At 34.4% G+C, this 72,089-nt stretch overlaps 5 protein-coding genes across 7 annotated transcripts in view; 3 read left to right on the plus strand and 2 right to left on the minus strand.

Annotated features, from left to right (window-relative positions):
* Positions 1 to 3,260: 3,260 nt before the first annotated feature.
* On the minus strand, positions 3,261 to 5,835 carry LOC142543048 (NDR1/HIN1-like protein 10). The gene is made up of 2 exons (XM_075650032.1): positions 4,916 to 5,835; positions 3,261 to 3,727 (listed from the first exon to the last, which is right to left on the minus strand). Exon 1 carries the CDS (start codon positions 5,682 to 5,684, stop codon positions 4,917 to 4,919), a length of 768 nt encoding a protein of 255 aa, XP_075506147.1. The 5' UTR covers positions 5,685 to 5,835; the 3' UTR covers positions 3,261 to 3,727; position 4,916.
* Positions 5,836 to 11,939: 6,104 nt separating this feature from the next.
* On the plus strand, positions 11,940 to 17,620 carry LOC142543049 (protein IQ-DOMAIN 5). The gene is made up of 7 exons (XM_075650033.1): positions 11,940 to 11,979; positions 12,678 to 12,772; positions 13,318 to 13,551; positions 15,306 to 15,533; positions 16,086 to 16,199; positions 16,353 to 16,860; positions 17,170 to 17,620. The coding sequence occupies exons 2-7, from the start codon at positions 12,689 to 12,691 to the stop codon at positions 17,319 to 17,321; spliced, it is 1,320 nt and encodes a 439-aa protein (XP_075506148.1). The 5' UTR covers positions 11,940 to 11,979; positions 12,678 to 12,688; the 3' UTR covers positions 17,322 to 17,620.
* Positions 17,621 to 36,722: 19,102 nt separating this feature from the next.
* On the minus strand, positions 36,723 to 39,466 carry LOC142541533 (uncharacterized). Its single transcript, XM_075648053.1, has 2 exons — positions 38,872 to 39,466; positions 36,723 to 37,426 (listed from the first exon to the last, which is right to left on the minus strand). Exons 1-2 carry the CDS (start codon positions 39,449 to 39,451, stop codon positions 37,101 to 37,103), a joined length of 906 nt encoding a protein of 301 aa, XP_075504168.1. The 5' UTR covers positions 39,452 to 39,466; the 3' UTR covers positions 36,723 to 37,100.
* A 1,852-nt stretch (positions 39,467 to 41,318) lies between these two features.
* Positions 41,319 to 43,941, plus strand: LOC142543050 (glycosyltransferase BC10-like). 2 transcript variants are annotated; one of them, XM_075650035.1, is made up of 2 exons: positions 41,319 to 42,595; positions 43,405 to 43,941. In XM_075650035.1, exon 1 carries the CDS (start codon positions 41,467 to 41,469, stop codon positions 42,571 to 42,573), a length of 1,107 nt encoding a protein of 368 aa, XP_075506150.1. In that variant the 5' UTR covers positions 41,319 to 41,466; the 3' UTR covers positions 42,574 to 42,595; positions 43,405 to 43,941. The 2 variants fall into 2 exon arrangements, with proteins under 2 accessions (XP_075506150.1, XP_075506149.1); XM_075650034.1 differs by having other exon boundaries at positions 41,320 to 42,585; positions 43,405 to 43,915.
* A 20,761-nt stretch (positions 43,942 to 64,702) lies between these two features.
* Positions 64,703 to 72,089, plus strand: part of LOC142543051 (serine/threonine-protein phosphatase BSL3-like) — a 10,479-nt gene continuing 3,092 nt past the window's right edge. For both annotated transcript variants that reach the window (XM_075650036.1, XM_075650037.1), the window contains exons 1-14: positions 64,703 to 65,348; positions 65,778 to 65,838; positions 65,917 to 65,995; positions 66,087 to 66,163; positions 66,293 to 66,387; positions 66,467 to 66,566; positions 67,611 to 67,680; positions 68,482 to 68,583; positions 68,692 to 68,773; positions 68,898 to 69,077; positions 69,845 to 70,115; positions 70,207 to 70,441; positions 70,551 to 70,721; positions 71,070 to 71,308. In XM_075650036.1, the coding sequence (XP_075506151.1) occupies positions 64,949 to 65,348; positions 65,778 to 65,838; positions 65,917 to 65,995; positions 66,087 to 66,163; positions 66,293 to 66,387; positions 66,467 to 66,566; positions 67,611 to 67,680; positions 68,482 to 68,583; positions 68,692 to 68,773; positions 68,898 to 69,077; positions 69,845 to 70,115; positions 70,207 to 70,441; positions 70,551 to 70,721; positions 71,070 to 71,308 (2,162 nt within the window). In that variant the 5' untranslated portion in view covers positions 64,703 to 64,948. The remainder of the gene's footprint in view (positions 65,349 to 65,777; positions 65,839 to 65,916; positions 65,996 to 66,086; positions 66,164 to 66,292; positions 66,388 to 66,466; positions 66,567 to 67,610; positions 67,681 to 68,481; positions 68,584 to 68,691; positions 68,774 to 68,897; positions 69,078 to 69,844; positions 70,116 to 70,206; positions 70,442 to 70,550; positions 70,722 to 71,069; positions 71,309 to 72,089) is intronic.

Here is a 72,089-nt window from a genome sequence, read left to right on the forward strand (position 1 = left end):
TTTTATCATTTCCCTACCACTAACCTTTTTCCCCTTTGGATACAATATTACCCATTAAGATATGACATAATTCTTTACGGCCCACCTAGACAATAGATCAAGCGACATAACATTAGCTGTTTGACGCACAAGAACTTCTTAGGATGACACTCATCCTAGTAATACTCTCACTCATGTACGCTTAACTCAACATTCTCATTCTCAAGAAATATACTTCTTCAGAAATTGGAACTTATGATCTTGCTCTGATACCAATTGTTAAAATCAAGAGTTTACCACTGTGAAAAAAGTTATAGCAGCTATGCAAGTCGTAATTTTATTTCTTTATACTTGTGGCAGTGCAGAATGCACTTACTTGGGTGCTAGTACACCGGACTGTCTGACCCATGAGTCTGAGGATATTTGTGTATATGTGATAGTGTTGTCACATATCTCTTATATATAGTAGTCTTACCCCTTCCATACCGCCGACCCTTGTCCTCTTCAGAGACAATATTACCCGTTAATATTTGACATTACTCTTTTATGACCCACCTATTCAGGCAAATCAAGCGGAGCAACGTCAATAGCTTGACGCAGCAGAACTTCTCAGGATATCACTTATCTCAGTACAACTCTTACTCAGTCAAGGCTTAATCTAACATTTATCTTTTTTATCGAATAGGAAATATTCAAATTTTAATACATAACTAAAAAAAGTAAGACAAAAACTTGTGTTAGATGGTCTCACGGATCGTAATTGTGAGACGAATCTCTTATTTGAGTCACCGATGAAAAAAGTATTACTTTTTATGCTAAGAGTATTACTTTTTATTGTGAATAAGGGTAGGGTTGACCCGTCTCACGGATTATGATCCGTGAGAATGGTCTCACATGAGACTCACTCAAAAAGTAATTATGGAATCCCTCTTGCTAAATAAAATTTAAAAACCACGAAATTTTAAAGATTTAAAGGTATGGAGACTTGCTTTTAAATTTCCACCAGGATATTTGTATTTGTGTTTAGTCCCTATTAGACTAAAAAAATATGCGGCCTCTAATTCAAAAAAAAAAAAAATTCCATACTATGTAGGCCCATATGTGTTTTCTGGATGAAATTCGATATATATGAAATTTGAGTAATAACTCTTTTTAAAATTTGAGAAGAGAGATAAAATTTGATTATAAAATTAGAACAGTTATATTAATATTAACACTTGCTACACTTGTTTATATGCTCAAATATCATATATTAGCATCAGATAGGAAATAATTGATACTGAAATGTTATTTATTAGCACCACATTTTTAATATTTTGTACTGATTTTTATCTGAAAAAGACATGATTTATTAATATCAATACATGAATTATCAGTATCAGATCTGAAACATATTGTATTTGAATATCATAAATTAATACTATATTTTAAATATTTTGTATTGATTTTCATCCGATAAAAGAAATGTCGTTAATATCAATATTTGTTATATATGTTATAGTACTTAAAAAACACAAATTAATGAGATCAGGTAGAAGATTCTTCTCACAAAATTGACCCATGAAATTATCTTATAAGAGTTTTTGTTTATTTTATAGGTGTACCACTTATATTAATAATTATTTTATATGGCAAAAATCAAGGAAGAGAATAGAATCAGCCGCAGACACATTTAAATAATGTTAAATAATTATTGGGTTACATGATAATCACAAAATTTTTGTTAAATAATCCCACGATTTAATTTTGTGATACGAATCTTATATTTGGATAACCATGTAAAAGTTACTTTTTTATCCCAAAAATATTATTTATGATTATAAATAAGAAAATGATTCACTCATCTCATAAATAAAAATCTATTAATTTATCAGTTGTCGACCAATTTATTTAAAAAAAATTGAGAAAACTACTAAATTAGAATAAATAAATAAGTAAACGGCTGCTTTTAGAATTTTGAGTAGGCCTTTTGTGAGACGGTCTCACAGATCTTTATCTGTGAGACGGGTCAACCCTACCCATATTCACAATAAAAAGTAATACTTGTAGCATAAAATGTAATAATTTTTCATGAATGACCCAAATAGATATATGTCTCATAAAATACGATCCGTGAGACCGTCTCACACAAGTTTTTGTCTATAATTTTTATCTCAGGATGCAAATTGGGGTAACTGGCTAACTTTTTTTTATACCGGGTATTTTCTTCCTAATAAATATATCAGACGTTTTTCACTTCTTTTCCTCACTATTTCTAACTTCTCCACTATATATATCAACATAGAATTTACTATTCCTCATTCCATGAGTGGGTTCATGTAAGACCGTCTCACGAATCCTAATTTGTAAGACGAATCAACCATACCGATATTCACAATAAAAAGTAATACTCTTAGCATAAAAAATAATATTTTTTCATAGATGATCCAAATAGAAGATCTGTCTCATAAATACGACCCGTGAGACCGTCACACACAAATTTTTACCTCATTCCATTATATTTCTTATTGGAATCAAGCTATACATATATCTATATCAGAAATGTCTGAAGATCCTCGTCACTCGGTAGAAAATCTCATTTATGAATTTTGGATAAATGTCTAAATATCCCCATCACTCTTAATCAAATTATTTTTTCTTAAACAAAACTACGTATTAAGTGAAAATTACAATTAAAGATAATAATTATACATTAATTATTAAAATTAAATGAAATATTAATTTATTAAATAAGATTATTATATATTGATAGTATATAAATGAATATTATAAATAAATAAAGATAATTAATAAAAAAATTATGATTGTTCGGACAGGTTTACAGAAGTGGTAGGTTTTAACTTTTAATGTGACATAGTATTAATCCTAATTGATTTTAAAAGAGTAGATGAGACCGATTTTTAAATCTAACGGTCTCATCCTTGTTTCCTCCTTGTATTTTCAATTTTAAAAATATTTTATATTTTGAAATAGATAAAAAGACATCAAGCATTAACTGCATGCCGGCTGGGGCATTATATTTCTTCCGTACACTTGACCGTTCATTCAAATTAATTAACGTTGTGGTGGCAGATTCAAATGATCAACTAATTGAGTTTCGTCCCCTGTAGAAATGATTATTTGCCCAATATTTAAAAAAAAAAAATAAGATTTCAATATTTTAAAAACATAATATAACCGCAAAATAATGGATTAAAAATATAAAATCCTCATCCAATTTAATATAAGACATTAATATTTTGAATATTTATTTACATAAAGACCAAGGATGTTTACATACAAACTTGGGAGGGACCAACGGGGGCTGAAACCGTGTATATACTATTGAGTCCTGTGACCTCATCTATATTTATCTTAAGCGCGAACCAAAGAAAACCAAAGAGGAAGGTAGTTCTTCTCTCTCAGGATTACTCGCTTGATTAATCGGGCGAAGCCCGGATGCCTAGGTTACCGGGGGATAAGATAGCTCTCAGCATCAAGAAAGTAGAACATTTAATCCGAACGACTTCAGAAAACAAAGGTAAAACATCATAATTTTGCACCAAACATGGCTGCCACCACCGGCATGGCAGTAAACTTGGAGGAAAGAGTAACTGGTGGAACGAACTGGGGGCATGGTCAGGGCTTGGAGGAAACAGTAGTGGCGGAACGACCTGGGGGAACTGGCACTCGCCCCCACAAACCGAAAAATTCAACTCCCCTAAATATACCCAAGCACCTCACACCTAGGTTCAATCTCACCCCGCTTCTGCAATTTCGGATACACCCGTGAAAAACAGAGAGTAAATATGGACGACCAAGCATATATTGTACAAGTAGCTAACTAGACGATAAAATCATAACTCCATATTTCAAATTGCATGCTGATATAAGCACCACATTTTGATAGTTATATTAGTGGTAAATAGTTTTAAAGCCTAACATGATCTAAGGTCCAGGGCAAATTAAGAAGACTCTATCTGAAATCAAGAAATGAATCTTTGATGAAATTGTAACCCACGCATCCATTACCTCTAAAAAAAATGCGTGGTAAGTTACTGCAGTAAAAAAAAACAACCCGAAGAAAACAAATGCGTGATACACCAATTAACAAAATCACTAAAACAACTGTTAACTGCATACCATAATGCTGAAGGAAAATTCTCTGTTTACATACTCTATTCTATACTCTCTCGAGTTCCCTCACCACACAACCTACCTTCCTTTAAACTTATGGAGTTGTGGTTCCACCTAATCCCCAATTGCCCCAACAAACAATTATTCGTGAACAAGAGAATGATAAAAAAATCCGTTGCACCTATTCAATATACATTTCAAACATATTCTTCTCTATAAAACCACAATGCATCGGTTTTGTGGACATATTGGTGATGCGCAAACAATCCTGTAAACAAAAATTCTCAATATGCAGACTTGCTAATATCAGCAACATATTTACTAATTCACCACTGTTATAGCATTCGAAATTCAAATAAGTTTCATATGCAACAAAAATAAAGTAAATGCAAATCCTCAAGATACACACGGTAACGTCAACAACAGATTGTATATGCATCCAATATGATGTGACATACCTTCTTACAGCAAATACAAGAATCCATTACCATATAATCTGATACACTTCCGCAGCAAGAAATAAAGATGACCCAAAAAAAATTCATATGATCTCACACAGAGGCAATCCTATACTTTCATTAGCAAAAATAAAAACATTTCCCCCATGGCTCAATCCCAAAAATAGATACCATATAGAGCAGATCTTGAATTTTTAAACACCAAATTCCAATCAGTAATCCATTAAAAGCAAAAAACATATGTTATAACTGTACATTAACAAATATAATTCCAAGAATCCAAATCAAATTCATACATTCAAAAACAAAGAATAACATACAACAGAAACACCCCTTTAAGGATTCATAGAATTCAAATTCACCTCAAATCCCTACGCGACACTTTTTCGGTCCACCAGTTAACGTTCCAGAGCTTCCATTGCTCGGAAACCCGACAGACAAATCCCCGCAAAACACCTTCAAGAACCTTCTCCTAGTCCTCCATGCCTTTGCCTCGAACTCAACTCTGGACACCAATCTGAAGTTGAACTCTATATTGCCCTTATTCCTCTCCGAATTGATCCCATTCACCGCAGAACTACCCAAAAAACTACTGGCAGCAGCGAAATTTGCGGTCAGAGGAGTGTCAGTTTTGGTGCCCTGCGAAAACGGAGAGATATTGGTCTCTGCAAGCAAATTGGATTGGTAGTAGAAGCCTGCGTCGATTTGATTATACGAGAGGGTCATCTTTTTGTTAGGGTTTCTGGCGGTCAGGCGAAACTCGGAGGTGAATGAAACGAGCGAGTTGTTGGAGAAAGTGAGATTGGAGACGGAGGAGGACTCAACCCGGAACTCGGGGAGCTCGGGGCGGAGGACGAGCCAGACGATGAAGGTGATGACGCCGAAAATGACGACGAGAGCGATGAGGAAGGCGAAGACGCGGCGGAGAAAAGTGGCGCGGCGGGCGGAGTAATTGTCAGTCTGGTAACTCTGAGGGTATTGGGGGTTGTTAGAGTAATAATAAGGGTCGGAAGGCGGAGCTGGGGCGGCGTAAGGGTAGGCGGTGCCGGAGGGGGGTGGATTGGCGGCATAACCGTTGGAGTTAGGGTTTGGGGCCGGATATCCTGTGACGGGTCTACTGGGGTCAGCCATATGAAATCTACAGAAGAATCTGCCGCCGGCCCGGCGGAGGATCCAAACCGGAACACGCTCAGTGTGTGCGTGTGTGAGCGCGCGCGGCAGAGAGCTGACGGGATAAAAGGAGTTTCGAGAGGAGTGGGCGAGTTTTTCTTAATAGAATATATTTAGACAATATATATATTGCACAAATCCAGGGAGCATATTCCACGTTATACGTATACGTGATACTAAATATGAATGTGTAGACCTGGTCAAGAGGGGGTCAAATCCGTTGAGTCGGTTGATCGAAAACATCTTCAGATAGTTTGGTTACGGTTCATATGTATAAAACTCGTCGATCCATTAGGTTAGACAAGATTGATTTGGCGAATCGGTCAATTTTTTTATATTTCAAGTGAACTTTCACGATCGGTAAATCAAGTGATCGTTAAAGATCTATGCTACAATTATGTGACCGTTGCCGACCCGGCGGGTTGATAGTTTTTTTTTTTTAAAAAAATCATTTGTCAGGTCGACCGTTCTTTTTAAAAAAAAACATTTGAAATTAACGAACGCGATGAAATGACCGTTGTGCAACGGTCAACCCATCGGATCAGCCCGACCCGGATTGATGTGTCGACCGTTGCCAATTTTTATTTATTTTTTATCTTAGTTTTTTTCTATAAAAAAACCTCATCACCCCTTCATTTTTTCCACACAATTTTTTCTAATTCTCAATTGTTTCTTGATTACCAAAATACCAAGCCTCGATTATTGGTTTTATGGTCAATTGTTGATTTATTTTCCATATTACTTCAATTTCATATTTATACAAATGGCCGAAGTCGGATCAAGTCGTAGAGGTGGCGAAGTGAAGGGAAAAAGCATTATGCGACCTGAGTTTGAGCATCACGATTTTCTTTCATTGAATGTCGATGACTGTGATCTTGATTTTTCCAATGATAAATATCAAGAACGCGAACAAGATGCTCAACAAACACATCATCATCAAAGTCAAGAAAATATGATCAATATGATAGCGAATAAAAGTAAAACTCGAGCGGTGCGTTGACCAATATCCGATATCTTCACCAAACATTATGAAAATATGACGCTTCCCTTCGGTGATATGTAAGACAAATGCAAATATTGTTAGAAAAAATAGAAATTTCAACAAGGAGGTGGTTATGGAACTTTGATGGGGCACGTGAAGAAAAATCATCCCGTGAAAACTGCTATTGATCGTTCTCAAACTCAAATTCTAACATTCTCTTCTCAATCGGGTAATGATTATTAACTTTTTAAATTTGACGAAGCTAAATTTAGAGAAAAACGACTGTGTGGTCGAACAAATATTTTAGTGATAAACTCTATTTTGAAAATTGGCTTCTACAAATGCAAATTCTTCTATTAGACGTAGCAACGAAATAATCTCAAACACACGCTTAAAATATTGGCTGTTTATAAAAAAAATTAATTAAAAATTTTGTTAGTTTATATAATAAAGCTTCTTTTGTATTCTGATATTTGAAGTGATCATTAGAAAAGTTGTTCATATATAGGTGTAATGTCCGGTTACTCGTACAAATGATAATAATGCGTTTATGTCATTTATTATGTAGTTATTTAATTCATTAGATTTCACGTGATGATTGAGGCATCAATATTGAGATTGAACATGTTTTTTATATTGTTCATGGTGTATTGAGAATGAATATATGTTTAAATAGTGATAGTAAGATGTGTAAGTAGAAATAGTGTAATGAAGTTGGTAGGAAATGAGATGAAAATATGGCAGGTTTTACGGGTTTTAGCATAATAATTTGAATATTGATCCAAATTGTATGAGGCCATAACCATTAGAAAGTTAAGATATAATGCTACAAATGAGGCCATAACCATTAGAAAGTTAAGATATAATGCTACAACTTTCATGTTTTGGGTTTTGTCCAAATCATTGTTGAAGACAAGCCAAAAGCGCCCCGAAGTGTGTAATGTGTATCGTTACTCCTACAATGACACATCTTAGAAGATTGCGCATAACTTTTTCCTCAAACTTCCAAATGACATGAAACTAATTGGAGATTCAAGCCAACACATAGGGCTACAACTTTCATGTTTACCACGTTTTCAAATTATGAAAGGAAGAGCTGTGTCTGGAGCGATCTTTGATGAAGTAGTGCGCAGAGGCAGAACAGGTGGTGCCCGAGCGATAGAAAATGACCGCCCGAGCGCCCCTGCACGAAAATTTTAGGATTTGGACAGAATGTTCCGCGCTCGAGCGGTAGAAAATGACCACCCGAGCGCCGCCTTGCATATGAAAAGATAAGTTTCGACTTCTTAAAGCATCTTTACCATTCCTCAACCTCACTTCACAGCAAAAACTCGAAAGACACCAAGAATTCTTCCTCCAAGTGACCTTGTTCTTCCTTTCCTTCATCATTTTGAAGTAAAAACTTAGTTCTCCATCACAAGAACTTCATAAGGGTGTAAGTTTTTATCTCTTTTCGTTATTATAAATGTAGAGGAGCAAACTTCACTTAGAATAGACATAGTAATTAATTATTGATATGTTTGACAGCATAGGAACACGAAACATCGTCTCAAACCAGTGTTCTTACGCTTGAACTGTAAGTTGGCATATTCTTGAAGTAATACATGAGTAATATTATGATTTCAAATACTTCCCATTGATTATTGCTATTTGTACATTGTTACTATCTTATTGATGAAAATATAGTATCATATTCCATTGTTATGTATTAAATATGTAAGAAATTCATGAATATTGATGATGGGTGCTATGTTATGAACATGAACATGAACATGAAAGGAAAAGGACTGATTTTTCATGATATAGAGCTTGCTGACATTATGGGTGGTTTTAAGTCCACCAAACCTATTGGCCAATATATGTTCATGGGGCGTGGGGTTGCCAAAGGTTGCTCCCTGACGTCCAACACAGTAGTAGCTATATAATAAAGCAAGCACGGTAGTACAGGTCAACTAATGAGGCTCAAGTAAAAAAATGAACATCGATATATGCTATGATATGACATGGTTTAAAGATTCATTGTTGTCACAACTTGATATGTATGTTCCTTCGACGCATATTGATACGTACAAGTTCCAACTTATTGAGTTTTATAAACTCACGTAGCTCATGTATTACAGGATCAGGTAGTGAAGATGCATAGGATGCCGGTTCGTCAATGGATGCTTGTGACGTGCCTCACCTCGACAAGAACCGGGACTTCTTATTGTACAACTTTCGCATATGTATTATAATGAATTTGATGTCAGGGTTTGAAACAAGTTTTACGATGTTTATGTCCATGTATATAATGATACAGAATATATTTTGTATGTCAAAATACGATTATATGTACGCGTTATTGTTGTTGATTGAGTTGTTGGTATAGACAAAATATATGGACATCATGCCAAAATTTTTATAAACCGTCAAATTGATGCCCCTTATTTGAATTGCTTCATAATATAGGTATATCATACAAACCCTATTTTGATTATGATAATTATGTCAAGTATATAGTAAGGGTGTGACAATAGGTATTACAACACATTGATTTATAATTCTTTGAACATTAAAAAAAGATTGTTTGCATATAGATGTTTAATGAAATGCACACGACACAAAAAAAATTTCAACTTTTCGTTATTTTTGAATAATATTGTCTAGCATATCAAGTTTTTTCAATTTCTTTTGATAATGCTAATGCAAATATTTCTAGTATTACCGAACTTGTTGAAGTATGTAAATCATCACTATGCCATAAATTTTTTCATGTTAAGTGCAAATTTCATATTTAAAATTTGTGTAACAATTGTGTGTTTAAGATTAACTAAAAAATTTAACATCAAGTATTTAACGAATTAGGAACACAATTTATTATTTATGGACACATAATCAAATTATGAAACAATGAGGCAAATTTTGCAAAATAAATGGTTTGGAGTTTATATGGTTTGCACGAGACATTTCAACTTTTTAGAATTCAACATGTCAATTGTTATTATCGTCTTTTGAATATAAAGATTTATTATGCATATTTTTCATCAACATGTTCAAGCTCGTGATATTTATTTGTTTTCAAATCAATGGAACATATGCATTGGTATTTGTTAAATTTTAAAAGTTTTAATGATGCTAGTTACCAATTATCTGATGTTTATTATCCAACTCTTCATTTAGTTTTAACTCATTGGTGGAATATTGCATGTATTTTTATTGAACATATTAAATCTAATGATGATGTTTTAATTCAATGTATTTATTTAATGAAAGAAAAAAGGGAAAAATATTTTTTAAAAATTTCTTGAAATATTTTTATGTGCTTTTGTTTTAGATTCTATATTTAAATTAGACGATTCACATGAAATTTTAACATTATATTATGATTCTTTTAGACCCTGCTACAGAAACGATCCTAATTTCTCATTGATTTTGTTTAATATTAAAACTCATTTATATGATATTTATAATTAATATAATACCAAATACGATGGACAAATTGTCCCATATGAAACACAATCCACTACTATTAATAATATTACTTCTAAACTCACTAAAACACAACTTTATTAAGGGTACAGAAAAATGTCCACGAGAACTCTCAAGTTCCAGTAAGTTAATTTACCACTACTTTTCATTTTAGTGATGCAGAGTTATTATCTCCTAACATCCATAAAATCTTGTCCCCTTTTATTTACATATTTATTTCAGTCTCTCTGTTTATTTTATCTAGCCGTCGTGTTAATTGATTGCTTTAATTGAATATAGATTATATCACTAGTTCAATACCGTTTTCGAATTTAAAATTTTTTGAGTATGTTTCTTGTGAGACGGTCTTACGAATCTTTATCTGTGAGACGGATCAACTTTACCGATATTTACAATAAAAAATAATACTCTTAGCATAAAAAGTGATACTATTTCATGGATGACCTAAATAAGAGATATGTATCACAAAATACGACCGTGAAACAGTTTCACACAAATTTTTACCAAATTCTTTAGTGGTCCAGTTAAATATAGCAATTCAAGAAAGAATTTTAATAGCTAAAATTGTTAAAATCAACTAAAGTTTTTCAAAATATTTAAAAGAATTTATTCACACCCTTTAAACTCTTTTCCGATCTCTCCACAATATTTAAATTTTTGTCATCCAGGTTTTAAATTATTTTCAATATCACACTTCACCTATTATTGAGATCAATCTTATGGAAAAATATTATTTATTAGTGTACGTTGAACATAATCTAAAATAATTAAATTTTATAAATAAATTATGATTATATATATATTATTACTCTAATTTTTATATTACTAATAGAATTATAATCTTAAAATACTGTTTTTTTCTCATATTTTCGCAAAATTGATTACTGTAAAACATGTTCGGGGTAGAAATATTCAAAATTTTGATATTTAATCTTCTTGATCTTTTTATATACTTTATCTTAAAATCATAGTTTTTATTTTTTCTCTATTAATTTTTTTTATGATCACATTTTTTTACAATATATTAATGTTCATATCATAGTGATTATTTTTTTAAGCTTACATGCCAGTTATTTTATATATATATATATTTTCGATAACTACTTTATTAGAATATTTAATTTTTGCCTCCACTAATGATTTTCTTACTGCGTTTTGTATGTTATTCTTTGCGTTCATTGTTTTATTAAATAAGTTAATGACAAAAATAAAATATTTTTAAGTTCTAATTTATCTTTATTAAGTTATTAAATTTAATTTATTTAAATTAATTTAATTATGATAAATTATTTTTATAAAAATTTAATTATTTATCCAATTATGTTAAGAATATTTATTAATATATATATAATGGTGGTATGGTTGTGATCACAATACAATCTGTACAATTAATCCATTATTTTTAAAAAGACAAAAACTTATGTGAGACAGTTTCACCGGTAATATTTTGTGAGATGAATCTCTTATTTGGGTCATCCATGAAAAAATATTATTTTTTATGCTAAGAGTATTACTTTTTATTGTGAATATCGGTAAGATTGACTCATCTCACAGATAAAGATTTGTGAGACCATCTCACAAGAGACCTACTCTTTTTAAAATTATATAAAATTTGTCACTTTCATCTTTTTATTCTCCTCGAACAAACCAGGATAAATTGGGAAGTAAAGCTGTGGGCCGAATAGTTAGACCCGAACCCGGTGCCGACTAACCGAACAAAATCGAAAGTATCCCACATCGCTCGCTGTCTCATCTCGGCCATCAGCGCTACCCGAAGCATAATTTCAAATTCTTTGACGGCCACAGGTGATCTGCGAAAGATCCGACCCTTATTTTGATCCTTGAATTAGATCTAGTGTGTTTAAAATTGCTGCATTTTAGTATGTTAGCTGAAATCAAGTTTCAATTTTCTGTTTTGCGAATCTCAAGCTGATTCTGGGTAAGGATTGTGGTTAGAAAATCAGTCGATAGCGGTGTTTACATCTGTCAGTCTTGATGGATTAGATGTTTGGCTCCTGATTTTTGTAATGGTTTCATAATTCAGAGTTTACGTTGCTGTATCATGTTTTTCTATGTTCCTCCAGTTTGCAAAGATAGAAATTTATCTTTTATTTGGTATCCCATTTCTGGATTTATGGGCTGATTCTGATGAACTGATCTTATCAGATATTAGAGACGAGTTTGCTTTCTTTTTTTTTTTTTAATCATCGCCAGTAGTTTGAAGCTTATTAGTTATTCTTCCACTGGTTGATGAGTTTGTTATGGTAATCTTGGGGGCGATTATCAGTAGTGAAATTATGATTTTTTAATGTTCAATGGATAGAGGTTTTTACCTTTTCCCCTTTGAGTTTGTGATCTACATTCCACATTTACATAAGTTAGGTTCTTGTTTATGATTGAGCAAGAATTTATCGAGATACTCGGTGTGTTACTTCTAATTGACATTTCATTGTGAAGAAACAACTATACTTTTGCCTTCATAATCTTAATTTAACTTGTGGCAGGTTTGAGAAGAATGGGTGTCTCAAAGAAGTGGATCAAAGCATTGCTAAGTTTGAAAAAATCTGATAAATCACATTCTTTAGTAGGGCAAGAAAATGTAGGTGGCATTTTTGTTATTTTTTAAATTCTGACACCCCCGAATCTCTCTGTTATACCTTCACTCTATATTTTTTTTTAAAAAATTTATTCATTATTTAATTTATATTTTATTGAATCTTAAAGGGGCGTGAGAGAGGACAGAGATGGAGATGCTTTTGTCTGAAATTATTTTTAAAAAATATACCTCCCTTTCTATCATTATAGACCTGAATGTCCCGGTCTTTGGGCTTCTACATCCAACAACCCCATAATTAGAGTCTTGTTCAATCTTTCTGTATATAAGTGATATCATATTGAGGATAATTGAATACAGCATTATCTGTTGAATCCCACGAGATATTTGATTTTAAATACATAGCAGTTTAAATGACTTGCATTATCTGTAGCCATAGCAGTTTAAATACAGCATTGTCTGTAGGAAAATACTACACGACCTCTATTTAAGACTTTTCAGACTTTTAAATAATAGTTAAATATTTACAATATTTTAAGTAGTTAATTGTATAGATATTACTATAATCTCGCTCTGGGCTATAAAAACAGAAATCAGGAAGCAGGCACCAAGGGAAGCACAGTGTGGAGATAGAAAGCAGCATACTTGGAGATGAAGCAAGTCAAAATGTGGCTATGGAGAATGAATATGCTAGGGGCATTAATATCCAATCAGTTTCAACCATCTCCCCTTCTGTTCAGGTGCAAAATACAGGGCAATATCAGCATAACATGAGAGAAGAATGGGCAGCCATATGGATTCAAACAGCCTTCAGAGGATTTCTGGTATCGAATCGATTTATTGTCTGGATTTTGCATTCCTTACTGGAGTTATACAAGTACTCAATTATTTTTACCTTTAACATGGGGATTGGATGGTCAGTAAATCCTTACATCAGTAACCATTGCCTGCTTGTTTTTTGTGTTTTCCCCCTTCCATTGTTTTGACCTGAATAGTCATATAACATGTAAAAGGAAGTAGTCAAACAGCATAGGAGCATGACATCTTTTAACAAGTAAAATCAGATCTGGTAAAGACCAGAATGCGATGGATTTAAATTGGTTCGACAGCTTTGAAATTGATTTTTAATTATCAAGCTTTATTTACTACGGCAAAATATATGCCGAGGAAAAAAACGACCGAAGGAATATGGCAACTAATTATCCTACAGAAAATATAACTGAAAAAATATTCCCGAATTTCAGCTAAAAGATTGGTTAAAGACAGAAACAAATGACAACAATAAACTAAACAAACAGACAGCAAAATTGAGTTATTCTGCCAAAACCAGTTCTAACTTTCCCGCAAACTAGGGATAAAATAAATTTTATCTTGAGCTTGGAGCTGATGGCATAGAAGCACTTCCGTGGCAAGGCTTTGGTTAGTAGTGTGCCACTTGATGACTAGTAGTTATGTAGACTAGCTTGATGACTTTTGTTTCAATTTTTCTTTGACGAAATGAAATAAATTTTACATATTTAGTTCAGCCATGATGCAAGTGATTATTTAAAATACTAATGGTAGATTAATTGTCAAAGAGGAGATATAGGCCTCAAATCTCGTATAAGGCCTCAAATCTCGATATTAAGTTATTCGAATAGTCTTAATATCCATATTCCTTTACAAGTACCATGTTCAAATGTAGACTTTGCTTGTGCGTTACTCCTAAAAGTAGACAAGTTTGTCCCACCGTATATCTATGATACAAACTTCTCTCCGCATTTCCATTTATCGTTGAACATGTGCAATTGTTGCCACCGTCAGTTGAGGATACTAAAGTCTTGTGTCGTCGTGAGATCTTGTTATTGATAATGGAGGTAACACACAATCTTGAACAATTTAGATGTATGCTCCATGTGCTAGTATGCTTCCTTCTCAGCTTCCTAAATTTATGCTGCAGTTCCATAAAGAAGGAAGTTTTCTCCAAGCTCGTTTGTCATGGTGTTGAGGAGCCGTGATTTTACTAGGTTATTCTCTGTTTTCCAAGAACAAAAGTTGGGATCTCGATTCTCGGGTTTTCAAGCATCACCAGTGAGAGACTCACCTTTCCTTTCCCGGATACCCTCGTAGACATCTCCTGTATGATTTTGGATGACATCTGATGATTAAGAACCCTTCTCAGCAGTCAGCGGCCATTTTTTACTTTATCTTTCCACAACCTGCTCTGGTGCCTGAAGATTTTAGGGAAAAAGGGATATTACCCTCATTCCATTGATAGAATAAATTCCAACAACAATATATGCAAAGAGGGGAAAGAAAACCTAACTAAGGAATGTGAACTAATTATGCTCAAAAATGGTAACTGAGAACACACCCTAATTACAACTAAAAGATTGGTCAAAGATTCAACAAATCGCAATATTATAAGGAGGGAAAAAACAGAAAAATTCAGTAGATTTAACCTAAAGAATTCTACGTTTTGAAATCAAAATCCATGTACCCTGCCTTGTAAATTTGAACTCTTAGTTTATCTAGTCCTATGAAGATTGACTATTTGTTGACATCGTCATTATTGTTTCTGTGCGGTATTATGTATCAGGCTAGACGCGCTTTACGTGCTTTAAAAGGATTGGTGAGACTTCAAGCTCTTGTCAGGGGTCATGCTGTGAGAAAACAAGCAGCTATCACCCTCCGTTGTATGCAAGCTTTAGTAAGAGTTCAGGCTCGTGTCCGAGCTAGACATGTTCGTATGGCATTAGAAAACCAAACATCACAACAGAAACTTCAACAACAACGTGAACATGAGGCGCATATTAAAGAAATTGAAGTATGTTGAAGTATGCAGTCTTTGATAAGTATTGATTTGTTGTGGTGTGCTTGAGTATATGAATTTAGACTAGTGAAGCTACTTAACATGCAAATAGCAAATAGAAGCTGGAAATAGATAAATCTTAAATGGATTTAGCATAAGATATCATGTAAGCTTCCTTCATTCCATCTTTGGGTTTACTTGGAATCTTGCTCATATGCGAAATTTCAAATTGTTTATACACTGTTTTTCCAAAATTTAAGGAACTGACTGCAGTGAAAAAATATCGAAATCTTGTTTGAAATTGTGAATAAAAACTATCATTCTGATTCGTTTAAAAGTATCTCTGTGTGAAACTCGATCCCGAATTGTTTTAAGAAGATTTTGAACTCACGAATTTGATGGGTGTGCCGCAAGGGCGCATTGGCGCGTTTGTTAGATGAATACTGGCAGAGGCAAAAATTGTTTTGTTGTTCATTCAATGATATGTTCTTTGAGTCCACTAGTTTGTGGCTTACAGGCTCTACCTTGGGCTTTATGTAGTGTCTGATCTGTTCACTGTTAACTCAGGAGGGATGGTGTGACAGTGTTGGATCTGTTGAAGAAATCCATGCCAAGTTTTTAAAGAGGAAGGAGGCAGCTGCCAAGCGTGAAAGAGCTATGGCATATGCTTTGGCTAACCAGGTGGTATTCTCTGTCAGTTGTGACTTATTTAACCTTTTCCAAGAAATACACAAACTGTTAAGTAATTTGTAAAATGCAGCAATCTTTGGAGAAAGTTGTTTGCATAATTTTTACAATTGCCTAAATTTCCTTGAGTGAAATTCCTATATGCAGTGGCAGGCAGGATCAAGACTGCAAGCTTTAACTTCAGATTTTGAGCCAGATAAAAGCAACTGGGGCTGGAATTGGTTGGAGAGATGGATGGCTGTTCGCCCATGGGAAAACCGCATTCTAGATGTTAACCTCAAAGATGGTGTTAAAATTCTTGAGAATGAACCAGATGAAGCAAATAACGTACCCACAAATCTGTCGAATTCCGCTGGGAGGATGTCGGGATTAAACATTGGAAATGGAAAAATAGGTCCCCGTTCAAGAAATAACTACATCGTAAATGAAAAAAGGCCATCACAGTCTGATGGCTGCAGTTCTTCACTCAACAGGTCAACTGACATGCATGAAATACCCGCCCTATTGGATACAGTGACTAAACCAGTTCCTGGAGACTTGGTGGAGGAAGCTACATCAAAACCCAAGAATGGTTCAAGATCTCTAAGTAATCCTAAAGAAAGATCCTCGCTTGCAGATAAACAAGCAAAGAAGAGACTGTCTCTTCCTGGCACTGGTCACTCTCTCTCTCTCTCTCTGTATGTATATATTACGTGCGTCTGCAATTGTCTCACAATTGTCTCAGTATCTGGAATCCTATCATTTTGTTCTTAATTCATCCACTTGGCGCACTTGACAAAGTACTTCTACCATCTAAATCCACAACTTTCTCTGATTTTAAAAAAAAATTCAAATATCTCTGATTTTTTTATGTCTTGAACTGTGCTTTATCAAAATGGTGTATCATGGACACAACACAATTAAGTTTCTGAAATCACTTGGATCGCTGTGAAACAGCTTACGTTTTTACTTCTGATTTGGATAGGACTTGACCATGGTATGCAACCAGCACGGCCACTCAATCGAACGACTGTTAAAAGGTCTCCTATTGCTCAGAAAACTCTAAAAGATAAGTCCAAATTGCATGGAAATTATTCCAAACCTTCACCGGTCAATAGCTTTTCACCATCGGCATAAGATCCTTGTCTCGCTTATCTGCCATCATTTTATCATTTTGCACATACAGAGCGTGCTCTCTGAGTAAAATGTGATGGCATTACATCACTTCTTGATAATGCAGAAATTTGAATTGTTTGTGCACAAACTGGATGATGTATTTATTTGTTCATCAACGTTATTTACTGCTCGTATTTGAGATACTGAGTCACCGGTTGTTGGACTGTGCCCTTTGTCCATTCTTGATTCTGAGATTGAAGAAATCTTTGAATTTACTCTCTTTGGGTTTCCATTTTATCTCAATATCGGATTCTAAACAATTTAGCTCTTCGAATTTCTATTCTAGTCGATTTTGCTAAGTATTGTTTGATTATTTTTAAGCAATTTTTTTATCTATGTTTTATTTGTTCCGAGATTAAACAATGATTAGACGCAAATGATTGATTGCTCAGATTATTTTTAAAACTGATAATACAATTCAAATAAAAAAGCAAGAAAAATTTAAGCATGAAATGATAATAAAAAGAAAAATGTCCTTCAGTTACTGCTGCATATCCATTTTTAATAGTTGAAATCCTAGCCGTCAATCTTCCTCCAATTAACAACTTGTATCCCTAAAATGTCCAGTTATTGTTCAAAATATATCTTGAAAAAAATAATGATATGATGGCAAGTTGTACTTAATAATAATAAAAGGAAATTAAAATATGTGCATGCAACTTCAAGTTGGAGTTGGGGATGGTGAACGGTGTTATCAACACATGTTCATTAATCTCATCACCGTCGATGAATAAGCTTCTTGCTCCGACGTAAGGTCGGCTGACAGCGGAGCCATCTTTGAGTTAGCGTGGACTCTAACTCCACCTATTTTTTTTTCGGTTTTAACTGAATTTATTACTGTGTAATACATGATAGTGACATTTGTGAATCCTGCGGATAACTATGGAAGAGCTTCTCAATGAATGGTCTTCTTTCAATCTCGAGGAAAACCCGGTTACAGCAAGCCTTGAGAAAGCTTTTAAGGACACTATCAACCTACTCTGGAGGATCGATGGCATGAAATTAAGGTGCTAGCCAACAATCACTTTATATTATTTACATTTCCAGCGGAAGGGGACATTGATCAGATTCTCTCTATGGAACCGCGGAATTTTTCTCGCTCGACTCCCGTTGTTACTCCTTAGGAGGTTCGAGGGATTCTATATGGGGGCTGTTGGATCGTTCCCCACTAAGGGAGAGAGCATAAAATATATCTCCTTCAAGGATGATCCCCGGAGCTTGGACTTCTCATTGGCAATACTATTGGTGAATGTATCTCAATGGACGAGGGAGAATATGGACGTTGTCTGGGAACTTTTATACGGATTTGAGTTAAATTTGATGTTGCTGAGCCTCTTCATTAGGTTGCTAAACTCACTTTGGATCCCCAATCCCCTACTGTGGGGTCCTAGTTGGCTATGAAAAACTACCCGAATATTGTTATGATTGTCGTCGGTTTGGACATCAACTCAAAGAGTTCCCACTTCCTGTCTGTGATCTGGAAATTAATGCGCTGAAATATGTATATGGCCCGTGGGTGAGAGCCAAGGATGATAAGGAGCAATTGCCTCGTGTAATTTTTTTTTTTTTTAAATTCATCTCCATTTCCGGCATATTAACGAGCAATATCCAAGGAGAAACAAATGAGCTCAAAAATGGAGTTGATAGGCCAAAAGAGGGAACTTTAGTCGGAGGACAAACTTGATGAGTTTCCCAACACGACAAGGTAATGGACGACAATGACTTAATTATGATTCCAATTTCTAAAAGACGATATGCAAAGAGTCAATTGATCATCTCAATATCAAATCGGTCGTGGTTGCACAGCGTCCTGCTATGAGTTTCTTATGTTGGAATACCCGTGGCTCTGGAGATCCCCGTGCTCTTAGAAGCTTCTGTTTTGCAACAGGAAGCTCTCACCATCTTATTTTTTGTCTCGGAACCTAAACTATCCCGTAATCGTATCTCTTCTATACGACATTCTTTGGGATTTTGAATGATTTTGGTGTAGTGGTATTGACAGTAAAGGAGGTTTAGCACTACTTTGGCAATCTGATTGGTAGGAGATATAAAAAGTTTTGGCCCCAGCCATATCGACACATCGGGTTTAGGGTCACCATGTTCGGCATCTCAGGCATCTTTCTTGGAAACTCCTTCCAAGACTCGGTGGATTGGCTCGATGCTCCTCCATGACAAAATTTGGCGAAGTCGTAAATCATTGTGGATTACTTGACCTCAGGTTTACTGGTCCACCTTGTTGGAATTATTTCGTGGGTTCACATAATTTAATTAATTGTACATGGACAAGCTATCTCCCATCAAAGGCAAGAATAAGGTGGTCGATTCTCTGTTGGCTTGGAAGATCCATAACTCTGACGTTATATCAATCAATGGATTCTGGTTCGTGTTTACTGTTATTCATATTTTTTGATAATTCGACATAAATTACTGGCGTGTTGTGATATATGAATTTAATCACATTATTTATAGATTTATTTTATTAAATCCCACACACCTTACACATGGACCTATAACCAGACGAACCCTTCCACTATACATGAGCTGCTGGAGCGATTCTTGGCTATTTTCTCATGCAAATCTTTGTTTATGGAGGCAAGAGTCATACACAATGACTTCTATGGATCTGACCATCAAGTGTTAACACTTGATATTTGGCCATTGACTGCTCCGATTCCTCACGAGTCTACTTATGGAAGAACTTTCCGTTTTGAACCATTTTGGTAATTGGAGGGCAATATTCCAAAGTTTCTTGAGAAGTTTTGGTCCTCTACTGACATTTTGGGGATCTCAACGCACACAGATCTTCTTCACCATTTGATGGCGTGTGGCCAACGTATGAATCAGTGGAGTCATCGTACTTTTGGTAATTTTACCGAAGGATAAGCTCTCTTCAAAACCACATCTCAATCTTGAATTCTAAAACAGGTGGGCAAGATAATAGAGCTCTGTTACGAATACTTGATAACCAACTTGACCATTTATTGGCTTTGAATAATCATATCGGAACCGCGGCCTCGAGAGGACTTGCTGGCCGGTGTGGATTGGAACACAAAATATTTCCACCAGGCGTCGATCCGGTGACACAATAGAATCCAGTCCCCAAAAAACGCTTGGATTACTAGTCCGAATGAGGTACAGTCCCTTCTAATGAACTATTTCATCAATCTATTCACTACTTCCAATCCCTCTCAAGTCTCCATCGGTACTGCAATTTTCGGGATGGAAGTAATTATGACTAAGTCTATGCAAACCCAATTGGATGCCTCGTACATAGTAGAGGATATTTGTTTTGTCATTATTTAGCATGGCCCTTTGGAAAGCACCGGGGGCATGATGTGTTCCACTCTGGGTTCTTTCAGAAAAATTGGAAATTGGATGGGGCGGAGATTTCTTCAGTTTGATTAAAGATATTGAATGATACTGTATCCATTGGGGATCTTAACACAACTTATTTGGTTCTTATTCCTAAGGGTAAGAAACCTTGATTGATTAGGGAATATCGTCCAATCAATTTATGCATGTGGTTGCCAAACTTGTGGCCAAAACAATGGAAAACAGTCCGAAAAGAACTCTTCATGATATCATTGACCCCGAGCAAAGTGCATTTGTCTGATCACATACAATATATTGGTTGTGTTTGAATGCTTGCACACCATCACAAAACGTAATAAGGGGTGTAAGGGAATAATAACAATCAAATTGGATATGAGTAAAGCATATGATTGAGTACAATGAGATTTCTTATGTACTGTTATGAATCATTTAGATTTCTCACTGCACCTCAGTGGATTGAGAGAGTACTCTACTATTTAAGAACTACTTCATTCTTGATCTTGATTGATGGAAAACCATCTGGTTATTTCAAGCCATCTCGGGGCATCTGACAAGGTTGCCCGATGTCCCCATACTTATTCTTATTATGCTCTCAGGTACTTTCCTAGCTCTTGAAAAAACAAGCTGATTTGGGTGGTGTTGAGAGGTGTGAGATGTTTTAGAAATGCTTAAGCAATCACACACCTATTCTCTGCCGATGATACACTGTTATTCAGAAAAAACAGACTTGGATACATGTAATATTATTCGGGTGGTTTTACAGAGATATGAATTTTCCTCGGGACAAGTAACTAATTTACTAAAATCAAGCATCACTTTCAGCCATAACTCTAGAAATGCAACGAAGGATCGTCTTTTATACCTTCTATATGCATCGAAATCAGTCCTACGAGACATACTTGGGACTTCCACTGTTTACTTGCAGAAATTCCTTTTTTTTAAAAAAAGATATTTGATGGTAAAAAAAAGATATTTGATGGTATCGGGGAGAAAGAGGCAAAAATGTATTCGACGACTGTCTTCACTGTACCAACATTGGTCAAGTTATTTCTACAAGAGAAAGGTGGTAAAAACTCATCCTATGTCTAGACAAGTATGCTTTGTGGAAAAGATTTACTGGCTAAAGGAATATGTTAGAGAATTGGACGTGGTACGAGGGTCAAAGTGTTCCAGGACCCATGGCTTTTGAGACCTCATTCATTTAAACAAATTACAGTACCCATCCATGATCATTACATCTTAGGGTATGTGATCTACTGCATGAATCTGGTGAATGGGATTGGAGCAAAGTAATAATATTTTATGGGAAGTAGATCGTGTGGAGGTGAACTATATTCCAGTGGGGATTGATTATGGGGAAGACAAACTGATAGCAATGGCTCGACTTGTGGGTTTACTTCAGGACTTCAAAAGTGGTGGAATGATAAAATCAAAATCCATGCTTGGCATTTGCTCTTCGATGCCATACCGGTACGTTTCCATCTCATCAATAGAGGAATGACAGTCGGTGTGGAGTTGTAATTCTTACCTTGAAGATATCACACTTTTTTTTGGTATCGTAGATTTGCTCGAAAAATTTGGAGGATGTCATAAACATGGCCACAATTTATGGCTTTCAAATATGAGGGTGTGGGGACGGATTTGGATCCTCTACTTTGTTGAAAACACAGCATTTGGTGATGTGCAATTTTTACACTAGATGATCACGTGATCATCTTGTCATATAAGATAAATTTAAAAAGTTATCAGATTAAACGAGATGATCATGTGATCATCTCGTGTAAAAAGTGCACAGCACCAAGTGCTGTGTTTTCAACACAGTAGAGGATCCAAATCCTTGTGGGGACTTATTTCAGTGGATATTTGATCATGGACATGGCAATGATATTAAAACTTTTGTGTTGATTTGTTGGAGTTTATAGGCTGAACAAAATTAAATGGTTTTTCTGGAAAAATTTAAAGATTGGGAAGATGTTCTCACATGAGCCAGTAGAAATAAACTATTTCATCTTATCGCCAATACAAGTTCCACATGGGAGTTTACAATCCTATTGGAAATCACCACCTACTGGAGTCCTTAAAGTGAATGTCGACGAAGCAGTTATTAAATCATCGAGCCAATTCAGAGTGTGGATTGTGGAATGTGACACCAATGGACATTTTGATATCCGCCAAATGGTGAGTTATTCATATTTCATTAAGGGCTATATGAAATAACATAATTTTTAAATATTCTCTCTGAACACAAGAAAAATCGGTCATCCCTATATTTTTGAGAAAATATTTTCGGCCACTTTCTTCTACTGCCGCGATGTCGCCACAACACCACCGGATTTTTGAAATTCCTGGCAACCCAACTTCAACGCAAATTTATTTTAGATCTCTAGTGCAATCTATTTGAGGAATTCAATATCTGATCGTAAACCTTATTTTATGATCGAAAAAAGAGGAATATTCGTTCGTAGATATTTACAAGAAGGGTTTACTACCGCTTAAAAGCCGGAGTAGTTGGTGTCGGTGTTATATACGCAATGGTAAATCAGATCTAGACATCATATAAATGATTTAAATCATACGACGTCCAATGAACGTTCTATATGTCAAAACAAAAAATTTAATACTTCCGTTGCGTCTTGAGTGCGTTAAAACGATATAGTAACAACGATATTAGAGCTAATGTTTTTCAGTCTTCTGATTTTTGTTGTTTAAATAGTGTTCAACAAATTGTTTATAATCTCATAAAAACATCCAAAATCGCAGGCCTTGAAAGTTTTTCAAAAAAATTATTTTGTGCGCGTTTTGCTCGGAAAAGTTATGGGAAGACACAGGTGTAGCAGCTACAGATCTGGGCAGTGATGACTTCCTAGATTCGGATTTAAACAAAAAATTATTATTATTTCAGGGCCATTTCTCGTGCGAGAAACATCACTGCTCGGAAATTTTGAGCAGCGGGTAGGGCAGAAAAAAAGATGCATGAGATAGTCTTGGGCAATCCCTGGCATATGGGCTCGAAAAGTTTGGGTCCGGATGTGAATTTATGATTTTTAAAATTATGGATAAAAATTGATATTTTATGAAAATTAAATAATTTTTTCCTTGGAAATAATTTTAATAAATCATGAGATTTTCTTATAAAATAAATAAATTAACAATATGATTTTTATTATTTATGGTAAAAGAAGTTTTACAAAAAAATTAATTATTAATAAATTGAATTATTAAATCAACGTGTTTATTTAATTTTTAATTATGGCGGTTAATGACATATTTATAAGATACATGATTTGTTGATAATATGTGACATTATAGAATTAATATAATATTTGATATTATACTATAAAAAGATGATCGAGAGCCATGACCAAATTGTTATGTGTATGTTAAAATATTTTATATGTTGTAATTTTAATTATTTGATAATTATATAAAATTGAGCATGTTTATATCCCGTTCCCACCTCTTAAATTTTTATCCCAATGTACAATGTAAATTTGATGTAAATATTTGATTTAATGGAAAATCAAGATTTGAAGATAACTGACCCGTATTCTTGAGAGTTTTGAAGATAGAAAACATGTAAAATATTGGAAGCTTATAATCAGTATATGCGTTATTATTAATATAATAACAAAAGCGGCATGAATCCGGCAAATATACAAACAAATATAACACGATTTTAAAAATAAGGATGAGACAAATTTTCAAAATTTAAATCCATCATTTTGAGTAAAATTCAAATTTTAAATCAAGCTTATTAAAATAAAAATTAAAAGAAATTTTAATATTTAGTTGCATGATGAATGTTACTCACGGTCAATGTCTGACTCATATTATTGTAGAGTCCTGCATGCCGGAAAGTTGCGACTTCCACTGACATACTTGATGTGAACAATGTGGAACTCCCGTGACTTCGACTCGTACTATTGATGGATCTCATGGAGACCATCCACTAATACTCAATATTGATAGGTCGGGCTCGACATTTGAAGAGAAAGAAGATCATATTATTGGGTCATCATCAAATGTGAAGCAAAAATACGAGAGGGTTGCAAAGAAATTGGGCACTTTTTCTTGAAAATTATGATTGATTGATATTATTCGGGATCATAATTTAGCGATTGAGCATGACATACTCCCAAGGAAATTTGATTTCTTGATTTCATCAGAGGTATGTGAAAATGTCAAAATAGTGGGAGACAATTCATTAAAACAAAACCCCACATTTTATGTCTTATAAAATATTTAAAATAGTCGATAATGATTATATGTTTCATATTAAGTATATTTACGATTTTGTCACGTAATTCATTTATGTTATTCTTGATTAAAACAAGGAAAGTGAACTCTAATTTTCATGATTAGCTGAGAAAATTTGTTCTGCATTTGGAGAAAAAAGCATACACACTAATTTCAGTCTTGTTGAACTGGCAAAGCATGCGAGATGGTGGAACCATAATATGCAAGCTAAAATATAATATGCTCGCTTCTATATCAAATGAACTGTGAAAACAGTTTAAGGAAATAATAAATATTTTTGACATTCGATGAACCTGCAAGAGTTGTGGTGTTGAAACTCATACAGTGATGCACACTAATTTCAAGGAGTTCATGACTACATGCATGTAAGATGGGAGGGCTCCGGCTCATAAGCATGATGTACATATGATTGGGTTTATTGAGAAGGTGGTGGATCTGGAATTGATTATTCCCCATGAGTTACATGATGACATCATCTTTTTGTCAATTCCTTACTCATTTGATGGGCTCATGGTGAACTTCAATATGGATAAGATAGAAACTAGCTTTGAAGAGCTAGTCAATATGTTTACGACTTACGAGACCACCATAAAGTAAGAAAATGTTGTTTTCTTAGTAGACTTCTCGTTAGAGACGAAAAATGGTCCATAAAGTAAGGGAAACAAACGTTACGTCGCTTACAAGAAAAACAAGCCCAATAAGATGCAAGCTCTAAAGGATACTTAAAGGGCCCACAAAGTCTGATAAGTCAGAACATGTTTGTTTCATTACAAGAAGCCTGAACATAAGAAAATATTGTTAAAGTAGGTGCCCAACAAGCAACTTGTGGCTTGAGCTTTTATTAACTCTAATGTAAAATAATATTTATTTTAATAATATTTTACGATTTCATTCAGTTATGGCATTATACTTTATATGTATACCCATGCAAGCTACATAGATAAAGTCCTTGAATATACAATAGGTACCATGAGGTTTGCTCGCAACTTAAGATCATGAAACTCATTAGGAAGTATACCGTTTATTCTAAACAGGTTCCTAGTCGAATCAGCCGCCTAAAATAAGGATAAAGGTCGCTTGAGCTCGAGACTAACACCTGTGATGTAAACATTGTATTTCATTGGCGAGGGCATGTAGATGTCCATTCACACAGATGTGTGATCATATGATTATGCACTGAACAACCTTCCATCGGATTGTCCAAGTGGTTCTCACTTATTGAGTGGAATAGTCCACGGTTATGATTATACAACATTGGTCATTTGACCCGGGACAATGTAGGAGCTATACGTACTAACATACATTTTGATCTGTTTATCGACTCCATTGAGGGTCATCAGATGACGAGATTGGATGTAATTTCGAAATATGTAAGAGCAAATGTATTGTAGTAGAGGATTCACCGTTTGCCTACGAGTAAAGATATTTATGTGGTCTGATGAATTAATAGTGTAAGAAATCTCTGGCCAAAGCAAGACATTTGTAGTTTGGAAATGTGTTTTCTCAGTTGCGCATACCATGACATTATTACTCAAAGATAAATAACATCGTTATCGAATTTATATCCAACTCTCGATATACCAATGGTTGTAGATTCGATCGTGATATATGTGTTGAAGGGACCGTACTGTACACTAACAATGACTAAAGGTTCTTACATGGATTATCAGTGATATCTAGGGGATCATGAGGCGATACTACTAGACGCTCTTACCAGATCCGATGGATGCAATCAGAAATGAGTTCTGACATTCTTGATCAAAGAGTTGATGAAACGAATGAGGCTCACTAGGATAAGCCCGAACAAGAATAAATGTTAATCTGAATTACATAGATATGTGAACCCACAGCTAGCTGTATCCCTGAACCATTGAGAGTCACACAAGTATCGGATTCTGTGTTCCTGTTGAGATAGTCAAAATTCAAGGAGTTGAAATTTGGCGACTGTAGTTTTATAGAGATCAAACATGAAGCTTATGAAGTAGTTTATAAATTGATTCCATAAGATGGAAGAAATGAAAGTTAGCTTAATTGCTAAATAAGAAAAGAGAGTGGATCTGCCTGTTTTGTGAAGGATTTCACTAAACTGACAGTCATCCAATATGGTAAGTGAAAATTTTGATATTCGAAATTTTCAATTTTCATTATGTGAACGAGACTTGTATCCTTGATGCATCGGTTGCTAAGGGGAAGCCTCTTTATGGGGCCCCTCGGATCGTCGATCGTGGTTATAATGAGTTCAGAAAAATTTATTTAGTGAATTGAGAATTTACTAATTAAATGATTGTGCTAGTAGTGGTGACTACTAACATGCACAAATTCCCATAAATGTTCTAGTGGAGTCTAGAATTTAATTAACCAATGAGTTAATTTTACGAATTAAATAATGATTATTTAATTTAACTAATGTACACATACATGTATGTATTTTATATGGTGATATAATATATATATATATATATAATATTAATATATCATGTATTATTAAAAGTTAATAAATACTTTATGAATTAATAATATGAGAATTTATAATATAATGAAATATAGAGTCTTAGTACCACAAAGACTAAGGGAGAGGTACTCCTAATTAGATTAGGAATCTCACTTTATATATACACAATGAGGGGTCATAAAAATATACCTAAAGAATTGCACACAAAATACACAATAAACCTTTCATCTCTCCTTGAATTGAAAGTCATGACCATATTGAATTGGAAACAAATCAAGACATGTAATCTATTATCGATTGTTAACTTAATTAGCTTCCATAATAATTGATTAAGAATAAATTAAGTTCCCACTTTTGAAAAGGGTCTCGGCCAACCTAAAAAGATTGGTGAAAATTTCGGCCAAGTGAATTCCTTCCACCGTCATGCCGCCGTCATTGCACCGTCTCTGGATTTTCCTTCCACCTCCATGCCGTCGTCCCTGCACCGTCTCCGGATTTTGAAAATTCAGAGACCATACTCTCAACGCACAAATCGCTTGCGATTTCTAGTGCAATCCAAGCGAGGAGGACAAATTATGATCGTGGACCTGATTAGACGAGGAAAGCTGGTGACTCGTTCGTAGGGATTTACGAGAAGGACTATATCCGCTTAAAATCTGGAATAGTTTGGAGTCCAGCGTTGTATATGTGTAGATATAATCTCTTAAACATCCTATGTATGGATTTTAAATACACGACGCTCAAGCAACGTTTTGATTGTCGAGATGCAAAATTTTAAACTTCCGTTGTGTCTTGGGTGTGAGAATACGATGTACCAAAAAATATCTGGGCTAGAAATGTTTTGACAATGATAAATAAATATACAAACGATATCAACAACAAACAAAAGAAAATAAGATAGTCTAAACCAAGCATACTTGTAGCACTCTAGGCTATGACATATTTCCCAATTAAAGATGTACAAGCTAGTGGGAGAGGGCATGTTTGACATGTCAAATATAAACTCTCTTGAAAGATCGGAGTCCTATCTGAATAGAAAATGACTAAAGCCATTTTCTCATGGAAAGTGGAACATGCACATAGCATATTGGATTTGATCTATACAAATGTGTATGACCCGCTAAGTGTTAACATGAAATATGATCAATCCTACTTCATTATCTCTATTGATGACTTCCCGAGGCATGAATATGTTTATTTAATGAAATACAAGTCTGGGGCATTTGAAAAGTTCAAAGAATTCAAAGATGAAGTAGAAAAACAATTAAGAAAGAGTATTAAAACACTCTGATCTGGTCAAGATGGTGAATAATAAAGTACTGGATTTCAAGATTACCTTAAGAAGAATGAGATTATCTCATAGTGGACCCCACATACCATAATGCAGTTGAATGATGTGTCAGAACGTAGTAATCGGACATTGATAGACATGGTTCGATCTATGATAGGATTCACTGAATTGCCACTATCTTTATGGGGATTTGCTCTTGATACTACGACAATGTTGTCGAACCGAATCCATATAAATATCATCTTTCATTGGTAAGGGCATGAAGATGTCTATTCATACAGATGTGTGATCATTTTATTATGCACTGAACAACCCTCCCACAGACTGTCCAAATGGTTATCACTTATCGAGTTCAATAGTCTGCAGTTCTGGTTATACATCATTAGTCTTTTGACTCGAGACAACGTGGAGGCTCTACGTACTATTATGCACTTTGATTCGTTTACCGACTCTATTAAGGTTCATTAGGTGTTGAGGTTGGGAGTAATTTCAAAATACATAGGAATCGATGCATTGTAGTCGGAGATTCACTGCTCACCTATAGGTGAAGATATCCTATGTGATCTGATGAGTTAATAGTGTAAGGAATCTCTGGTCATAGTAAGACATGTGCATTTTGGAAAGGTGTTTCCTCATTTACATATACCATGTCACTGTTATTGCTCAAAGATATATCACATCGCTATCGAATTGATTTGCAACTCTCGATATACTAATGATTGTAAAGTTGATCGAGATATATGAGTTGAAGGGGCCTTAATATATGTAACCATAAATTAATATTCTCGCAAGCACTATCAGTGATACCTAGAGAATTATTGGGTGATGCTACTAGACACTTTTACCATGATTCGATGGTTACAATCATACTTGAGTTTTGACAGTTATTGATCAATGTGTTGATGAAAATACATGGGCTAATCAAGGTTAGTCTGAATAGGAACAAAAATTGTTCTGAATAACATGAAGTTGTGAACCCATGGTTAGCTGTATCCCTAAAGCATTGAGGGTCACACAAATATTGGATTTTGTGTTCCTAATGAAATAGTCAATTCAAAAAGTTGAATTTGGCGATTGTATTTTAATATAGTTCAAACAGATAGCTTATAAAGAACTTTATAAATTGATTTCATATAATGGAATACGTGAAAGTTAGCTTAACAGCTAATTAAGTGAGGAGAGTGGAACTGTCTATTTTAGTGAATGATTTTACAAAACTGGCAGATGACAAAATGGATTGGTGGAAAATTTTTTCTTCGAAATTTTCAATTCATGATATGAACGAGATTTGTATTTTTGATACATCGGCTTTATCTGATCGTCGCTCGGAGTTATAATGTGTTCACAATGAATAGTTAATAAATTGTGAATCTACTAATTAATAAAAATATTAGTATTGATGACTACTATGTACAAGATTCTCATGGAATATTTTAGAGTCTAGAATTGATCAATTAATTGAGAAATAAAATAATTGTTCTTTAATTGTATTTTCAGGAAAAGAGAATACTACATGAGAATTTTAATTATAGAATTACAGTATCCTAATTAGAGTAAGATTCGTTATTTGATCAAGAATCAAAACTTATAAATATTTAATTAAGGATTATATGAAATAACATAATATTTATACATAAAAAATTTGACCATTATCTCTCGCCTCACAAGAAAAATCCACCACCCCTATATTTTGGAGGAAATTTTTTCAACCACTTTCTTCCACCGTGTAGATGCCTTGACGCTGCCGCAACATCGTTGGATTTCTGAAATTCCGACAATCTAATTTTGACGCAAATTTTGTTTAGATCTTTTCTGCGGTCTATACGAGGAATTCAATATCTGATCGTATATCTTATTTTAACGATCGAAGAAGGAGGAAGATCCATTCGTAGGTATTTACAAGAAAGGCTATTACCGATTAAAAATATGGATAGTTGGAGTCAGCATTATATACACAAAAGTAAATCAAATCGGTTTTTAGGGAACATTTTTAATGTCAAAACAAAATTTTTTAAATTTCCACTACGTCTTGAATGCGGAAAAATGGTACAACAAGAAGAATGGTATTATAAAATTTGTTGTTCTTCTTGTGGAAGTAACAAAGTACACGTGAGAAATATTGATTAAAATTTTAAGCTCCTTACTCTGAAATATAGGCTGGATTTACGTAATTGAGTTGATTATCGAATTGAAATGAGAGACTATGATTTTAATCATGATGGATCGAAAACTCGTAAAATGTACTTAATGATTTCATTAAATAACATGGATATGAAGAAATTGGTGTACTTAGTGTATGTGGAATTTGTGGATCGACGGTGTGATAGTCGCTCGGTACCGTGGTTGATCAAGCTATAGCGAGTTGAGTTAAAAAGAAATATCGAGTAACATATGACATGTATTTGTACTATTTGATATATGATTGTTTGATTTAAGTAAAAATATATATCTGTGTGCCTTATTTGAGTTTATATGACACACATGACATTCATGATTGATAAATTGATGTGCTGAACAAATATTTTGTTAACAAACATCATTTTATACACATCGATACATGACATGTACGTTGAGCTATGATTCTTGAATATCTTGATATCACTGGATTTTAAGATTGTTTCAGGTGTAAGAGATACAATATTATGTCTATCATTATGTGGTTCGTAAAAAAATAGTCATTTGTGGCCCTTATTGACCGGTTGAGATTTGACGACACTTTATCGATGCTATCATATGGATACCCCATCATAAATGAGGCATGTGTGCATGCTTGAACTTGATGATTCTATAGCGATTCGGTTGGTTATAATATATGCTTTGTGGATGGACAGTGTTGCCACGATATGCGCACATTGCATATAATATATCGTATTATTGGTTAATTTATGGTTGCAAAAAGAACAATATATTACATTACAATCTTTTCAGTATTGAAATTACATTTAGTAATGATTGTGAGCTCGTGTTAAATGAATGAAAATTTTAAACTGATTTTTGTTGTAATTAGTTATCTTAATAGATATATTAAGTAAATCATGAAACTTGTGCAAATATGTGTCGAGCAGGTCTCTTGTGAGACGATCTTACGAATCTTTATCTGTGAGACATGTCAACCCTACCGATATTCACAATAAAAAGTAATACTCTTAGCATAGAAATTAATATTTTTTCATGAATGACCCAAATAAGAGATCCGTCTCACAAAATATGACCCGTGAAACCGTCTCACACAAGTTTTTATCATATGTGTCACTTTCTTTTCTTTTTTTTTTTTTTAAAAAAAGTTACCAATGATGGTAACCCTTCATATATGTGTGTGTGTGTGTGTGTGAAATTTTTTCACCCGAACGAGAAGATATCTCAAAGAGTGTGCAAAAATAGGTATGGATATAAATTGAAACGTCTGCTTATTCGTTTTCTTCAAAAGTACTAGAATTTTTTTTTAAAAAAAAAACCTCATATAGCATTCGACCGAATCATAAAATATTTTTGAACCATTTTAAAAGAAAACAACCAACCATTTTATCAACCCAAAAACATTATTTGAAAAATATAGCCCATACTATAATCTCTCAAAACCCACTCATAAATAAATCGTCGTAAAAATATCTTTAACATAACTTAAAATTATAAATCATAACTAGTGCGGAAAACTAGCGTCGGTCCTCGGGTTATATGCATCTTCAGTCCAGCAAAGTCAACCATCAAGACCTCCATTCACATTATTATCATAATAACCTGCATCAATCACACCTAGTGAGTCTCAAAACTCAACACATCATATCCTTGATAACAAGTAATACGTAATACAGTTAACATATAACAGTGAAAAATACTTGTACTTAAAATATCGTTTTCATGAAAATGCATACTTAAAACATAAAATTTTCGTAAACATTTTCATGATGCATAAAACTTTAAATAAAAACGTTTTCATAATCTTATGCATAAACATTTTCATACACATTATCATATAAACATATTCATATTCATATCCATATTCATATTCATATTTGTGTTCGTGTTTGTTGAATTCAGATCGTGATTGTGACTCGTATTCTTGATCGTATTGGGCGATGGATCCATCTAGAGAAAACCACAGTACTGTGCGACAGGGGACACCAGCGACACTCTCACCGGTCAACTGGGCCCTGGCCAAAGTATTAATATATTCGTATTCGTATTCGTATCTGTATTCAAGGAAACACGATCGTCGGACTACCACTGGAACCATAACCCTCACGATATCTCCAACATGTAGTAGTCACAATCCTTTCACGTCCTTCAACATTTCGTATTTCCATCACTTAATAAAAACATGCATATAATATCATTTTATTTTGAAACCAAGCATGCAACATATCTTTTAAATGTCCAATTTAAAACTTAATAATTTATGAACATTTAAAAATCCTGATTTAACATATAAAATCCATAAACATCCAAAATCATTGAACATAATCATATTAGCACAGAAAACAACATTCAGGACATTGCCATTACGTTTACTAGTTTTCAGGTGTAAAAAGATCGTTTTACTCCTGAACGTGACTTTTATAGTTTTTGACTTTTTTCTTAATTCCATTGACTCTAACATGTCCCAAATAATTATTTAAACCTACATGAATTTTCTCACATTTTTATTTAGTTTAAATCGAGGACATTTAAATTAATATTTAAATGTGACGTATTAATGCGTTTTAATCCCGAATTAAGCCAAACCTTAATATAAAATTCTTAAATTAAAAACTTAGATTTTTAATAATTATTTAAGCTTAAATATAATTTTTCATAATTTTATAAAGCTTAAAACTAGGCGTTTCAATTAACTCGTTAATTAGCGTTTCGTGCGGCGATTAAATCCCGAATAAATCCAAAACTCGTTATTTTGATCCCCAATTTTTAACATAATCTTTTTATGATTTATTCTACCCTTCCAAGTCATAATCCACACCCGTGGACCCATGGATTCAATTTTTATTCTTTAATTTTCGTTTTTGACCCTTCGACGAACACCGAGCCATCTCCCAATTTACTCGAGCCGCGCCCGAGCCACCTCGAGCCAAAACCTAGAAAACCCATCTAGGGACCCTCCTGACCAAGCCCAGACCGTAAAACCATCCATGGCCCGCCCAAAATACTTCTGAACTTGACCCAAAATTCTGCACTCTCTTAAACTTACGCTAGAAGACTCCTAATCATCCTAGGTCACCATCAGCCGAGCCACCCCCGAGCCCATCCGACCCTGACCACCCCTGGACCATGCCTAGACCCTGCCCAGACCAGCCCAGACTCAGGAACCCAAGCGCGAGCCCCTGAAACCAGCAACAGCCTACGCTTGCTTCCCTCATGCACGATCCCACGTTTTCTGCTTATGGCTCGAGCCACGTCGAGCCCAACCACTCCAGCCCCTTGACTGAGCCCTGCCCATCACCCTAGGACACTGATGGACTAGCCTGGATCGTGCCCAGGCCAGCCGCAACCCCTGTTCTCAGCCCTTCCCTCTTGCGCGCTCGGGAAGAGTCTTTGCTCAAGTGGACTCTTCCCAAGCCCCTCCCCTTGAGCCCTAGCCATGCTAGGACCCAACCCACGTCTAGCCCAGGCCAACCCGTGAGCGCCCATGCAAAGAAACGAGCCTTGAACCTCAACTAGCACACAAACAAACTCACGGTTCTTTGTTCTGTAATTCATACGGTTCAAGCTTTGTTCTACTCATGTTAACAGCATTTTGGGGGTGATTAGGACTCTTTAAACTTGTGTAAAACATACCCTTAACCCAGGGCCACGGAGTCAAACGAGTCCAATGACTCAGGCCCATATGTTTTTCTGGGGCCCAAAAATTTTTAAAAAAATTTATTATATAATACTAGATAGCCTTAAATTAATAGTCTTATCGGGTTGATCGGTAGTTTGGGCTGGGATCCAACATCCAGGCTCTAACCATATTCGTTTTCATAATCGATCAGTCAAGCTTAAAATAGTTATTTAATCAATTAGATCGTAATATGTTATATTATATAAAATATAATATAATATATTAAATAATAAATTTTAAATATTTTAAATATGTATATAAATAATTAAAATATATAATTTCTAAGGTTTACAAAATCATAAAAACTATAATACTAAAATAATATTTTTAACAAAATTTAAATTATCATATATATGATCAAAAATAAAATTTTAAAAAATGTGAATCGGTCCAACCGATTCTTAACCGGTATTTGGAAATTGTTCGGGCCGAACCCATGACTGATTCTTGATTGAAGCGATTGAACCGACCTGTCCAATTAGGTTATGAAAACACTGAACATATTTTTTTCAAATATTATACAATTTTTTTAATGATATAATATAATTAACTCAAAATAAATGCTTTAGACAATAATATCATATTTAAAGAAACTATGAATAATATAATAACGAAACCAGGATTTGCTGTACAGTAAATTTTTATATATTACAAAAAAAATCTCCAACCGGACCAAGACAATGTTTTTGCACATTGAAATGTTGATTTCATCATAGTGAAATAAATTATTCATTGATTAAATTATTATTTTGCTAAATCAATTGAGTAACCATGTAGTTGTGAATTTATAGATTATTTTTTATCTTGATAATATTTTCGTTTTGGTATTCGACAATAAAGACAGATTATTAGTAACAAAAGCCACCAAGAGAAACTTCTAAAAAGTTAATAAATACACAATTATCTATTGTTAACTGATATTTAAAAAAAATCGAGTGCTACACAATCATTTCATGGATGTAAAAAAATTAAGTTGAATTAATAATTATTAAAATCATTATCAACTACTTATAAATTATAATTAAATTTGTGTACCGAGATAGTGTGATTCTAAATTCTAATCAAAACATCAAGCACAATTCAAATTTCCTCAGTCAACTCCATTATCTGGATTGTGATTTTGTGCGCTGTTAGGATCGATAAAAATGTTTAGAGAGAGAGTGAATAAACGTCTCACAAATTTCTTTTATTTTGAATCTTAGTGTTAACAATCAATAATAAATCTCGATTCTTTTGGATGCAATAGACAACTTAAAAAGTGAAACTACGGAACCAGTCCACCTAAACTCAGTGAACCACAATGCCAACAAAAAACAGTAGCTCAAGTAAAATTGATGAAAAGTAAGGAATTCAATCATTGTTTAAAGAAGTTCGAATCATAAAATCTTTCTATGTCATTTCATCTTCTGTTTCGCTAGAAAGTTTGGTCGATACAATCACCTTATACAACTCAATTCGGCGGGACTTATATGAACACATATCATGATCAGATGTCTCTTTTTAAAAGTTAGACTCAAGCCCAAATATTGTTAGGATCGACCCTACCCTAACCCTTCCTAATCATGGCAGCACCTTAGATACATAAATTTCATGAATTTTGGATCAAAATACATGTTTTTAAAACCACACAATTTGCATATACGAAAATATTAAAGTGTGTGCCTTTTTTTTCTTTCAAAACATGTTCAAATAAATATTATGGTGTGATAGATGTTTGAAGGAAAGAAATATGGTGTGCCTTTGCGTTTTAAACGCACGATTTTACGTTGACTGATTGCGAAGAACGACGACGAATGACCTTGGCTTGAAACTCTCTTGAAACCTTCAACTTTTTCCTTCAATTTGATTATGTGTGCCGTGTGTTTTTGAAAGAGAAGAAAGAGTTTGAGTGGGGAAGGGGAGTGGGACGTGTAGTTGGAGATATTTAAAAATATAACCTCCATTTGATTCTCACTTAGATATATGACCTTATTTTTTTAATTAGGTAGTTGTTACTTCTTTACCCTTTTCACATAAATCCAATAAAAGATATATGACTTTATTTTTTTAATTAGGTAGTTGTTACTTCTTTATCCTTTTCACATAAATCCAATAAAAGATATATGACTTTATTTTTTTAATTAAGTTATTGTTACTTCTTTACTATTTTCACATAAATGCTATAAGAAAATCATTTTGACATAAATCTAACAAGAAACGAATGCTTCTGTTTAAATTTTGAAAAAAATTACAAATTTCAGCAGTTAGGTTTTGAAAAAAAATGGAATAGAATCACAAATGATGTTTTGTTCATTTGTTTACGATATACCACACAAAACGTATAAAATAATTTTCATTTTCAAGTTTCATTTAAATTGAGAAAAAAAAGAAAAAAAAAATCAGGATGCAATGAAGTATTTGGCTGGCTTATTTAATAATTAGATGTCAAAAATACCAAAGAAATTGAAAAAAAAAAAATAACAACTTCCAGCATGTATGTTCTTCCCCATTAGCTCAAATGTCAAATGAACATGTCATTGAAACAAAGGAAAAAATGAACGTGTAAGTTTCAAAATATCAACTTAACAATAATTAGAAAATTAAATACATATATTAAACTATTGATTTCTTCTTTCTACTTTTAAATTCACCAACGGAAGGAATCCTCTTTTTCTTTGTTCTCTCTTTGTTAACTCTAACCTTAGGAGGTAGTACAATCAGAGAATCAATGACAGCATGTATGTTCCATTCTTCAGAGGGGGGAATAGGATAAATAGTTTCTGTATATGCCAAAGCACATACATTCGTGGTATAATAATGTGAGCACAATTCATATATGTCTATACCATGGTGACCAGCAGCAGCAATAGCATGTGCACACGGAAGTCTATCAATATCGAAAACTCGACAACGACATGTTCTTCTATTTAACTCTACGACTGCATCATGACCAACTCCAGTGACGTGATATTCAAAAGTATTCATCTGAATAACTTCCATTTTCTGTGACTCAATAAATCTTGATCGCAAGGTCGTCTCAGCCCATGGAGTAAGATGTCGTGTTGAAGCAACGGTAGCTTTGCGGTGATTATTAAACCACGATGAAATAAGACTTTGAATTGCATCCAACAAAGCAATTATTGGTAGCTCTCGTGCAAACACCAACTTTGCATTGATTGATTCTGATCCATTTGTTGTCATAATATTATACCGAGAACCAGGAAAGTATGCTCTTGCCCATTTTTCTCTATCAATACTGGCCTCGAGATATTTTGTGATACCTGGATAGCTGTTTTTCATCTCTTCATACAATTCACCAAACTCAACCTGTTTATAAGCTTTAGCAGCTCGCATAAACAATGCAATTCCACCTACCTTGGACTTTGGCCCTAACTTGATGTTTTGTCCAAGATGCCAAATGCGATGCCCATGTCGTGCTTGCTTGTATACAGAGGCAAGACCATTGATGATTCCCTTATGTCTGTCAGAAATAAATACTAACTCAACATCATCAGATATCAATTCATGCAACTTTTCGAAAAACCAAGTCCAAGATTCTTCACATTCTGAATCAACAATTGCCCAAGCAATAGGATACTGGTGGTGGTTTCCATCTTGTGCTGTGGCTATCAGTAAAACACCTTTATCTTTTCCTGTCAAATACGTACCATCAACTGATATCACCTTCCTCATATATCTAAATCCTGCAATACAGGCACGGTAGGCCAAAAACATATATTTGAAGCTACCATCTTCGTTGACCTTCAAATGTGTTGTTGACCCTGGATTCACTTGTCCAATCATGTACAAATATGCAGAAAGTAATTTGAAACTTTTGACAGGATCTCCCCTCAGTTGATTGATGGTAAGTTGCTTCCCCTTCCAAGCTTTAAAGTAGCTAATATCGACGCCCTTATTTTGCTTCATTGTTTGTATTGATTTCAAGGCAGACATTTTTTGTTGTCCTCTGAAATTTTCCACGTCAGATCACAAGTATGCTTATTGCAATAAGTTCTAACCGAAAACCGTGATGATCCCTTTTTTTGTGCTACACGCACCCTCCAGCTGCAATTATCATCTACACATCTTACTGAATACAGAGTCGTGGTGGATTTTAAAACTCGCATTTCAAATGAAGCTTTCACCGCAATATTATACAATTCTCTTTGAACATCTATTTTACTGTCGAACTCTTTACCAACTGACAAATCAGACTCATCGATAAAACTATATACCTGCTCACTACTAGAACCAAGCAATATAAAATTTTGGCTATCATTGGCCACTTGTTCACCATTGTCAGGCTCCAATTCAACACGTTGTGTTACTCTACCATTCACATTCTCGTTCATATTTTCCACATCATCAGTTTTTTTATGTTCACTTCCACCATTACTTACTATAAAGACGCCATCAAAGTGTTCATCTCTATAAAGTTCTTCACCATTAGCATAATCACCGAGATCATTACAAATATTACCACCACGATCATTATCTCGACGTATACTGAATTCAGAATCAACAAAATCATCACGACAATTGTTATCGATGTGTATATGAAATTTAGAACCACCAGAATCATCATAACCATGTGAATATTCATTATCAACATTATTGTCACAAATAACTTGCACTTTCTTATCAATTTCCACGTGAAGTAAAGGCCTATGATGTGTATCACCAAGCAATAGATAGGCCAACAGACACTTTTCACTTATTAAATATATCGGACCAAGAATATGATCACAAATATGTGTTGAGTAACTGAATTTTAATTCAAGCTCACTTTTGTTCAAGCCACAATTCACGTATACTTGATCTTTCAACATTGACATGATTACTTCAGCGTCATCAAAATTTATGGCTCCATATCCACCATTCAACCCCGAGCACCATTCAGGTTCTTCTCGCTCATTATTTTTCCATTTTCCATCATATCGGAACAACACAATGACCTGCGTCATTTTCTTGTAGGAAAAAAGAAGGAAGTATATTATTAAGTAAAAAAAATGCATGTATGAACTTTTTTTTTCTAAAAAAAAAACTAATACAAAATTTATTTTATTATTTGATAATTCTGAAAAAAATATCTTAAAAAATTTTAAGATAACAAGGACTATTGTACGGCTTGCAGCTATTAATGTAGTTTGTGAAGCAATTTCGCTGAGAACAATTCTTGAAAATTCATCACAAAATTCGACTGGCACTACAATTTTTTCTTACAGCATGTCTAAAAATACAGACTTCCATAGAAAAATGAGACACATAGAACCTCAAGATCATTTTATAAAAACTCTAGTATATGATACAAAAATTTAGCTGAATTATGTTATAACCAAAGAGAATATTGCGTATCCACGCCCAAAATCTGTTTCGTTAGAAAGTGATTCTCAAATAAGCCATGAAAATAAAGAAGGTCGTCAAAAAATCAATAATTTATCTTAAATCAATAGCATATTAAAATTCAAGAACATTCATCACTATAACATCACTACTTGTCTTATTCTTTAATAAATAAATAAATATAAAGGGAATTCACATTCTTCTACTTTGTTTTCGTTTTTTCACATAGTTTGCAGACAAATGAACAGAAATAACATAAATGATCAAAAGTAAACAAATAACAGAAATTATACATATAATCATTACCCGGGATAAGCAAATGATATCGGACTGTTTTCTTTTTCGTTATGAAAGATATGTAGAAGAAAGCACAAGAAATAAAATAATCTAGAATATGAGAAAATAGATAATGATAGAGAATTGAAGGGAAGGTGCCTAAAAAAAGATATGTAGAGGAGGAAAAATCAATATTTTAGATTAGAGTAAATGAGTAATTAGGTTAGAATAATTATGTTTGAGCATGTAAGGGTAATTTTGACCAAATTCATATAAAAATTTTAAATGAAGGTTAGTTTACAAATTAAAATGGTTAGAAGGTCAAAAATCTAAAAAATTAATGTATGAATGTCATATTTCAAATTATCCCCGTGTAGTTGTAAGAATTAATGGGGGGAAATTGCACTTTAAATAGATAAATAAAACACTAACCAAGCTTAGTCCAATTAGGTAATTAATTAGGCCCAAGTAAGCTCATTAGTGATTAATTAAAATATTAAAAACAGTTTTGGTAAAAATAAGTTTGTGAATTTAATAGCCGGGTTGCCAACAAGTTCGTATTTTTGTTGAAAAACCAACACCGATAAAATTTACGTCCCGGCGTATAAAATCACCTCAAAACCCCCTTATTTTAAAAAATAAGAAAAAACTCACAATCATATTTTAAATAATTAAAAACAATTATTTAATAATTTTTTTTCTATTTTTTAGCCATCGGTCTCCGTTCCTCGATCGCAACTCGAATAACCTTTAAAAATACATTTTTAATGCAACCATGTAGAAAATATAATTTAAACATGTCAATATGTACAACATAATTAATTATTGTAATTAAAAAAATTAATTAAAATATAAGAGAATTTAATAATTGCATGCATGTGGTTCGCGTTAACTTTTAAATTTTCGAGGCGTTACATGAACAAGAAGACAACAAACAACAAATATCTATCAACCAACCTTTTGTATTTCAAATATTGTAAATCGTTGCTTTCTCAAATAAACAAATCTAAACAAATCCAAGCTTCATTTTTTTTCAGATATAATATTATGTTATATTCCTAATAAGCTACAAACTTTATGATTAAATAAAATTATGTATATTTTATTTTACAATATAAAACCAAGAAAAAGTCCACTTAACGCCGTTAATCTCGTGACCAATTTTCCGTCTGGTATTACTTCACTCCCACTCCTATTTTTTTATATTATTATATTATTATTATCGCCATCGTTGAGATTCTCCTGCACTCTCAATCACCCCACCTGTCTAATCCCCACCCCCGCCGTGGCCATTGCCGTCGCCGCCGCCGTCGCCGCCTGTAGTGACGAAAGCTCTAGAAGTTTTTCTTATCATACCCTCATGGTGATGATTTCCACACCATCTGCCGCACTGATCCCAACCCTAACTCTCCTAATCTCTCTACCAATTTTCTTCTACTTCTTGGCCCCTCGAATTCTCCCTCCTCGACAAATTATCATCTCCAATCCCGAGGAGCTCGATGATCTCTTCCTGTTCCACAAGGCCATCGCCATGGATTCCGCCAATTTCTCCCGCCGCCCGCACCCCCGCCTCCCCTCCGTCAAATCCCACCTCTCGTCCGGGAAACTCCGCCGACCCAAGATCGCTTTCCTCTTTCTCACTAACTCCAACCTCCATTTCGCTCTCCTTTGGGAGCGCTTCTTCACGTCCTCGAATCTGACCATTGAAACCCACCATTTGTATAATATTTACGTCCACGCAGACCCTGTTGTGAAGATTGATCCTTTGGATGGCGTGTTTAAGGGAAAAATTATCCCTTCTAAACCGACTCAGAGATCCTCCCCTACTCTCATTTCTTCCACACGCCGCCTTCTAGCGACTGCGATGCTGGATGACCCCGCTAACACGTACTTTGCTCTGATTTCGCAGACCTGCATCCCACTTCATTCTTTCAATTATTTGTATAGCTTTCTGTTTGATCTACGCAGAATGTCGAGGGGTTTGGAGTTTTCAAGCTACATTGAGATTCTGGATGATGATCCGAATTTATGGGACAGGTACAATGCTAGAGGAGATAATGTGATGCTACCTGAGGTGCATTTTAATGAATTCCGAGTGGGTTCTCAGTTTTTTGTGCTTACTCGAAAGCACGCCTTGACAGTGATCAAGGATCGGAAGCTATGGAGGAAGTTTAAGCTTCCATGTTTGAATCAAAATTCCTGTTATCCAGAGGAGCATTATTTCCCCTCACTTTTATCGATGCAGGATCCCTATGGTACTACTCATTACACATTAACAAGGGTGAATTGGACCGATAGTGTGAATGGGCATCCACACACTTATCATCCCCCTGAAGTGTCCCCTGAACTGATTTACACGCTCAGGAAATCAAATTCGAGTTATTCTTACATGTTTGCCCGAAAATTCTCGCCAGATTGCTTGAAACCTTTGATGGAAATAGCTGATTCGGTTATCTTCAAGGATTGATCTTTACACTTGGTGAGTAAAGGTAGATTTTTTCTCGTCATTTTTATGCTAATTGTGCTTTGTTGTGAGTGCATTTTACGCAGTTTACTATTGGTGAGTTTACTGGGTAGGTTTATGAGGGATAGTGAATGAAATAATTGATTATTGTCTACTAAAATGTAGATTGTTTTTCACGTTGTTTAGGTTAGCTGATTGAATTAATGCAACGTAGATCTTATGTTGGAAAAATCTTTTACCATATTGACTTTTTTGGAGATTGATTTTGATGGGAGGTTGTGTGAATTTAGTCTAAGGTTGTATATTTCTTGTTAAGATAAGATAAGGATTTTTTTGATGTGAAATAACTTTACCATGCATTTTCTTTGATTGCTGTAATTATGCTTCCAGTACTGGATTTGACCTAACCATCATAAATACCAGCCTTTCAGTGTAGTGGGCTCAGTTTATCATGGATTAGTTAACAATGTAGGTTTTCTGGATATTAAATGAATTATTGAATTTGGTATGGCAATATGGAAAGCGTTTTATAGTCTGTTTGTGTTTAGTTAACTTAATGCTACTTTTTCATTTATGAAAATATCATCTTTCATCGCCATATTTGACCTTTTTGAGATATATTGTGATGGAATGTAATGTGGATTTAATGGGAAGATATTTATACCTCATATTAGCCAAATGGTTCTTTGCATGCTCTCATATGAAGAGTGAATTGTCCAAATTATTTCTTCATTTGTTTGTGTATGCGGTCTTTCTTTGTATACTGTAATTTTTTGTTTGTTTTCAAGTTCAAAATATAACCTTGTCAATCTATCGTTTTTTTATTTGTTGCAGAAGTGAAAAGCTAAACAAAACTGCGGCTTTTGAGTGAAATGATGTTGGAGTTGCCCTCATGGGATTAGGCTTTTAGGGGCTGTTGAAAGTAAGAGTCCCCAACCAAAGTAACCCAAAGGAGTCCAACTCAACTATGGAAGAGTGCTAAATATTCTATCAGCCTACTTTTGATCTAGTGGCACTGGAAGAGGTCTCAGGTTGTTCGCCCCTATGCTTGATACCATTAAATATCCAAAATTTTGAAGTGGATGTGTTTATATGGTGATCTGATGAATTCAAGAAGAATAGGGTAGTTGAATTTTGTGATACGGGCTTTTTGTTTTTGGCAGTGTAGAATGTTCCTTGGCTTTAGCTTCGAGAGAGAATGGAAGAATCCCAAAGCCATAACCTTTTTCTTGATGCATTTTTGTGTTAGTGGATTGAGGAGGCTAAACTCAAAGATGAGAATATCCAATTTCATAACCATAATTTTTCGAGTAGGATCTTTTTTGGTGAGACTAGTTAATCATGTATATATTTATAATTAAAGTAATATTTTTTTTATGAGTGACCAAAATAGAAGATCTGGCTCACAAATTTGATTCATGACATCGTTTCACAAGAATTTTTGTGTAATTTTCTCTTACAAAATGTCTTTGCCTTATACTTGCAGTTTTTTGTTCTGTCAAATCTTTTGTCATCATAAATGTAAATAAATGAATCGTTTGTATCGAAACAATTTTTAAAATTGTCCATGAATACACGAATTGTAAATAAAACATTTATTTATAATTGGGATTGACCAGCAATAGTGTTCCATTCTATTTATGGTAGATACTAGGTAGGTTCAATGTTGTATGGTGGAACATTTTCCAAATATAGGCCGATCATCTAAGGGGTGATATACACCAAATGGGGCAAATAATATCCACAAATTTTCTTGTATTATTTTTATCATAAATTTGTGAATATCTATAGCTTTAACAGCACTATCTTGATCATCAAAAGAATAACTCTGAACAAAAAGATTAAAGTAAAGAAAGAAAGGGGGTAGTTAATTCATCTTCTTTTATCCCACCTACACACATTTTCATCAAACTCCAAGAGACTTCAAAAACCATTCAACCACACATGTATAAAATGGTCACCCTCGCAGAAGTCAATATCATACCATTTTATAACACAAAATGAAAAAAATCTCAAAAAAAATTGTTATATTGGCCCTTGTACTATTACTTTCATCATGTGTTACCGCAAGAATTTATGTACAAGTTATTAATAGGTTGGAAAATGGTCGACATATGAATCTGCATTGTCGATCAAGAGACGATGATCTGGGATATCATGTAGTGGAAGAAGGCGGCTCCATAGTGTGGAGTTTCACCGCGAACTTTTGGGGCACGACTCTGTTTTATTGTGATGTGCAATGGGGAGACTCGAAATGGTACCATTTTGATTCATACGATGCTAAAAGAGATAACAATAGGTGTCGTTCACTTTGCAGATGGTTGATTTCTAACGAGGGGTTGTTGTATGGATATGATGAAGAATCAGGCTTGTGGGAATTGTTCCCTTTGATTTCTATTACATGAAATTTTTAATATATGAGTTTCTTATTTGCGAATCTATACATGTAATTCTGAAATGAACAATTTAAAAATATATATGCTTTTTGAAATTCAGTATTATGTCATATAAATATTTTACATGATAAATATCGTATTATGTTTCGTATATTTATAACTAAAAAGGGATTTGTCTATGCTATATGGAGAAATTGCTCACTGTGTCATTGACAAAAATAAGAACCCATATCCACATTATATGAGTGGACCTCTCGTTAAGGACACGATCAGGAAATTTAGTAGACATCTAATTTTCATAGTTGTTTTTCGAGTTAAAATGAGGATATATTAAATAATTTGTGCTTATTTTGACTCAAGTATATGCGTATAAAATAATATTTACTATTTATTTATTTCTTTTATATAAGTTTGATACACGCAAAACACCAAATTTAACACTTAATGATATTCAGGGTCGACACTCAAACTTTTAAAACCTGTTGTGCTTATTTTGACTCATATAATCGTACTTGCATGTATGTACGAATAAAATAATATATGTATCATCCTTCAATGGCTCAGAGATATAGCTAACTGTATGTTCACTTAAATTAGGTGATTCAAATTAATATTTATTTCTTATTCGGGTTTACCTTTGTTTGTTCCATTATATGCATCAACCATTTGATCACGAGAATGTGAAAACTCAAGTCCGATAGCATCAATCTACTAGCATCGTTTCATGATCCCCTAGATATCACTGATAGTGACTATAAGAACAAATAAATTGTGGTTAGCGTACAATACGGTCATTTCACTTATATATCTCGATCGAATCTGCAACCACTAGAGAACCACCTTCCCGAAAGCATATATCCTACTGTGACAAGAGATTCTCTGTATTATTAACTCATATGATTACATAGTATATCCATACTCGTAGGTGAGCGGTGAATATCCGACTACAAAGCATTGACTCTTATGTATTTCGGAGCTACAATCAGTATCATCACCTGGTGACCATTCTGAAGTCGGTAAACGAGTTAAAGCGCAATGCTTATACGTAAAGCCTCAATGTTGTTCTGGGTCTAAGGACTAGTGGTGTGTAACCATAACCGTTGATTATTCCTTTCTATAAGTAATAAAAACTTAGAAAGTCTGAGGGAATATTGTTCAGTGATCCATCCCATGATAATAAATTTATATAAATGGACATCTATATGCCTTTATCAAAAATTAAACGTGTGTTTACATTACAGATATCAGTATCGATTTCGAGTGACATTTATCCTTATTTTAGGCGGCTGAATCGACTAGAAACGTATTTAAATATACAGTACACACGTGATGAATTTCATGATCAACTTTGCAAAAAAATTGACCTCATGGTACTAAAGTATATTCAAAGTATTTTTTATCAAGTTTGCATGAGTATACAGATGAAGTAAATGTCATAATTGGATAAAATTCGTAAAATATTTATTAAAATAAATATCATTATTTTACATTAGAATTAATAAAACACAAGTCACAAATTGGCTTGTTAAATACCTGCTCTACTAATAACATTTTCATGCTATCATATTGCCCAGTTTTGATTATAGTAGACGGACTGCCTAAAGAACTTGGGAGGGCCACTTGGACGTTGCTTCACACTCTTGCCGCTCAAGTCTTTCTTCAGACATGTATTTCATCCTTCAGATTCGGTTTTTGAACTTATTAAGTTGTTTGCAGTTGAACTTTTTTGTAAGTAATTTTTTTTTAAAGGTGTCAATAATTTTCTTAGATCATAAAATTTTTATTTTGTATCATCCGTGATTCCATTTTCCTAAAGGTTAAACTAATTAATATTCTGCAAAAGAACACGTAGTTCATATTTTTGTCGACTCAAATAATGTAATTGTTTTAATCAGTTTCTGATGAAAAGCATATGAGATTAGGTGCTCCCAAAGTAAATGTAGTATAAAGTGTTATTGTTATCGTATGTGATCAGCGAGCAAACTTGTGATTTGGACTTAATTAACTCTTATGTAAAAACAATATTTATTTTAATAGTATTTTATAGTTTTATCTAATTATGTCATTTACTTTATTTGTAAACTCATGCAAGCTACATAGATAAAGTTATTGAATATACTGTAGGTACCACGAGGTCTCTCTCACATCATAAGATCATGAAACTAATTAAAAAGCGTATCATATATTTTAAACAGGTAAGATCATGAAACTCATTAGGAAGCGTACCATATATTTTAAACAGGTTTCTAGTCGATTCAGCCGCCTAAAATAAGGATAAAAATTGCTTGATCTTGAGACTAACATATTTTATGTAAAAGTCATGCTTCGTTGGTAAGGGCATGGAGATGTCCGTTCATACTGATGAATGATCATTTGGTAATGCACTGAACAACCTTTCCTTGGATTTTTCAAGTGGTTATCATTTATCGAGTGTAAAAGTTTGCCATTATGGTTGTACTTATTAGTCATTTGACCGGGATAACGTAGAGGCTCTATGTACTAGCATGAAATTTGATCTGTTTACCAATCCATTGAAGGTCATCACATGACGATGTTGGGTGTAGTTTCGAAATACGTAGGATCCAATGCATTGTGCTTTAGGGAAGTTGGTTCTCTTGCACATCCGATGTCACTATTATTAGTCAAATATATATCACATCGTTATCGAATTCATTTGCAACTCTCGATATACCAATGATTACATATTCGATTGAGATATATGAGTTTAAGGGATTGTACTGTACGCTAACAATAATTTAATGCTCTTGCTGTCACTATCAGTGATACTAAGGGATAGTGAGACAATGTTACTAGACGCTTTTATCATGATTCAATGGGTGCAATTAAACTTGAGTTATAACATTTTTAATCAAGGTGTTGATGAAAAAAATGTGCTAATTAGGGTAAGCATGAGCAGAAACACATGTTGTTCTGAATCACATGGAGTGGTGAACCAGTGATTAGCCATAGCTCTAAATCATTGAGGGTCACACATGTATTGAATTTTGTATTCCTATTGAGATAGTCAAATACAAGGAGTTGAATTTGACGATCGTAGTTTGATGGAGATCAAATAGAAGTTGATTCAATTATTGAAAATTTTGGAAACTAATTTGAATGCTAATTTTATTAGGAGAGTGGAACTTGTCTTGTTTTGTGAAGGAGTTCACAAAACGACACTTGCAAAAAATGAATCGATGAAACATTTTATACTTCGAAATTTTTATTTTTCATTACATGAACTAGATTTGTACCATCGACACATCGGTGATGTCTGATCATCGATTAGAGTTATAATAAGTTCGCAATTATTTATTTAGAATCTATTAATTAAATAATAATATTAATAGTGGTGACTACTAAATGTAAAATTCTCATAAAATATTCTAGAATAGTCTAGAATATATTAATTAATTGACTGAGTAATTAAATAAAATTTATTTAATTTAAAATGTAAATATATGTATATATATACATATATATTGAATTATCATAAATTGATAATGATTTAATTATAAATGATATTTTCAAGAGTAAAAGATAAATACATGAGAGATTTTAAATAATGGAATATAAGTGTTCTGATCCAAGTAGGATTCGTGATTTGATTATAAATATTTCATTAAAAATATATGAAATAACATAACATTTACATCAAAATTTTGCCTTTCTTTCCCCGACACAAATTTTTCAGCCAACGAAATAAAAATTTGGCCACCCTCTTCCACCATGATGTCGCTCTGACGCTGACGAAACACCACCTGATTTTTGAAATTCTGAAATCCAATCTCGACGCTAAATCGTTTAGATCTCTAGTGCGATCTAAACGAGGAACTCAGTCTCCGATCTTGGACTTGAATAGTCGATCAAATGACATATATCAATTCGTAGGGATTTACAAAAAAGACTATCTCCACTTAAAATCTGGAATAGTTTAGTTTAGTATTGAGAACACAAGGTAAATATTCCAAACGCCTCATGAACGTTTTTTCATACAACGCCCAAGCAACGTTTTGAACGTCAAAAAAATATAAACTTTCGCTGGGTCTTGGATGCGAGAAAACGGTACTCCAACAGTGATATCAGGCCCTGAAAGTTTTTCAAAAAAAAAAATTTAAATTTTGCGTGTTCTGCCTGGAACAGTTCCAAGGAGAAAACTTGCACATGTGCAGCTGCTGCCCGCTGCTGATCTGGGCAGCGACGTCTGCACATATTCAATTTAAATAAAAAATTATTTCAAGGGATGTTTGACAATGCTGCCCACCGTCGGCTGCTTGAAAATTTCGAGTAGTGGGTAGGGCCAAAAAAAGGATGGCCGAGATGGTCACACAGTCCCTGGCCCATGGGCTCGAGTGCGATTTAATGTATTTTAAAATTATGCATCAAAATTGATATTTTATGAAAATTGAACAATTTTGTCCTTGAAAATAATTTTAATAAAATCTTAAGATTTTCTTATAAAATAAATAAATTAAAATATGATTTTTATTATTTATTGTAAAATGAGTTTTACAATAAATTTAATTATTAATATATTGGATAATTAAATTAAGGTATTTATTTAATTTTAAATTATGAAGGTTAGTGACATATTTGTAAGATACATGATTTGATAATATGATTTTAATATAGTATATGATATGATGGATCGGTTCGGGCACCTGCGAGGGTTCTTCAAACACAATATTCTCAATGAGTTGCAATAGCTCGTGTTCTAAGAATGTAAACACTGATGAATTAGATCGAATTTGGTTTCAAACTCAAGCGAAAAATACTCGAAGTAATCATTCGTTAAGAAAAACTGAAATATTTTAAAATCTAATGACTTGTGTAAACTGATAGACTGAAATACGGAGAATCAGTTCTGGATTCTATCGGTTCAACTATGGACAGAACTGAACTGATATCAGCTGAACTGATCAAGTCAGTTTAAAACACAGCTAAGCAGTTAATACACAAGATATGTTTATGGAAGTTCGGAGATTTCAACTGTTCCTACGTCACCTATTCTACCACATCGGGTAGGATTCACTAAAAGAATTTGATTTATTCAACATCTTGTACAAACTCACCCAACTTAGGACTTACCCACTGCCTAACTGAACTTATAGTTTAGACTGAAGGCATCACCTTCCATCCAACACCTGTTTAACGTATGTATGTCAAAGACTACATACACAAGTTTTACGTCTTTGTACAAGACGGTATTTTGAGTGGTTTTGTGTGTGTGTGAGAGAGAACTGATCTCTAAAAACAACTCGAAAGGTGTTCTCACACACTGAGGGAAATAGGCTTCTACACTAAGCTGATATAACTTTAAGTGTTCCCTCGACTGGGCTGATTGCTTCTTTGTAAGCTGATATGCAATAAGTGTGCCATTTCTTTTCTCTCTTATTTTTCCTTATCTTATTCATATATCTTTTTTGATGGTCTTGGTTTGTATTTATAGCACTAATGCGACCGTACATCAAGACTCATCACATGTGATCGTTGCAGCTTGAATGCGTTCCATTAAATTTGTGTCCCGACTTTTCCGACAGCCATTCTGTAACATTTTGTCTTTAAGTTTTGCTAGCAACATCCATTATTGTACTATTGATAGTACAGACGCTTTTGTACCTTTGTGCACATTTGGATCCCATTGAATAAGCTTGTCAAGTTCTGCAACTGATTGGTTCTAACTGATGCTCTGAACTGATCATTGGACTGATCTTCAGTTGGGATGCTGAAATCAGTTGACTCGTCAGTTGAGCCGATTTCAGTCTTTCAGTTGAACTGGTCAGCTGAGCTTTTCATCAGCTGACCGGTTTTCTGAAGGTCTTCTGCTGAACCACCTATCAACTGGACAATCAGTTGAACTGGTTTACGATTCATTAGTTGAACTAGTTCAATTCGATTAATCAGTTGGTACTTTCAGTTTGCATTCTCCGATAGATTCAGTCTTGGCTCAATAACTGATCAGTTCGAGTTCTGATCAGTTTCAGTTTCTTGGCACTAGGTAAAATCATTAGAAACAAAATAACAAGTTTTGTTAACATCAAAATCAAGATTGCGAACATGAAATATTCCAACATAATATTATATGGAAAATGATGATCGAGTGTCACGATCAATTTGCTAAGTCTATGTTATGATATTTTATATGTTGTATTTTTAATTATTTGATAATTATTAAAAATGAGTCTGGTTTATGCCCCTGTTGCACCCCCTAAATTTGTATCCCAATGTGTCATGAAAATTTAATATAAATATAAGATTTAATGAGAGATCAAGATTTGAAGATGGCATACGCAGATCTTCAAGAATTTTGAAGATTGAATACATGTAAAATATTGGAAGCTTATGTATTATTGCATTTGCATCCCTGCATTTACCTAAGTTTTGGACAGGGATCCATATATGACTCATATGGAATAATTAGCTCTCAATCATCGATTATCCTTTATTATAATGCATATGTTATGTTATAAATAATCAGTATACGCGTTATTATTAATATAATAACAAAAGTTGCTTGAATCTGACAAACATACAAACAAAAATTACACGAAAATCTAAAATTAATGATGAGACAAATTTTCAAAATTAAAATCTCTTATTTTGGATAAGATTCAAAATTAAATCAAGCATATTAAAAAGAAAATTAAAAGAAATTTTAATATTTTCTTGCTTTCCATTAACGATGGTTGCATGATAAACGTTACTCGAGCTAAATGTGGTTAGACTTTGGCCTATTAATTGGGGAAGTCTGAATGCCGAAAAGCTGTTACTTCCACTGACATTTTTGATGTGAATTGCATGGAACTCCCATGACTTTGGATAGATAATTGGGGATCTCATAACGGTCGTCCATTAAGTTTCAATATTGATGGACTGGGCTCGACACTAAAGATGAACCACACATTAGTGGGCCCTTATCAAATTGAGACAAAATACGTAAGGTTGCAAAGTGATGAAATTGAGTTCAAACTTTTGGAAATAATGATTTGCCAAGATAATTGATATCATAATTTAGAAATTGGGCCTTGCGTACTTACTAAGGAAATTTGATTTCTCGTTTTCATCATAGGGTAATAAAAATGTCAAAAAAAATAATTAAATATATCCTGGATTGAATAATGGAACCTTGTGTAGCAGTTTAGGTAAATAGTGGGAGAAAATTCATAGAAATAAAAGTTCATATTTTATGTCTTATAATATATTTTAAAATAATTATTAACATTTATTTTGTTTCAATTTCAGTATATTTACGATTTAGTTGTTAAATCCTCTATCTATTATACTCAATCAAAACAAGCTAACCAGACCGAATTACCTAGAGTGGCTGAAGAATTTAAAAATTATTTTAAATTCTGACAAAACAGCATATGTTCTGACAAAGCGCCTTAGAAAACGGCTGCTGTCAATGCCCTTAATGAGAAATTGGCTAAGCTTGAGAAATAGTTGGACCATTATTTGCAAGCCAAGAGCTATATGATGGCTTCTATGTCAAAAGAGTTACAAAGGCCATTTGAGGAAGGTGTAAATGTTGCTAACATTTATGATCACTTGAAAGAATTGTATGCTGAAAAAACACGTCTACTAAGGCATGCTATTGTCAAGGAGCTCATAACTTTATGCACGCGAGAAGGGGCCTCGATCCATCGAGAAACTAGTGGGTCTATATTTTGTTATTCAAAATGAATTATCCAAAGAAATTCTACTGCAGTCATTACCGCCATCATTTGATGGGTTTGTGGTGAAATTCAATATGAACAAGCTGAAGGGAAGCCTTGAAGAGTTCGTTAACATGCTTATTAGCTATGAAGCAACCATCAAAAGGGAAAAACCTATTTTCCTAGTGGGCTCTTCATCTTGGGTGAAGAAAGGTCCAAAAGAGAAGGGAAAGAAATGTTCTGCTCATTCCAAGAAAAACAAACCAAGTAAGAAGCAAGCTTCAAACATTTATAAAGGGCCCACGAAGCGCGATAACGTAGAAGATGTTTTTCTTCCACTGCAAGAAGCTTGGACATTGAAAGCACAATTGCAAGGAATATCTACTGCAGAAGAGTTCTGGCAGAGGTATATTTTATATTGAAGTAAATGTATCAATTAATTCAATTTTTTAGGTATTAGATACTTGATGTGGATCTAATCGATGCGATAATTTGCAGGTGATAACAAAAAATAGAAGATTAAGGAATGTTAAGACCTTCCTGAGGATCATAATGGAACAATAGTTGCTGTGAGGACCGTATGATACATTTATTTAGTACTAAATAATAATTTTAAGAGATATTTTATATGTTCCTGAATTAGTTAAAAATATTGTTTTCATTTCTATGCTTGATAAATATGGATTTTTTTGTTTATTTTCAATATATTTGTAATATTTATAAGAATGAATATTTAACTGGAACATGCAAATTACCAAACGATCTATGTAAGTTAAAAATAAAAGATACTCCAATTAACGATGTCCAAATAAATACGATATCAACAACAAACAAAAGAAAACAAGATAGTTTAAATCAAGCACATTTGTGACACGCTAGGCTATGACATATTTCCCAAAGAAGGATGCACAAGCTAGTGGAAGAGAACATGTTTGACATGTCAGAGATAAACTATCTTGAAACATGGGAGTCATGTCTGAAAGGAAAGATGACCGAAGCTTTTTTCTTAGGGGAAGTGGAACATGCACATAATCTGCTAGATTTGATTTATACAGATGCGTGTGGCCCGCTAAGTGTTAGCACGAAATGTGGCCAATCCTACTTCATTACAGTTATTGATGACTTTTCGAGGTATGATAGCGTGTATTTAATGAAATACAAGTTTGAAGCATTTGAAAAGTTCAAAGAATTCAGAGTTGAAGTAGAGAAAAAATTATGAAATAGTATAAAACACTTCGATCTGATCGAGGTGAAGAATACGTAAATACTGAATTTCAAGACTACCTTAAAGAGAATGAGATTCACTCACAGTAGACCTCACCTACCACAGCCCAGTACACCAGCTGGATTGTGTGTTAGAACGACGTAATCGAAAATTGATGGACATGTTTTGATCTATGACAGGATTCACAAAATTGCCGCCATCCTTTTGGGGATTTGTGCTCGAAGCTGTGGCAATGCTGTTGAACCAAGTTCATACAAAGGCAATAGATAAAACTCCATATAAGATATGGATGTAAAAGCCAACCAAATATTTTTTCTTAAGAATATGATGATGTCCCGCTTATGTGAAGCAGATAGTAGGAGACAAATTAGATAATAGAACCAATTTGTGCTACTTAGTATAATATCTAAAGAATTCTGCTAGATACTATTTCTATTATCCCAAAGAAACAAAAATGCATGTTTCAAATAATGTTACTTTCTTGCAGAAGAAGTTTCTATTAGATAGAAACTGTTGAATGATAGATGTGACGAACCGTTTAATACTAATACTCTAATATTTGCGATTTTTTTTACTTTTCTTATTAAAAAGTTTATTATAAATATAACTCGTAAAATAATTAACGGTCAATCACTTGTGCTAAAATAAAATTTATTAATAAAACCCCATTATTTAAGTACCAAAATTATAAAATCTTTAATTTACAAACATCCACCATAATTTGAAAAAAACTAACATGATATAAAAATTCAGCATACTATCACCAAAACTAAGGCATAAAATTAGAGAAAATAGTTTTAAAATGTTTATAATTAAAAATCTAGGGAACTACAAGGTCCTCGAGTTTGCACTGCCACTGGCCTGAGCCTGATCACTGGCCACCGCCTCCCGTATCCTCAACTACATCATATGCAACGATCAAGTCTAGTGAGCCTAATGACTTAGCATGCATAACCATGAATAACAAGTAATATGTAATAAAAATCTATGTAATTTAAACATAGCTGGTACGTAGCATAATATAAGCATAAATACGTATAACGCGACTTTCCTGCATAAATATTTTATAAAATCATATTTTCGTGGTGATCATCATAATCGTAATCGTAAATCATTTTGCGTAGATTTATGTTCAATGCAAATGGTCCATAACATAAATCATTTGATCAAAGTAAACCACATTACTGGGTCGGCAGGGATCACCATAGCCCTTGGATTGGATTTCCGCTCCCTAACATAACATAATTCCTCTGAAGAGGTTTGAAAGGTCCCCAGACACGTTATTCGGCTTCCAAACCCATAACATAATTTGTCCATAAGACCAATCGTATACCTCAAAATACTTATTTTGCACGTCATACATACTTACGAACATCATGAACCTGATTGGATCGTCACCCAAAACAGCTCCTAAGGTTCATTTTGACACATGCAACCCCCGAATTAAATAGAACCACTTAGAATGTACCAATCAACTCGGGACTCGACCTACATATAAAATACATCATAAACTACTTCTCAAGGCCCTAAACCAGCCCCGAACCATAGAAAAACCCCATACCATGCTTAACGAACAATATAGACACAAACTGCTCAAAGAGTGACGCTAAGGCACTTTTGCATTCCGTATGACTTCCTTTCGATTTTAACTCGAACCAAACCCAAAACAAGACCTAGACTCAACCCTTAGACATAAATTAAGCCTCTGGTCCAGCCTGTTCCAGCCCATAACACATCACATCCCCTTGAATCCACACAAAACTGTGCACCCTAGTCGCGCTTCTCCATATGCGCGCAAGCTGATGTTCTCGAGTCCAGCAGCCATCTCCACCCAACCGGACCCTATACAACCATTACCATACCTACCTTGGGACCCTAAGACCCCTCTTAGACCCTGTCTATGCACCCTGGCTCAACCTACAACTAAACTCGTTGCCACCAAGCCAAACTCCCTAAGCGAGTGCGGCTATGCTCTTGTTTCCTTTTATTTTGTACCAGCAGCCTTTTGCTCCATCATGGGCTACCTAATGACATCTAAACACCTCATAAAATGTAACCATACGTGGCAACAAGTCATAGGTACTGTCCAATGAAGGCGATGATCAAAACTCGAAAAAAACGAATAGGTTCATGTGTAATATGTATTGAAACGAGTTTTAATCAAGTTCTAGCATACTTATAATTAAACCAATGAGTTTTCATGCATATTTTACATAAAAATACAGTATATAACATGATCGATGCATGAAGGAAATGTTTAGACATGCATTTTGTTAAAACGCACGAAATATCGAAAAATGAACGTGTGGGAAAATGGAGGCTGAACGAAGACGGATAGCTGCATTTAATGGCTTGAAAAAAGACTAAATTAACCAAGGATTGTCATGTGATGATTGGCAAAGCTTCCTGATGGAATAAAAATAAAAAACTCCAAGCCTTTTCCTTGGAAAATATGGCCCATAGTTGTGTTTTGTGTGTGTGTGTGTTCTTGGTGTTCAATATGTGCGTGCGTGTGTTTTTAATGAATTTGGGCAGGACTCTACCTATTATTTAAATAAAATAATGGCTCGGTAATTAGGTTGATTAAATCACAATTTAAATTACTAATTGAGCCCTCAAATTTTAAATTACTAATTAAGCCCTCCAATTAAATTAGAAGTCCTATAATTTTAGAATTCTACCCATAATTAAATAATACTTAATTTAATTAATTAAAACATAAAAATAATTATTAAAACATTTTATTTTGAGTGGATGTTTTTTAAATTTCTTATTTTCGATTTTTTCTAAATAAAATGCTTAACATCTATTTTTCACCCGATAATTTAATTTTAGCTCTTAAATGCTAAAATTTATAAATATTTTAAAATACTTAATTTCTTGGCTTAAAATAAAAATATAACTTAAATTTTTAACATCTTAATCGTCACCGGTCTCTTTTCCCAGTTCGGTATCGAACATTCGTCTGAAAACTATAACACACGAAAATATTTTAAATTGTATAATAAAATAAATAATTTAACACATAACATGCAATCACCTAAATTATTAATTAAATACTTAAATTATTTCAATCATGCATGAAGTTTGCGTATACTAGTTTTTGGAAACTACAATATAACTCGAAGATATTCGAGAACCACCAACTTATGAAATAGTAGAACCCACACCCCAACAGCCAATTGAAGAACCACACTCGATTCATCTAAATGACTTGAAGCCATGCGATTCGAGATGAACTCCATGTATTCGAATCAAGTGTGGTTCTTAGTAGATCTACATGAGAGAATTGTTCATAGAGGAAGAAAATTGATTTACAAAACGAAATTTGGGACGTATAAGAAAGTAATGACCTTCAAAGAAAGATTGATAGCAAAATGATATACTCAAAGGCAATGTATTGACTATATAGAAACCTTTTCTTCAGTCATAATATTCATGTCTGTTAGGATATTGCTAGCCCTAGCAGCATGGTATGACTACGAAATATAGCAGATGTATATGAAGACAGTGTTCCTTAATGGTGACATTCAGGAAGAGAATTACATGTCTCAACCTGAAGGATTCACATTAGTAGGAAATGAGCAGAAATTATGAAAACTTCAGAAATCTATCTATGGAATCAAACATATATCAAGGAGTTGGAACCTCAGATTTGACAACACCATCAAATAGTTCAATTTTGTTAAAAAACATGAGAAAACATGTATATATAAGAAAGTTAGTGTAAATGCAAGTGACATTCCTATTACTTTATATTGATGACATACTACTCATTGAGAATGATGTAAGGATGTTACAATCAACTAAATTATAGTTAGCTAGTAAATTCTCCATGAAGGATATGAGTGAAGCATCCTATGTATTAGGAATACAGATCTATACTTTATGAAAGAGGATGTTAGGGCTAACCAAATCCACTTATATCAATATCATATTGAGGAGATTCTCTATGTATGATTTCAAAAGAGGATATCTCCTAATCTATAACGGTGTGACTCTATCTAAGTCTATGTACCTTAAGACTGACGATGAGATAGAAATCTTGAGTCGCATCTTATATGTGTATGCTTTAGATAGTATAATATATTATATGATATCTACTCGACCTGATATTGCATTTGCACTGAGTGTTGCAAGAAGATATCAATCAAATCCTGGTCTATTGCATTGAAAATTTGTGAAGGACATTCTTAAGTACTTAAGAAGAACTAAGAATTTGTTCTTGGTTTATGGGAGTGGAGAATTAAAATTGGAAGATTGTACTAATTCTAGCTTCAATTAGATGTAGATGATTTAAAACCAAACTCTGTATTTATATTCAAGATCAAGGCGGTGTTTTCTCATGGAAAATTTCCATGTAAGACACTACAACAGATTCAACTACTGAGGCCGAATAAATAGATGCATCAGATGTGGCAGATGAGACTAATTGGATGATGAATTTCGTTCAAGAGTTGTGTGTCATTCCTTAATTAGTTGACCGGGTCCCGGTCTACTGCGACAATACTGGTGTTGTTGCGCAACCAAAGAAACCAAGGTTCATCAGCGATCCAAACATATACTGAGAAAGTTCCACATAATCCGAGAAATTGTGGGAAAGGAGATATATTAGTAGAGATAGTCACATGTGAAGATAACGTTGTTCATCCAGTGACTAAGCTCCTGTCAGGACCATTTTTTGAGAAGCATCATGAAGCAACATGTGGGGACCCGGACGCTAATCATCTTCTTAATCATCTTTGGGATTTAATTATCAATTAAGATAAAACATGGTCTAAAAATTTTTCTTTTTTTTTTTAAATGTAAGTGCGGAACGTAATGGAATTTAACTAATATACATCTCAGTATAAAAGTACAATCATGTACAACAATTATTCAAACTAGTCTAAGGTTCAACTACTAAATTTCAAGTATTAAACCAAGTCTACAATAAGTCCGGATTCACCACTCTAACTCATCTTCTCTCATCATCTTCTTGACCCCGATCCCGTCCCACCTGTTGTCATGTACACATACAAACAAGACAACAGCCGGATACTCCGGTGAGAATAAATCCCAGTATAAATCATGTATACATGCATTTCATATAACATCATATATAAAAGCATGAAATAGATATCAAGACATGTATCATAATCTGAAATCATAAATTGATATATCAAACAGTAATTCATACTCTGAACATGTATCACCTAAGAAATATGAATCAATATAGACTCTGAATCACACTCTGTGATTCTAAGACTCTGACTCAATCGCTCAGACTCGACTCATCTCTCATCTAGGGATCCCGGTCTGAATAAGAACGTAACAAGTCTCCCACCTATCTCTTACGTTCGTGGTGGTTGTAATTGATACGTCCCTATTCCTGGACTTTGGTCTGATCTGTATTGAATAGTCTGCAATAAAGGCTGCTTTGTCTCTTAAGCACATCGATACACCAAACGTCCAATGTCTTGGCAGATCTGCCAAAGACTTGGCATGTCTTCCAATCCTATTCTGACAATGTGCAATGGGCCAGTGATCGCTCTGTCAAAACCTAGCCCCTCTGTCAGTGACTCCCCCTCAATAGCTATCTGCTATCCACTGCTTTTACACACATCAATAAAATCAGCATACTCAAACAAAGAATATAAAGGTATGAAAACAATAACATACAAGTATGTGGTTTAGGGAAACTCGAGTTAAATCTAACTCCAGTCGATCTCCCAATTCACATCGATTTATACCTTTCTTTCCGTCAGTCTATCGAAGTCAAAGTCTGGAATCTGAATCTGTCAATGTCAATCAATCTGAAATGACAATATCGAGGAGTATATATATCAATACACAACCCAATTCAAAACATGTTCTGATCAATACTCAAATCAAACATAATCTGATTCATATCAACGATATCATGATACAATCGAATTCATTACTGAATCTGATCAATCTAAATCAACTGATGTCTCGACGGCATAACAATACAGTCTCGCTAATCCCGTCAATCTCAACATCACAGATATAATACCAGAGCTCATAATCAATATCAATACAACTCGTAATTTCAACGATAATACAAATCTAATACCGAATCTCAATCAAATCAACTCCGAAAATCATAACAATTACATAAGGAGTCTGTTCTTTAATCTGACTTCAAATATACGATGTCTACTGTATCAAAAACACCATATATGATTCATGTTCAATTCTTACAATATCGTAATTTCAAATCGTATTTAAACGTAACAAAACTTACGTCCAGTTGTAGCCTACGTCGATAGGAACGCAGTACTGAAGTCGGATTAAAATTCTAATGGACGGATCTTTCACAATCACAATCTAAAAGGCGCAAGGATTTTCTTCTCAAAAGCTTCGACCCTTTTCTGAATTTGTGAGGGGAAGACGTGTAATTCTTATATATATATTGCATGCAACACCAATAAACGTGGCTTATTTTTCATGCTGCACGTCACACCGCGGGTGCGCTCACTTTTGCACCGCGGGTACGCTCAGTGTACTGATATACATCAATTTTTCCAGAAGCTTGGACCGCGGGTGCGCTCACTTTTATACCGCGGGTGCGGTGACCTCACTGTAGCAACACCGCGGTTGCGGTCTGTCTAGCACCGCGGGTGCGGTTACCCTCCAGTAGCAAATCTCATACCCTACTGGCCATACACCGCGGGAGCGCTGCCTCTGGGACCGCGGGTGCGGTGGCCCTAATGTAAAAATGCCCAACTCTCTGTCCATCAACCGCGGGTGCAGTAGCTTCCTAGCGCGGGTGCGCTCATGCTACTGTAACTCTTCCACATTTCATGAACTACAACCGCGGGCGCGGTCCGTTTCTTACCGCGGGTGCGGTGGCACTTTGCCAATAAACTCAAGTTTTGCAACGTCGTTTCTCCCCTTCTGTTCTTGCATTTCTTATTCATACTATATATATATCATTTCAGACATATCACCAAGAATCTCGGGCATTACACAACAAGCCTGAAATTTGTGGGTAGTTGGATAAATGGAAAGTGGAAGATTGTTAGAGTAGGTGTCAGCGAGCCAATTGGTGGCTTGAGCTTCAATGACTGTTATTTAAAAACAATATTTATTTTAATAATATTTTACGGTTTGTTTTTACTTTGTACCTAGGTGTTTGTCCTGCACATCCAATTATTATTTATATCATCTTAATCCTTTTACATAAGATTAAGATTCGTTTAGAGAAATCTCGTGCAACAATATGAGGTAATTCTCCTTCCAATTATTTTGGAAAAATCCTCTTTTTCTTGTATATATTTTTAGGCCCCTAAATCAATAAGCAGCAAAATATTATACCTTATATTGTTCATATAGCATCCCTAATGGGATATATATCGAGAATGAACTCGTGGTCATTGGATTTTTCACATTCTATTATCTACGATGAATTTCATTCCATTCTCCAGTCGTTTTCAAGGTTTGTGTTCCTCAAGAAACTCTAGCCCAATAACCAATTGATCTGATTCTTTTCTTGGGATTCCTTTGACGTGAAATTTCAGTTTTCCCATATTGATCATTCATTGGAAAGTTTGTATTATAAGTTGTTCCAAATAGTGTATAGTATTACAAAAAATTGAATTCTTTATCTTGTAATATCAAATACTATTTCGGCTTCTCTCTATCCTTGTGGACACCCAAGTTTTCCTATTATAAAAAACATTTTGTTCTTGGTTGGACTTTTTGGACATGTGTTTTCCCCCATCTATGAATTGTTATTGTATCTCATTGGAAAGATAATCTTCATGGTTCTAATTTAAGACTTTGATTCCTTCGTAGAATCAATTTGCATTGAATTTGGATATCAGTTTTCTCTATTAAAGGAAACTCGATTCTTTCTGGATAAATTGTTTGAGCAACTTTTATAAATATTTCTGATATTTCAAAAAACTCATTTATGATAAACAATTATGAATGATATGTATTAAATAGAACATAAAATTTTTATAGGTAATAGAATATAGTTTATTAGCTTCTTTCATCAGCTTTTTTCCTTTGAGTTTTGATGCAACATCGAAGCTTGGCTGAAGTCTTGATCTGCCAGGTTGTAGGCAATTCTTGGATAAATTACTCCTTCAATTTTTCCTGAACAGAGATCCATGAGATAGTTCCCAATATTGAATCTTGAAGATTACTCATTTATTTATCACATATAGCAATATCAATGAGTGAATCTATTACTTCTTTAAAAGTAGATTTTATCATAATCTGGATTGCTCCGATATGAATCCAGGACATGGTTCGTGCTACTTCTATCTTGAATTTTTGTAATTCTTCCTTATTTTCTTTAGAATGAATAACTGCATCTTCATCCGGTTTCCCGTAAGTTTCATTGAAATTTTCATTTCCCTTCTGGAAACTTTATAAATTAGATTATGCTTTCTGTTTCTTAGGCCAAGATTTTCTAAGAACTTTTCTACAAGTCCTGCATAGAATTCTTGATATTTCTATAGGCTAGGATTTTCCCTCATGATCTTTACACCATATTATGAGATATTGTTGTCTGGCCAAATAAACCAAACAAGTCTTCACGTGTTTCGTGTTGAAACACCTCGTCTTCAGTCAGATTATGATTTTGTTCCATCAGATTCTTCATGACTCAAGGCTTATTCTTCTTTATATATACTTTCGTTTGAGGCAATATCCTCAAACTGGTATAATTGAACAAGATCTTGGTAATAAATTGCTTCTTAATTATCCGGGGTCGGATCGAAGCGTTTTATTCCTCTTATATATTTTTCTATAAAAATTGGTCACAATGTGATCTCTTGCTCCACATGTCCAACAATTACAATCTTTAAAACTTTCATTAGCTCGGATGTGAGCTCTTCTGAAATTTTTTTTATAGGTGTTCTTCTCGTGCTTCGAGATGTGCTTGATTCTTGGGATGTCATCTTGCTTCTTGATGCTTTAATCATTTGCCCAGATTTATAAGATCTAGCTTTTGTCTATAACATATTGTTCTTGGTTTTCAACAACCACTTTCACTTCTTCGACTTTGGCATATAGATGAGATCTAAAGCTCTTCTTTTTCTACTTTTGAGATTCTCCGGCTAGGATTGACTCTTTAGTTTCTATTGACGTCGGATTATTTCAAGATTATACATAGCTCAAGTATATTTCTTTTTCTTCTCTGTTTCTTGATTGTTAAAATAGTCTACCCTTATAAATTGTAATTTAAATAGGGTAGTCATTCTTTCAGCTATCTCACTGAGAGATTCTCCGGCTAGGATTGACTCTTTAGTTTCTATTGAAGTCGTATCTCATGAAATTTTAACTGATCTCAAAAGACTCATTTGTAAAAGTTTAATGAATCCTTCTCTGTTGAGATCAAACATTCTTGCTGCGATTCAAACAGCTATTGTCCAGTCATCAATGAGATCTTCTCTGTTTGAAGTCTAATACATCAAGGTTAAGCATAACTCTATAAGGATGTATATGTTCCAAAATAGATTTCCCTTGGGCGTTTGGTGCAAGAGAATTTGAATTCTCCTTGACCTTGTTCCGTTGGGTGTGTTTCTCCACCAACATGAAAGTTCGTTTGGGGTCCTCTCATATTTGTATCACGAGATCCCATAATTTCCTTTAGTGGTTCATGAACATATGACCAAGTTACTGCAGGTGGTTCACCTCCAGTTTTGTTCATCTTCAAATCTACGACCATGAGATTTGCAAAAGATTCTACAAGGTCTTGGAAATCATCAAGACCAATTATTTCTAAATTTGTCATCAGATTATTTCTTTTATGAGATATTTTTAATTAGATTGATCATTTTTTCTTTGTCGGTTAAATGTTTTGGCATCACCTTGGTCATCCCTCTTTGAAGTAATAAAGGTTTAGTACCAAAAGATGTTGATAACCTTCATACCAAAGCCTTTTTGCTAGAACTTGTTCGTTGTTCTAGAATTTGTATTCTTATTTGAATATCATTTAATGTTACAAGAATTTCTTCTTGTCTTTAATTATTTTTTCCACTTTTTGTGGTACATAATGCAGCATACTACCATAATTATGTACCGTATTTTGGATTTCTCAAAGATATTCAGAGGCTTAGAGGAGTCCAGTACTATTTTCAAGAATTTATTAGACTGAATCATAAATTTACCTTTGGATTCTGATAAGTCCCACCTTGCTCCTGATATCTAACCTTGGTTATATCTTCTTGTTTCAAATATGCCAAATTATTAGAATAATTCTTGCAAATAATTAATTTTGAACATGTGTTCGGATTCATATTATTTGAGAAAATTATCCTCTTCAACCGTTTAGTTACACAATAATAATATTTTTGCATGTTTGAAATACTTTTACTTCGGTTTTGATGTCATTTCTAGATATTGTAAATCAATAAATTAAACTCAACAAATATAAATGTATTTTTGTCATTTTTACTGTTTTGGGAAATTTTAATAAGTTTTTTGAATATAAAAAATTAGGATAAATTTATGTTTTGATTTAAAAACGTATCTACAATTTACCCTTTATTGTATTTTAATTGATAAAAAAAACGACTAAATTGCATGGTGATCTTACCTAAACTTGAGATATGAACATCCTCCTTAAAAGTACAACATGAGATGCAATTCGGTACAACCTTGTTCCTACAGATTGGAATTACAATTTTACCATTCCTTAAATTTCGTCACACCGCCGCCGTGTGGGACGGTGGTGGTCGGAGTCGTAAAAATCGTGCACACATTTTTCACACACACATACAACAGAAACAACCAAGAAAACTGAAATTTTCCTTTCCTTTTCTCCACCTTTTCCTCCGAAAGCACACACAGATACATACCCATACATACACACCTTTTCCTCCGAAAGCACACACAGATACATACCCATACATACACATACGTACATACACTTGCACAATTTTTTACACAGAGAAACGATTGAGATTCGTTGTTTGTATTAATCTCTTCACCGCTTTGTATATATGTGGATAGCGGGAGAGGGAGGGAGGAGATAAGTTTCTGGGATAGGGATATTCGAAAATGATTGCTGAGAATGCGGGTTGCTGAGAATTCAAGCTCCGATCTTGTTTTAGGGTTTCGAAATTTGCGGGTTTTGGGTGGAAATGGAGGCCGATTCTTCCATGGGGAACGAGCCGCACCAATATCCGTCGGAGCGGCCCTCCACTGCTAATGATGGGGACGCGCCTTTGGAATCTCAATCCTCAGGGCCGCAACAGCAACATGGTAATAGGAGCAGTTATGATATTGGTAGTAATGGAGGGGAAGGGGTGACGGGTCCCCGTTTTGCGCCTAAATACAGAGTAGTTAACGTCAATATCGAGAAGGAGGATGATGACCCAGGACCACGGTGTGGTCACACCCTGACGGCTGTTTCGGCTATCGGGGAGGTGGGGAGTCCTGGATATATTGGACCGAGATTGATCTTGTTTGGTGGGGCGACGGCGCTGGAAGGGAATTCTGCAGCACCGGGAACTCCTACCTCTGCCGGAAGTGCAGGAATCCGTATGTTTGTTGTATTCAGAGATTCAAAATGAATTGAGGATTTTTATTATTGTTTATAGTATCATTTGCCTTTTCTTTACTTGAATTGTGATTTTTTATGGGTATATTTTTTGTAAAGTACTGGGTAGTAGTAATCTAGAAATTTTTTAAACATTTATAAACTTTCTTTAGAGAATGGATGGAAGTATAATTAAGCTGAAATATATGTGAGTTTCATCCTTGAAGTTTCTTAATAAAGAGAAAGTAAGGGCAAATTATTCGGTTCATATTATTGGTGTGAAGAAGATCTTTCAAGTGATCTATTCAAATATGCAATTCTTATTATTGAAGTAGGATGGTGCTCACTGTTCTTTAATTTTAACTGTGAAAACGGCTGTTTTAGTAATTTTGACCTATTATTGACACACACATGTATCAATATGATCACAGGGTTGGCTGGGGCCACGGCCGATGTGCATTGTTATGATGTGTTGACAAATAATTGGTCTAGGTAAGATAACTACGATCGCATGTCAACTTGAATCTTTATTTGGTGTTTTGTAATAAACTTTTTTGATTTAATTGTCAGACTTACCCCAATAGGAGAACCACCTACGCCTAGGGCAGCTCATGTTGCCACCGCTGTGGGTACTATGGTCGTTATTCAGGTGAGGTGACACATGGCATTGTCTTCATAAGTTTGACAATTTATATTTCTGCGATTTGAATATTTATGTCTTTATTGTTTTCTTATCATAGGGTGGGATTGGTCCAGCAGGTTTGTCTTCAGAAGATCTTCACGTTCTGGACCTCACTATACGGCCTAGATGGCACAGGTTATTCTCTTGATAACTACAAATGCATGTACATATGCACAAAATGTTTTACCCTTGCACAAACAAAAAAAGATGTATATTCGTTATCGTTGTCTTCTATAGTCACAAAACTGAATACCTCTCATTTAGGGTTGTGGTTCAGGGCCCTGGACCAGGGCCACGCTACGGACATGTCATGGCTCTGGTCGGGCAACGTTATCTCATGGCAATTGGTGGAAATGACGGTTTGTTGCATGATCAGTTGTTCTTTCTTGGTGCATTATGTTATTTTTGTTGGCCATAATTCGTGAATGTTTTTTTTAGGAAAAAGAGCTTTAGCTGATGTATGGGCTCTAGACACTGCTGCAAAGCCATATGAATGGCGGAAACTGGAACCAGAGGGTGAAAGTCCTCCTCCATGCATGTAACTTCTTAAGACTCATAGCTAATCTGAGCATTTTTATGAAGAATTTTGTTTCCCATTTATGTTCTTTCCTTGAAACTTCTCGGTTTCCTTCTCTTTTTTTGCCTTGTTTTTTTTCCTTTTTCCAATAGACATTGAGCTCAATAAGGGCTTTATATTTATTACTTTCCTTTGCAGTGGCTCAGCAAATAAATGGTTGTGAACAAACATTGTGGTTCATTTGTACTGTTCGGGAGGATTTTACGTTTTATTAAATATATGAAAAGCATGAAACCTTTTCATAAAAATTGCTTCCCTAAACTTGGCTGTTTTAAAGTTTCCTCAGTGCTTTCTTGTTGTGTGCTTTCAAATTTGTTTGGTCCTTACCGTGGAATAGTCTTGTTCATACCGGAATGTCTCATTTGATCTTGCTTGATAGTTGATTGAATGAAAATAGGTGTTTCTTGTCTCTCTTTTGGCCCAATAATTTTCTATAGGTGTTTCTTGTCTCTCTCTGTGTATGTGTGACATCACAAACCCAAAATATCCCCACATGAAACGGCAGCCAAGTTTTTGGTTCACGTATTATATGTTTACGAATTACGTAAATTGGAGTTTCCAAATTAGAAGTCCTTGTTTCTGTTTGTTACTGAAATGTAAATTGTCATTCAAGTGTGATGATGTGGGTTTGAGTCGGAAGAATCTTGGATGTGACAACTTAGGAGGCAAGAATTCACCCTGTAAATGCTTCTCTTGAGTTAATACTTGAGTGCTCTAAGATTGTATTCTGTTTGATGGGCTTGAGTTAATGTTTTCTTGCATGGACTTGGATTTATTCTGAATTTTTCTTTTTGTTATGCTGCCATGATTGGATTTCTCCATATCAGTTTTATGAACTAGAAATTTGGTTCTTAAAAGTGGTCTTGTTTCATTATTTAGCCTATACCGAACAGATTCATTACATTTGCACTGGAGAAAATTTATATATTTGATGACATATCATGGTTTTCTGAAATTGCATGAACATGTCCTATTTTGATATTTATCATGTGTGTCTGCTTGCAGGTATGCAACAACAAGTGCTCGCTCTGATGGTCTTCTTCTACTGTCTGGTGGGAGGGATGCGAATAGTGTGGTTAGTGGGAGTCCTATGGCGAATGCATCGTGCATGATTTAAGACTTGCTGAGATCCACTTCACCTTGTTTTATGAATTCTCTTTGTCACGGGATTTATTACTCTTTTGTAAAGAAAATAAATGATTCGTGTTCTTTTATGGAATCCCAACACTATGCATACCTGTTTAGTGTCTTTGACATTTTGTTACTCAAATGATAATTAAAAGCGGTTTTTCCATTCTTTTTCTAATTCTCCATACTGCCTTGGGAACCAGTGGAGAGGGGGGCGAATGTATTTGAGTTCTTTATGGTTCTACATTGCCGAAGCTGTTCATTGAAATTTGTACCGAAGGGTAACATAATATGAGACTTTATGAGTTTGTACCGAAGGGTAACATAATATGAGACTTTATGAGTTTAATTTAAAGCATGAGTACCCAAGTGTGTAACTTATGGTGCTGTCCACTTCCATATTTTCTCTGTCATCATGGATTACCCAAGTGCATGATTTATTTAAAACCCAACACATAATGCTACATTTCTGATCAACCAGATGTTTATTTTGGTGATTCATTAAGTGGTATTAAATGTTGTTGTTAGTAATGTTGAGTATATTCAAAGCTTTGGTTGTTTTTCTACTTGACTCTTCCTATATCGTCTATATCCCGCGTTTAATTATGGCACCAATAACTGTTGGTTTTATCATTGCATCTAGGTTTCAATTGTTTTTAACTTGAAAAGTTTGGTCTTCTAGGGTCATGAACATTCTTGATTGCTTTAAGAGTATTGTAACTGCTTTTATCAAAATGATCTTATGCAGCCACTAGCTAGTGCATATGGTCTAGCAAAACATAGAGATGGCAGATGGGAATGGGCAATTGCTCCCGGTGTTTCACCATCTCCAAGATACCAACATGCAGCGGCAAGTTCTTTATGAATATTTGATAAACTCTCGTATTCTTATTTTGTGAAATTAAATAAATCAATAATTACTGTCCCTTTTTCCATGTGAAATCTATTGTCTTTACAGGTTTTTGTTAATGCACGACTTCATGTATCTGGGGGGGCACTTGGAGGCGGACGCATGGTGGAGGACTCCTCAAGTGTTGCTGGTATATTTCTTTATTTAATTTTCTAGTTCAATCTCCTTGTACATATCATAAACTTGAGTTGCGTTAAAAGTGCACTTCTTTTTGTACTACTAAAAATATAACCTTTTTTTCGTTCCCTATATAGTGTTGGATACAGCAGCAGGAGTCTGGTGTGACACAAAGTCCATTGTTACAAGTCCAAGAACTGGTAGATACAGTGCTGATGCTGCTGGTGGTGATGCAGAAGTTGAATTGACAAGGCGTTGTAGGCATGCTGCTGCTGCTGTTGGTGACTTGATCTTCATCTACGGTGGTCTACGTGGTGGTAAGATCTGATACTGCTTCATGATTGCAACACATTAATTTTTATTGCGGTTATTCCAGTTATTAAATATGCGGTTTTCTATTTCGTATCATCCATATTTTGAATTTTGAACAATGTGGAAGCTTTTTTCAAGTTACAATATGATTTGATCTGGTTGATAACTTGGAACTAATATTGACATCATCAACCGAAGTTTTTTTGTGTACTTTATCGTAAATGATTGGGAACATTGCTATAAGAACAGCTTAACTATAGAAAATTTAAGCATGATGAATTTCATAAGTTAATGATCTATGCTTTTGAGGTTTTTTTTTGTCCTTTTTTTTGTTTACTGAATTATATAAGCAATTAAGAGATGCGCATCCAAAACCTTTGCATGTGTGTATAAAGTTGAACATGGAGTGTGTAGTGAAATATAACAAGTCGGGCAGATTTACCAGTTTACATGCCTCCTCCTAGTGTTACGTTGAGAAGTTGATTAAGATTATAATCTGCAATTATTCAATACCAGTTTATGGAACATCATTCCTACTCAAGTCTATGAATAGTCTCCGTATGTGTTTTTATGCTCCTAAATTGATACCCGTTCTACATGGTTTCTCATGGGCAGTATGTTGCATGCAACTTTAAAGCTTGTTTTTCTGTTTCTTTAAAGATTTGATGTAGATCTTGAGATAAATGCTACAAATCAGTTGACAGCACAAAGTTATCATGGAGTTGGATATTATATCCACTTTTTTATTGACACTTTGAATGTTTCACCTCAGGGGTGTTACTTCGCGACTTGCTTGTTGCTGAAGATCTGGCTGCTGCTGAAACAACTAGTGCAGCTTCTCATGCAGCTGCCGCAGCTGCTGTGTCCAATATGCAGCAGGAGAATGCACAAGGTAGATATGGATTTACTGATGATGGGACAAGGGTGCCATTGCCCGACACTGCTGCTGATGGTGAAGTATCGGTGGGGAGTCCTGTTACCCCTGTCAACATGGACATTTTTAGAGACATGACCACTGAAAATGCAACACTTCAAGGATCCAGGTAAATTTTTCATCGTTGTTTATATTTTGTGATACAATCACCTTTTGTGTTACTTGCTTCGATTTCTGATTATAAATATCTTCAATCGAAGACTGAGTAAAGGCACCGACTACTTGGTTGAGGCAGCAGCAGCAGAAGCTGAAGCTATCAGTGCGACATTAGCAGCCGCAAAAGCTCGACAAAATAATGGAGAAGTTGAGCTGTCAGATAGAGATCGTGGGGCAGAGGCAACTCCTAGTGGAAAACAGATATCTACCATGTTCAAGCCTGACTCCGCGGTGTCAAATAATTCTTCACCAGCTGGAGTCAGGCTACATCATCGTGCTGTCAGTATCTGTATAATATATATTTCATAACCTTGACATCTTAAGTAATAATGATCGAGTGTTTGAACATATTATTTTCATCATATTATTTTCATTAATATGTTTGCAGGTTGTCATAGCTGCGGAGACTGGTGGTGCTTTGGGTGTTATGGTCAGACAACTTTCAATAGATCAGTTTGAAAATGAAGGCAGGCGAGTCAGTTATGGGACTCCTGATAATGCAACTGCGGCTAGGAAACTATTTGATCGCCAGATGTCTATTAACAGTGTGCCAAAGAAGGTTTCCTTTTGCCCATTGTTCAGGTTTTAGGTTATCAGGATGAACGTTGTTGATGAGTTCTAGAAGCGCATTGCTTCTTGCTCATGCTTTCTTTTTGCTTTATGTCCTCATATGACACACGTTGCTGATCAATATGGGTGCTTTTTATAAATATTTCATGCTTAGGAATCTGATCAAAGAGTTAAACTTTTCATGTTCCTTGTATTCTGATTTTGTTTCAGTATAATATGTACATCATCATCCAAAGTTGTTCTACTGACCATCTCAATTTTATTTTCGATTTTTTTTTGTCTATCCTACACATTTTTTAAATGTCAGCCTTATGTACTCTGTTTGCACATCACCCAGGTCATTGCTCATCTGCTGAAACCTCGTGGTTGGAAGCCTCCTGTCCGCAGACAATTTTTCTTGGACTGCAATGAGATTGCAGATCTATGTGATAGCGCTGAGAAAATATTTGCTGGTGAACCTACTGTCCTACAGCTGAAGGCTCCTATTAAGATATTTGGTGATTTACATGGGCAATTTGGGGATCTTATGCGGCTTTTTGATGAATATGGCTCCCCTTCGACTGCTGGTGATATAGCGTAAGTTGTAGAACTTATAACATTTCGCTGCATACTAAAATTCTTGATCAGTTATTATTTTGTTTAATGCAAATTTTTTACTTCTTTTGTGACACACTTTTGACATACTGGCTAAATGACTTTTGAACTTTATGTTCATTTCCATCGGATCAATAAGCACTGTCTAAACCTTGATGTTATCCAAGCATTGAATTCATTTTATTGGTTCACTGCAGAAACACTTTTGTGGTAGGTATTACATTAGTTGGCTTATTATTCTGTGGAAGTGTCTGAACCATTTAAATTGATGTCAGCTATTGTTTAACCAGGAAGTTTTATGAAACGTCTGCTAATCGTTTTTCTTTAAAATATACTAGAATTTTTTTTCTTTCTAATTCATTCGGCTGAAACACTAAACATTTAAAATATAAATATTTTGCACCATTTAAAAATAAACCAACCAACCAACCTAATATTTAATCATCCAAAAGAAAGTAATTCAAAACATAAAATCGTAAACATCAACCAATCTAAACTAACATTATTTTAAAAATAAATTTAATTCTAACATTCTCTCAAACTCCTCTCAAAAGCATTATAAGTCATAAAAAATCTTCGAGTAATCATAAAAAGACTGTCTTGTTCAAGTATTTTTAGGAAAATTGTTACCCTGGTCACCGTTGGTTATGATATTGTCTTGCCCTAACCAACCCCAACTACTCCTAAAACTTCGTAGCGAGAAAAGGACTCCTTTTACCAATCGACATAAAGTACTTATTCGAATGTCATAAGTTGGGTTTTT

The sequence above is a fragment of the Primulina tabacum genome, chromosome 4 (assembly GCF_025594145.1).
Source record: "Primulina tabacum isolate GXHZ01 chromosome 4, ASM2559414v2, whole genome shotgun sequence".
NCBI classification, from domain to species: domain Eukaryota; kingdom Viridiplantae; phylum Streptophyta; class Magnoliopsida; order Lamiales; family Gesneriaceae; genus Primulina; species Primulina tabacum.

Coding starts and splice junctions, on each gene's coding strand:
- LOC142543049 (XM_075650033.1), top strand. CDS start 12,689: ATGGGTGTCTCAAAGAAGTGGATCAAAGCATTGCTAAGTTTGAAAAAA. Junction 15,534..16,085: donor CGCATATTAAAGAAATTGAA/GTATGTTGAAGT, acceptor CTGTTAACTCAG/GAGGGATGGTGTGACAGTGT. Junction 16,861..17,169: donor ACTGTCTCTTCCTGGCACTG/GTCACTCTCTCT, acceptor TGATTTGGATAG/GACTTGACCATGGTATGCAA.
- LOC142541533 (XM_075648053.1), bottom strand. CDS start 39,451: ATGACGCAGGTCATTGTGTTGTTCCGATATGATGGAAAATGGAAAAAT. Junction 37,427..38,871: donor TATAGTAAGTAATGGTGGAA/GTGAACATAAAA, acceptor GTCATGATGCAG/TCGTAGAGTTAAATAGAAGA.
- LOC142543050 (XM_075650035.1), top strand. CDS start 41,467: ATGGTGATGATTTCCACACCATCTGCCGCACTGATCCCAACCCTAACT.
- LOC142543048 (XM_075650032.1), bottom strand. CDS start 5,684: ATGGCTGACCCCAGTAGACCCGTCACAGGATATCCGGCCCCAAACCCT.